The sequence below is a fragment of the Benincasa hispida genome, chromosome 11 (genome assembly GCF_027475165.1).
Source record: "Benincasa hispida cultivar pf3 chromosome 11, pf3_genome.v1.1, whole genome shotgun sequence".
NCBI lineage: Eukaryota > Viridiplantae > Streptophyta > Magnoliopsida > Cucurbitales > Cucurbitaceae > Benincasa > Benincasa hispida.
This window is the reverse complement of record NC_143488.1, coordinates 66,903,797-66,975,885: the sequence shown is the minus strand read 5'-3', so window position 1 is coordinate 66,975,885 and position 72,089 is coordinate 66,903,797. Positions and strand designations below refer to the sequence as shown.

Below are 72,089 nucleotides of genomic sequence, written 5' to 3'. Positions count from 1 at the left end.
CTTTTGATTGTGCGCGCTAACTCATCGCCTAATCCATGCGCTAACGCCTAGACAATTACCTTGCCTTGCGTTTTCCCTTACCAACACCTAGCCTAATCTTGCCACATGCCCATTAACCTCGCACGTCTTTGGCTGCCGCCCATCTTGTCAACACATAGCTCACATGTGATTGGCCTGACTACCACAGTGAGTGCATTTTCAATGGCTAGCACATGCCATCGCCTTATGCAGTTGCTTATACCTTCAACGCATAGTCTCCAACGCGCGGCCATACTTTGCCTCCTCAAGAGCTCATCTAACCTCTAAACAACAAGGTCATCGCCAAATATCCCTACCTCAATGTATAGCACAAAGCCAATGCCCATTCTAATACTTATCCAAAATTTCTTCTTGCTAGGCTAACTTATATTCACCCGAGAACCAAGTCTCCAATACTTTAGCACTTTCCTTCTTCATTTCCTTATTCTTTACTTATTTCCTTACAATTCAACATCGGAAGGAAATTAAACACGAGGATTTCCATGAGCAGTGGAAGGGATCGTTCCAAATTCCATTCAAATTGACACACAAGCAATTACAGTCTTTAAATGGAAACAAATATGTTATGCACAACTAGAAATTACAGCATGCTAAAGAATGATACAAGGGATAGAGGATGCAGACCTTTGAAGAAACATTCTTCACGAATCTCTCGATATCTACAAGCAACCAAGAATAGCAAGCCTTGAACGTAACTATCGGTAAACAGCACGAACACAACAAACACAGCCTCCACGAAACCAATCGAGTTCCACTTGATTCATGAATAGAGTGAAGACACCACCACAATGGTTACCTTGGTATTCTCGGTGTGAGAATTCAGAAGTTGTGGGCTCTGTCTGATCTTGGCTTGAGGAAGAGATTGGAGGACTACGATTGAGTAGACGATCGATCAAGTGGGAGAAAATACATTGTCTATCGTATAGACGATGTGCTCGATCGTTTAGTAAACAATAACCTATCGTATAGACTTAAGTTTATATAAAATAACCACAGATCTTTATTTATTGGATATAAGTAAATATAAATAAAATAACTTTTATTTTATTGATAATAATGTGTACAAAGTTTATAAACTATGAGACTCCGAAAGAATTAAGACACCAATCCCAACAACATCAACTCAAATATTAATCCCCTCATTTTATTGATATCAACAATATACATATTTAAATAGGAAAAGTAGGGATCAGGGTTTACAATTTCTCTACAAAAATCCATCTTTCTCCATAAAATTCCCTTAAATTCCTATTCATTTTGGATCCCACAATTCAATCTAAGGTCCAAGAAAATAGTGGGGAAGATCAAGTGGTGGTATACAACACTTTGGAGTGAATATTTAAGCTTAATTTTGAAGATAGAAGAGTTCTACAAAGGTATGTTTTAGAAACCCTCTTATTATTTTACGAACATGCTTACTTAGATGCTAAAATTGATGAATTAGAGTGCTTAATGATTTTATTTACTTCTGCTAATTGCATGCTAACTCCAACACAAACACCTTAGTCATGAGGGCCTCTATAAACAGATCAGCAATGTTGTGCTCCGAAACTATCTGTATGACGATCACATCTCCTCGATACACAATTTCCCGAGTGAGATGATACTTTCGCTCTATGTTTTTTTTTTGCGCTTGTCTCCTAGGCTCCCGGGAATTAGCCATACCACCACTATTATTACAATAAAGAGTGATGGACTTAGACATGTTTGGAACCACTTTCGAACCAGTCAGAAATTTCCTGAGCCATACAACTTCCTTAGCAACTTCACAAGCTGCTACGTACTTAGCCTCCGTAGTGGAGTCAGCAATGCACCCTTACTTGGTGCTTCTCCAGACTACTGCTTCTTCATTAAGAGTGAATATTGATCCTGATGTGGATTACCTAGAATTCTCATCAGTCTAAAAATACGAGTTCGTGTATCCTGTAGGAATCAAATCCTTAGAACCATACACAAGCATGTAGTCCCTCGTTCTCCGTAGATACTTAAAGATGTTCTTAACTGTGGTGCAATGATCAGATCCTGGATTAGACTGATAACTATTGACTATCCTCACTGCATAACAGATGTTAGGTCTAGTACATAATATCGCATACATCAGGCTACCAACAATCGATGCATAGGGGATCTGTCTCATTTCCTCAACTTTTTAAGGTGTCTTAGGACATAGTTCCTTAGACAATATAACTCCATGCCTGAAAGGGAGTAAACCACTCTTAGAGTTCTGCATTGAAAACTTGACAAGCATCTTGTCAATGTACGATGCCTGAGATAGGGCTAGCGTTTTGTTGTTTCGATCTATAAAGATTTGAATGGCTAGAACAAATTGTGCCTCTCCTAAATCTTTCATTTGGAATTGGGTCACTAGCCAATTCTTAATTTCAGTTAGTAGACTTACATCATTCCTAATGAGTAAGATTTCACCTACATACAACACTAGAAAAGCTACTGAACTGTTGATGATTCTCTTGTATACACAAGGCTCATCAACATTTTGATCAAAGCCATAAGATTTAATCGCAGTATCAAATAATTGAAAGAAATCACACATGAGGATTCTATGAGCAACGAAATGATTGCTCCAAATTCCATTCAAAATTGAACGATAACAATTAATGTCATGAAATGGAAAATTATAGGTCATGCACAATACAAAATTACAAAATGCTTTACAAAAGGATCAAGGGATAACATATACATACCTTTGAAGACTCATGCTTCAAATTCTCTCGATCACAAACGCTCGTTCATTCTCTAAGACAGCAACAAACGAACGCTCGAACACAACGATCGCAACACCACACGATCAATCAGCAAACACGAACTCAACGATCTCCAAGATCATAAACCCAATGAACGACCTGCAAAACCTCAACTCAGTCGAGTTGAGTAAGGCACCACCACAATTGCTACCTTGGCATTCTTGGTGTGAGAATTCAGAAGCGTGGGCTCTGTGTGGACTTGGTTAAAGGAAGAGACCGGAGGAATAATAATCGTGTAAATGATTGAGCAAGTGGGAAATGAGAAGAGTCCATCGTATAGACGATGCTCAATCGTTTAGAAGAAGGAAAGCTATTGTATAGCAAAAGCCCCCCGATCGTTTAGCTAGAAACAATTGAGTAAACTATCGTATAGTGTCACTCCACGATCATTTAGTCTCTCTTTCAGCTATCGTTTAGTGAAAACAATTATCACTTGAAAATGATCAATGAGTACTTGCCGAGAATAACAACCCTTGAAAATCTCTAAAAATCTACTAAATGTCGGAAAACATTTTTCCTTTTATCTCACAGTTACCATGAAACCACCAATAACCTCCCACTCATTTGGTTTTTAGAGAAAAAGATATAATTATCCAATAATTAATATTATTATAAATATATATGATAACCGACTCACCATATTGTATTTATAACCTATAGTTTTAATATTTCATCTCATGAAACATATAAACCATAGTTCTTTTTCTATTTCATGATACTTAATGTAAATCTCATTTACATTAATCTTCCACTTGATGTATCTCATACATCATACTACATCATACTGATCATATCATATATAATCGAATTTCCTCTTGTCAATTTGAACATTTCAAATCAACACCAAGAACTGATTCTCTACTTGAATTCATTGAGCTATCAAGGGGACGTTATGAACCTGTAGCTTGAAGCTCCAACAGTATGTGAATAACTGACTAAACTCTTTAGTCGCGGGATCCACCATCCGTTAACTTTCAGGCACTCTACTAAAGACCGACAGCTGCACCCTCCTTACTACAGTTATATTTTGTGTCCATATCGACCAATCAACAGTATGGTAACCCTTCACAAATCACTTGTAAGTACAGTTTGGCCAATAAGTGGTATGTCCATGTAGTTACATCTAACTCCTTAAGTACCACTGATCCCTCTAATAAACAAGAGTCATAGTCCTACTATGACCGAGTCCTCTCTTCCAAAGAGAAACTGTGGCCACCATGTTCAAGACTCGGAATCAGTTCTTAAGGGAGCAATCTATCTACTTACCCCTGCTTTTGGGAAGGAGTGAATTCCATCTTGTGTAACTAAGTTCCCAGCTCCCAAATTAGACAAGTCCCAAAAAGGTAGGAATGTTGAGTTGGCAATCTGGTCACTCTCACCCATACTAATCAAAGGACCGCCCTCAAAGGTAGGAGTTCCCAAAACACTGAGGTTTTAGGTCATGTCCCCTATGGTCGTTTAGGTGAGATGTAAGTCTTAAGTATCAAGGACATTATATAAAGAGACTATTCATCTCGTGGTTCGTCTTATACAAACTTTTTGTATAGGACATCTCCGCTCGCATGTCTCCACATGAATGGTCAGGATCTACCAACTGTAGTAGTTCACAACACTTGTAAATCTCTACAAAGTAGGCCAAAGTGTCACCAGGATCAGGTATCCCTCCTTAATCCTTATACTACAGACCTATTTAAGTTATCACTTAAGACATGATCCACTTGTATATCTCATATACATGCTTAAGTTTACATACAATAACCATGGAGCTTTGTTTATTGTATATGAGTAAATGCCAGATAAATAAACTCTTATTTTATTCATAACAATGTGTACAGTTTACAAATTACGAGATTTCGGAAGAATTAGGACACCAATCCTAACAATCTCCCACTTGTTCTAATTCATTGGGAGACTAATATACAAGTACAATATACAATAAACTAGGGCATACTCTATACCCTAGTATCATCTCCCACAGACCCAGACTCTCCAGGTGACCCTCAAACACTTTAGTCGTGAGAGCCTTTATAAATGGATCAGCAATGTTGTACTCCGACGCGATCTTCATGACTATCACATCACTGTGATGCACAATCTCCCTGGTCAAGTGGTATTTTTGTTCTATGTGCTTTCTCTACAATGACTCCGTGGCTCCTTTGAATTTGCCACAGCCCCGTGTTATCACAATAAAGAGTGATCGATAAATCCATATTTGGAACAACTTCTAAATCTGTAAGGAATTTCCTCAACAAAATAGCCTCCTTAGCTGCTTCACAAGCAGCTTCATATTTGGCTTCCATAGTAGAGTCCGTGATGCATGTTTGCTTGATGCTTCACCACACTACAACCCGTCCATTCAGAGTGAACACTGACCCTGATGTCGATTTACGAGAATCTCTATCAGTCTGAAAGTCAGAGTCTGTGTATCCTGTAAGGATCAAATTCTTATCTCTGAGCATGTAGTCCCTCGTTCTTTGAAGATACTTGAGTATCGTCTTGACCACTGTCTAGTGATCAAATCCTGGATTGGACTAATAACGATTGACAATTCCTATTGCTAACAAATGTCGGGTCTGGTACACAATATTGCATACATTAAGCTTCCAACAGCTGAAGCATAGGGAATCCGTCTCATCTTCTCAACCTCTTAAGGTGTCTTAGGACATTGATCCTTTGACAATATGATTCCATGCCTGAAGGGTAACAAACCCCTCTTGGAATTTTGCATCCTAAACCTGATCAACATTTGATCGATGTACGATGCCAAAGACAAGGCTAACCTCTTGTTCTTATGATCCTGAATGATCTGGATCCCTAGAACATACTACCTCATCCAAATCTTTCATTTGGAACTAGGCAGATAACCATTTCTTAACAGTCAGAAACCCTACATCATTCTCAATGAGTAGGATATCATTCATATATAGTATTAGGAAAGCTACTGAGCTATTGACGATCTTCTTGTAAACACAAGACTCATCAACATTCTGATCATAGCCAAACAATTTGACCGCACTGTCAAATATAATGTTCCACGATCGAGACACTTGTTTCAGCCTATAAATGGACCTATTAAGCTTGCAAATCCTTTGCTCTTGATCTGAAACTATGAACCCTTCTGGATAAGCCATGTAGATGGTCTTCTCAAGATTACCATTAAGAAAGGAAGTCTTGATGTCCATTTTCCGTATTTCATAACATAAAATATGGCTATGGACAGGAGTATCCTGATAGACTTTAGCATGACAACAGGTGAGAAAGTACCTCATAGTCCACTCCCTCGACCTATGTATAACCCTTTGCCACGAGTCTAGCCTTAAAGGTTTGCACCTTTCCATCTACACCTCGCTTTCATTTAGTTCCACTTACACCCTATAGGTTTTACCCCATCAGGCTGATTACAAGCTCCCAGACTTGATTGAAGTATATCGACCATCAGGCTGATTACAAGCTCCCAAACTTGATTGAAGTACATAGACTCCATTTCTTGGTTCATGGCCTTAATCCACCCATCTTTGTCAACATCCTCCATTGCTTACTTAAAAGTCAATGGATCCTTAACCCCATCATTAGAAATGCTGTTCTAGGCTTCAATCAAACTCATGTAGCCTTCCGGTGGGTTCATAACCCTCCCATTACGTTGAGGCAGTCTCAACTCTTGAGATGGTTGACTAGATGTACCAACCTTAACAACTTTTTTTGATTTGTTAGTTTGTTCAACAACTTTTGTTGAACCCTCAGTAGTCTCAGTCTCACTAGAAATCTCACGTAAAATAAGCTTACTTCATGGCTTATGATCCTTAATGTGGTCTTCTTCCAAGAAGATAGCATTTGTAGAAATGAATACTTTGTTCTCACTTGAATCATAGAAGTATCCACCCCTCATTTCCCTGGGGTAGCCTACGAAGAGGAAAACTTTCGAACGCGGTTCCAACTTCTTAGGGTTAGTCTCAAGCACGTGGGCCGGACACCCCAAAATCTTGAAGTGGCATAAACTACCTTTATGACCTCTCCACAACTCAAAAGTTATTTTAGAAACACTTTTCAAGGGAACGTTGTTCAGAATATAACATGCAGTCTTAACTGCAAAACCCCAAAACGAGTCTGGAAGATAAGCATAACTCATCATAGACCGAACCATGTCCAAAAAAGTTTTGTTTCTCTTTTCTAATACACCATTCTGCTGAGGTGTACCTGGGGCCGAGAGTTGGAACATAATTCTATGTTCTATCATATAGTTCTGGAATTGGAGGTCCATATACTCTCCACCATGATCAGATTGTAGTGTTTTTATCTTCTTACCTAACAAATTTTCAACTTCAGCCTTATACTCCTTGAACTTGTCAAGGGCTTCAGACTTATATTGCATTAGGTAGAGACACTCGTAACCTTCAATAATAATCTATGAAATAGATGAAATATTCATACCCACCTCGAGCCCTAACACTCATCGGACCACAGAGGTTTGAATGTACATGCTCCAAGGCTTCATTGGATCTGTAAGCTTTTCCAGTAAAAGGTCATTTGGTCATCTTGCCTTCGAGGCATGATCCACACATCGGCAAAGAGTTTTCTTCTAAACTTTTTAGAAGTTTACTTTTTGCCAACAACTCAACCCTATTGAGTTTGATGTGACCTAACCTTAGATGCTAAAGATGGGTGTTTTCCTTAGGAAAAATCTTTGGTCTTTTAGCTGTTGTCGCTGTACTGAACATTTCAGTATTAAACAAGGCTTTTATGACTAATGGCCTTAGTACATATAAGTTACTTTCCATTGAACCAAAACCAATCTCCATTCCATATTGAAAATAATCACTTTACACTCAGAATAAGAGATGGTATATTCTTGTTCAATGAGACAAGAAACCGAGATTAAGTTCCTCTTGATATGAGGAACTACGAAAATATTATCCAGTAACAGATAACATTTCTTGTCAAAAAATAACTTCAGCCTGCTTACAGCAACAGTTGAAACAACCTCACCAGTCACCACAAGAAAAAGAGGCTTTCCCGACGCCTAAAAAGGCCATCGGAAGAATAGTCGTTGAAAGATAGGGTCTTTCCTGACGAAGTAAGAGAAGCATCGAGAGTTAGAAATAAGTTTCGACGCCGTATACTAGTCGTCGAGAGATTAGAAGAACTCCCGACGAGCTATTTTACTCGTCGAAAGTTTCCGGAGAACTCCCGATGATTGGCCACTACCCATCGGGAGTTCTTCTATTTTACTCATGGGGAATTACCAGATCTCCCTAATAACTTGTAGAAATACAAGTTATTTATGCTGCCTTATCTAGATATTACGGCCAAAAGAGAAGGAATATACGTTGATTGTATGAAAATTAGCTCAAAAATACAATAATTATGAATTAACGCAATTACACCCACTAACATCGTCAAGATGGTAGAAGAGGATATTTTTACCCTATTTTGCAAGAAACTAAGTCACCGCTTGCGATCAAGGCTCAATGAGAAACTAAACAACGCATCTCTATTACATTACGCCCGTCAATCAACAATGAAGAGGCGATTAACACAATGACAGCGCAATGCGACAGTCGATCCCGAGTTGAATTTCAACCGCATGCGGTAATAAATACAACACCGCATGCGAGTAACCGATCGAAAGATGCAGGTGAGCAACGCAAAGGTGGAGGATTGCGACACGTGTACAACTAACCGTTGTGCAGATTTGACAGTCTAATTGCATAACAGAAAGAATATTTATTCCTCCATCTTCGAAATTTTCATAACAAGAAATGGGGTCCACAAGCCAAGATTCAAAGCTTTTCACTTATAAATACCCCCATAGAATTCAGAGAAGATATACTTGATACGGGTATAATTGATACGAGGGCTAATTGCTGCTGAATTATTGAGAGAAAGGCTGAGCTGAGTACTGATCGGAAGAAATCCGGGAAGAGAAGAGACACGACTTAAAGGTGAGTCTCAGTGCGATTCTGCCAGATCCCCGTCGTGAAGCTCTCTGCTTAGATCCCTGCTACCTGTTGAGCAAGCCTGAGAGGGAAGCTCATCCTTTCGCACGACCCATACACACCGACAAACAAATCTCCATCCAGATCAGCGCTAAGATATTGGCGCTCATTTGTATTTGTTTCTAACTCTATTTCATCAAGTGTATTCCACCTTCTTAATCTCTTCATTCACAAATCATGTATCAGACGCTAAATAGTTTTATTGAATGTCTCGATTGTTTTCATTTCCACTTCTCTGTCTATTTTTCGCTCCTCCGTTTATCGATTTCTCCATGAAGTTTTCTTAAAACCTTGGTAATTAATATGCATTAAACGAGTAACTTAATCTGTGATAAAGAGATAAATGCGTTTAGCTAAAGCATGCTAGACGACATCTTCACCTGCGAGAGCAGAAGTGAAGATGTCATTCTGATCTGTCGAGAGAAGTTTAGAAGAATGCATTAACTAAAGCGAGTAGTACTTCAAGAGATGGAAGCAACCTTGTGTTCATTACGTTCGTCCCTGTTTCACCATAGAGATGTGGGAACGTGGCCGATCACCGAGAGGTGTACGCCAAGGGAAAAGCGGAACCGTACTTATATCTTTAATGCAATTAAGAAACTTGCGATGTTTGTATTAATTATCTTTTCTGTTTCTGCTTCGTACATAAGACTTGTCACCGCATTACACGATCTTTGCATAATCTTCACAGCCAGACTTGGCCTCAGTATCTTGTATCATGAATCCTGTATCTTGTATCATCTTAGTTTGTTAGATTTACTTTAACGTAATTTACTTTAACACAATTTATGTATTATCACATTTTTACCGCTTTCTTTACTTCATCGCATGTTTAATCACTTGTACACAAATTCTTTTATTGAAAAACCCCTGTTGCATTTACCACAAGCACAATGCAATAACCTAAAACAGTCCCCGTATTCGACCTCGGATCGCACCAAGAAACTTGCGGTGAAATTATACTTGGTTTCAACACAAGGAAACTTGTGACAACGCACAATATACTACAAGAACATTCATTAATAACGCATAACTAGAAGTAGTATCACATATCATCGCATAAAATCTATGTCACAACAAGTTGATGGCATGGACATGCATAGTAATAAACTTTGTGTGTCATGTTTATGGTGTCTTGTCGGGGAACTGTTAATGGGGACATGGACTTGTTCATTCATTCATATCCATATTTGTATCAGCGCATTGTTTAAGACTAAAATTTGCGTGTCACTCTCGATGGCTATCGTGCGCCGTCGGGAGATCCACTATTTAATCCTCCCCTTCAGCCCTAGCCGCCCTGCCAAATCTTCTTCTTCACATCTGCCGCACTAATCTTCTTCAAATCTGTCACACTCTTTCTCTTCTTCAAATCTTCTTCACATCCGCCGCACTAAAAAAGCCCTCCCCTTTCACATATAAAAAGCCCGTTGAACGCCTTTAGCCACCTCACGCCAAACGCATTTGGCCCTTCGCACCTCACGCCACCGGCTGCTCGACTTGCTCTGCAGCCACCGGTAAGTACTTCGCCGTTTTGTTTATTGAATATATGTGCTTCGATTTTTTTTTTTGGCATAATCAAAATGAAAAATTTAATATATGTTTTGTTATTGTTTTGAGTATACATATCAATTTTGTTATTATTATTGTTATTGAATGTACATATTAATTTTTTTTTATTATTATTGTTATTGAATATATTTATTAATTTTGTTATTTTTATTATTATTGAATATATTTATTAATTTTGTTATTGTTATTGTTATTGAATATGCATATTAATTTTATTACAAGCGACTACGTATTTGGCTTCCATAGTGGAGTCTGCGATGCATCCTTGCTTGATGCTTCGCCACACTACAACCCCTCCATTCAGAGTGAACATTGATCTTGATGTCGATTTACGAGAATCTCTATCAGTTTGAAAGTCAAGAGTCTGTGTATCCTGTAAGGATCAAATCCTTATCTTCATATATGAGCATGTAATTCCTCATTCTCTGAAGATACTTGAGGATCGTCTTGACCGTTGTCCAGTGATCGAATCCTGGATTGGACTGATAACGACTGACAATCCCTACTGCATAGCAAATGTCGGGTCTGGTACACAATATTGCATACATTAAGCTTTCTACAGCCGAAGCATAGAGAATCCGTCTCATATCCTCAATCTCTTGAGGTGTTTTAGGACATTGATCATTAGACAAAACTATTCCATGCCTGAAGGGTAATAAACCTCTCTTAGAATCCTACATCCTGTACCTAATCAACATTTGATCGATGTACGATGTCTGAGACAAAGCCAACCTTTTGTTCTTACGATCCCAAATGATTTGGATCCCTAGAACATACTGTGCCTCACCCAAATCTTTCATTTGGAACTAGACAACTAGCCACTTTTTAATGTCAGGACAGCTAGCCACTTTTTAATCCTCCATTGCTTGCTTAAAAGAAAATGGGTCCTCGACCCCATCATTAGAAATGACGTTCTAGGCTTCAGTCAAATCCATGTAGCGATCCGGTGGGTTCATAACCCTCCCACTACGTCGAGGCAGTCTCACCTCTTGAGCTGGTTGACTAAATGCACCGACCTCAACAACTCTTATTGATTTGTCAGACCATTTAACAACTCTTGTTGAACCCTCAGTAGGCTCAATTGCACTAGAAATCTCACGTAAAACAAGCTTACTTCGTGGTTTATGATCCCTTATGTGGTCTTCCTCTAAGAAGATAGTATTTGTAGAAATAAATATTTTGTTCTCACTCGGATCATAGAAGTATCCACCCCTCGTTTCGTTGGGGTAGCCTACAAAAAGGCAAACTTTCGAACACAGTTCCAACTTCTTCGAGATTTTCACAAGCACATGGGTCGGACGCTCGATCAATCTCCAAAATTGCAACACACGAAGGCTCGAACACAGCGATCGCAATACAACATGATCATCAACAACCACAAACTCAACGAACGACCTTTAAAGCCTCGACTCCAGTCGAGTTGAGTCAGACACCACCACAATGGCTACCTTGGTATTCTCGGTGTGAGAATCCAGAAGTGTAGGCTCTCTGTGGAGTTGATTAGAGGAAGAGATCGGAGGAATAACAATAGTGTAAACGATTGAGCAAGTGCAAAATGACCAGAGTCTATCGTATAAATAATGCCCAATCGTTTAGAAGATGGCAAGCTATCGTATAGCAAAAGCCCCACGATCGTTTAGAAGACGACCAATTGTGTGGCAACAATTCCGAGAGTTTTTTTTTTCAAGAATGGAAAATCTCAAATCTTCAATCTCCTAAATTTAGGAAAACATTTTTTCTTTTATCTCACGGTTACCATGAAACTATCAATAACCTCCCACTCAATTGCTGATCCCTTTACAAAGGCTCTCACAACTAAAATGTCTGAGGGTCACCTTGAGAGTCTGGGTCTGTAGGACATGCGACATCTTGTCTAGGGCAAGTAGAAGATGATACTGGGGTATGCCCTAGTTTATTGTATATTGTGAATGTTTTATATTGTATTGTACATTAGTCTCCCGAGGCATTAGAACAAATGAGAGATTGTTGGGATTGGTGTCCTAATTCTCCTGGAGTCTCGTTGTTTGTAATTATACACATTGTTTTATGAATAAAATAACTGTTATTTCATTCTGGCATTTACTCGTATCCAATAAAAAAAATTCCATGGTTATCTTATGTAAACTTAAGCATGTATATGAGATATACAAGTGGATCATACCTTAAGTGATAACCTAAATAGGTCTGTAGTATGAGGATTAAGGTGAGATATCTGATCCAGGTGACACTATGGATACGACCCATTTTGTAAAGGTTTTTAAGTGTTGAACCATTCATATGGAGACATGCGAGCAGAGGTGTCCTATACAAAGAGTTTGTATAAGACCGGACCACAAGATGACTAGACTCTGTATATAACGTCGTTGATACTTGAGACTTACATCTCACCTAACCATAGGTGACACGACCTCAATCCTGAGTGTTTTGGGACTCATGCCTTTTAGGGAGGTCTTTTGATTAGTATGGGTGAGAGTGGCCAGATTGCCAACTCAACATACCTACCTTTTTGGGGACTTGTCTGATCTGGGAGCTGGGAACTCACTTACACAAGATGGAATTCACTCCTTCCCCGAAGCAGGGGTAAGTAGATAGATTGCTCCCTTAAGGGCTATTTTCAGTGCTTGAACATAGTGGCCATAGCTTCTCTTTGGAAGAGAGGACTCAGTCATAATAGGACTATAACTTATGCTCATTAGAGGATTCAATGGTACTTAAGGAGTTAGATGGAACTACAGGGGCATAACGGTTATTGGCCGAGCTATAATTACGAGCGATCTGTGAAGGGTTGTCACACTGTTGATTGGTTAAGATGGACACATAATATATCTATGGTAAGAAGAGTTCGACGGTCGATTTTTAGTGGAGTGCCTGGCCGTTAGCAGATGGTGGATCCTGTGACTAAAGAGTTTAGTCAATTATTCACGTACTGTTGGAGCTTCGAGCTACAGGTCCATAAGGTACCTTTGGTAGCTCAATGGATTCAATTTGAGGATCAATTCTTGGTGTTGATTTGAAATGTTCAAATTGACAAGAGGTAATTCGATTATATATAATATGATTGATATGGTGTCTGAGATACATCAAGTGGAAGATTAATGTAAATCTCATTTACATTAAGTGCCAAGGAATAGAAAAAGAGCTATGGTTTATATGTTTCATGAGATGAAATATTAAACTATAGGTTATAAATATATTATGGTAAGTTAGTTATCATTTATATTTATAATAATATTAATTATTGGATAATTATCTCATTTTCTCTAATAACCAGTTGAGTGGGAGGTTATTGGTGGTTTCATGGTAACCGTGAGATAAAAGAAAAAAAATTTTCCTAATTTTATTAAGAAAAGAAATAAGATTTGAAAAATTTTGTTTTTGAGATTTCCATTCTCGGAAAATTCTCACGGAGAAGTTGTCAAGTAAATCAGATTTACTAAGCGACAACTTGGAGTTAGCTAAATGATCGTGGAGTGTTTTTACACGATAGACACTCAACTAGACGATGAGCTAAACGATCGCATAGCTTTTGCTAGATGATCACATAAATTTTCGTAAACAATTGGGCATCGACCTATACGATAGGTTGTTCCATCTCCCACTTGTTGAATTGTTTACACGATTGTGGTTCCTCTAATTTTCTGCCTCTAACCAAGTCCACATAGAGCCCACCCTCTGGATTCTCACACCGAGAATACCGAGGTAACATTCTTGGTGGTGTCATACTCAACTCGACACAGTCGAGGTTTTGTGGAGGCCGTTCGTGGTGTTCAGGGTGTTCGTGACCTTGACGATCGCTTAGTTCGAGTGCGTGGTGTTCGTGCAGTGTAGCGGTTGTGTTGGACGAACGTTCATGTGTTGCTGTGTTGTTATGATCAAGCGTTCATGATCAAGGAACTTGAAGATGAGTCTACAAAGGTTTGTTAATTCTTCCATTGATCTGTAGTAAAGCATGTTGTAATTTCTATTTTATGCATAATCACATGTTTTCGTTTGTGATTGTAATTGTAAAGTTCATATATGATTGAAATTTGGAAAGATCCTCCTGCTGCTCATGGAAATCCTCGTGTCCGATTTCCTTCAAATGGTATCAGAGCACGGTTGTTCTGATATTCCAAATTTCAATTCTGTTTTGAACTTTTTTTACAGTCTTGGTGGGTTTTCTGCATTTGTGTTTAATTGTTAAATAATTTTGTGGATGGCGTTGATGGATGTTTACGGGTTTAATTGCCTTTGGTTAAAGCTTTCTTCAATTACAAACTGTTAATTGTTAAAGCTTTCTTCAATTACAAACTGTTAATTTGTAAGGGCCCCTATGTTTTTAGGCATGATTAACATGCAATTGAGTCTTTAATTCAAAGAGTTTGAGTTAGTTGAGTCGTTCATGATGAAGTTTCAAAACATGCTGATGTGATTCTCAACGAGGAAGAAGACCAGGAGTTGGTCGTATCGTGTAGCCTAATGTAAACGATTGTTGGGATTTATTTAAGCAGTCGTGTAGTATTTACTAAATGATTGTTTAGCTAAAGCTAAACGATGGGGGTAAATCGTTTACTCTATTGCGTAGTATTGGTTGTCCGATCGCGTAGATGCTAGAGGTAGACGATCATAGTGGGAGCATTTGATGCTCATCGTTTAGAAGAAGGCGTGCGCTAGACGATCGTGCAGTTAGCTTGCTTCATCGCTTAGTTACTACCTACATGATCGCGTGGTATACAATACAAAGGCACTCGCTAAGCGATCGTTTAAGCGATGGTGCTTTACCGCACTGTAGTCGTTTAAACGATGGTATAAGGCTTGCGTCGTGTGGAGCGCGCCAGGCGATCATGTACCTCGGGTTGCATCACTTAGTAAAAGGTACACGATCGTTTAGCTCTGGGAGCATTGGTAAACGATAGAGTAAATTGTTTGTTCTTTCGTGTAGACGATCGCGGGGAGTTTAGTGCACGATGGTTGGAGACCCGTTACTTTGTCCATATGGTTCAAGACCCGATTTGCCTATTTGAACCGGAGACTCCTTGTTTTTGTAATAGTTAGCTTTTTTTTGTGTGTGGATTTGAGGCAATTCTACCCGGTTCATCAACTTTTGTTTATTATACATGTAATGTATGGTTTTTATATGGCAAAATGTTTGACATATAGTTTAAAAACTCACCTTAGGTTGTGAAATTCTTCATGCATCATGTATTATAAATGTTATAATCTAGCATGAAGAAATTACGTGAAAGCATGCACATGCATCATGAAATATAAGAGTTATATTTTGCATGTAGTGAGCATATTCATGCATCATCTTTTTATTATAAGTGTTATAGTCTAAGAGTGAATGGAAGCATTTTATGCTTGTTTCATTGCTGTTTTGTATAAGTAATATATAAAAGAAGTAGCAGCGAATGAACAATGCATTGAGCATGACACTTAGGCTGTTTATAATCATTATAAATGTCTTGCATGTCTTAGATTTGCATTGTGATTTTGGTTGTTTCCGTAATATAGTGTTATAAAGGAATTTAGAACTAAAATCGATAAGAAAGAGTTGCATGCGGACTTAGGGTGAGCTCAAGTTTTTTAAAAGGGTTTTAAAATTGGATTGAGATAGACCTAAGTTCAAATGGTTCTAAAGAGTTTAGTAACCTAGATTAATCTTTTAAAATTGGTTTAATAGGATTAAATTGATTGGCATAAAAGATTAAATTTGTTTTAAATCTATCTATAAGGGACCTTTTGTCTAAGGCAGGTTCTGTCTAGGCTAGGGTTCTTAAGCTGACAGAAACGGAACACCCTTTTCTGAGAACCTACCTAGAAAGGTGAATTAGATAGATTTTCTACAAGCATACGACAATTGATAAAAGACTCCATTCAAGAGTTTATTTGATGATCAAATGTTGTTTAACTATCCAAGGTAAAAGTTACTCTTGGGAAAACTTAAAAGTCACTTGGTTAAAGTCCTTAGCCGTGTTTTTTCTAAGTAAACTAAACCCTAGGTTATAAAATACTCAGTGGGAGGAAGAGATGTATCTGATATGTCTATGATTCCACTCACGTTTCTCCCTGAATGTTCACACCGTGAGATTCATGCTTGGCCTCGTGGTGCCCTGAGAGCATCCTCCTTCGGATGATGTTTGCATGAGTCAATATCAAGGTGGATGGAGAGAGTGCTTATAGTAAGTGGGTGAAGGGTGTGTGTTAAACGTCCTATGGTCTCTATCATTGGTTCACACCGTGAGATCATTTTGTACTCCCTCGTGGTGCCCTGGGAGCATCCCCTTCAGATGCATTTTGTGCAGTTGGTCAAAATCAAGGTAAAAGAAATGGATAGGGTCGCTTTAGGTTTTGCCCCAATCAGATTTTTTCCCTTCGGATTGGCTGCTTAGGGTGGATCTCTAAGGCCTAAAATGTGGGTCACACTTACGGGAGATTGTTAAGTAAGTTAATGATCATTTGACTAAATCAATGACGGCTAGTCGTTAGAGGAACAAGAGTTGTTCTGGTACTAATGACTGGTTGAGAACTTTTCAATTCAGAGGAGGGATAATTGACCTCCCTTCGGCGATTTTGTCCTAAACCTTTGAAGAGCCATTGCGAAACTAAATGTTACATGGGGTTCATATTAGTTTTGCTAAAACCTTATTGGATGTTATTTGTTTTACAACGGGTATTTGCATAAAACCTTATGTAGGTCAATATGTTTTTCTTCTCAGCAACTCATTAGTATTTCCGCTTAGTGCCTTTAATATGACCGAATACATACATTGGAAAGAATCGTGTGAAATGTATTTCGTGGAAAACAACCTCGAATTTTTCATGGTTGAGTGTCCTCAAGTCCCGACCCTTAATGCACCGCGAAGTGTTCATTATGGATATGAGATGTGGATGAAGGCTAATTCATTGGCTAGGCTTCACAATTTGGCTAACATACCTAATGTTTTGGTCAAAAGGGTTGAGAATATGACCATTGCACACAAGATCATGGACTTGTTGCAAGATTTGTTTGAACGTCAGTCCTTACTTTTCGAGCATAAAGGGGTGGATGTCGAAAATAGTAGTTTCAGTTGTTCTGACACTGATCCCACTACTCTCCAAAAGAGGAGGAAAGACAGTAAATCTGATTTATTGGTCTTAGAAACGTGTTTGGTAGAGAATGATGATTCTACCTGGATCTTAGATTCGGGTGCTACCAATCATGTCAGTTTCTCTTACCAACGATTCAATTCCTAGCAAACATTGCCACAGGAAGAGATGACTCTACGAGTCGGCACTGGTGAGGTTGTTTCAGCTGTTGCTATAGAGAGAATGAAGTTATTTGTTGACAAGAAACATTATCTGTTATTGGATAATGTTTTTGTAGTTCTTCATATTAAGAGAAACTTAATCTCGGTTTCTTGTCCCATTGAACAAGGGTTTACCGTCTCCTTTTCTGAGAATAAAGTGTTTATTTTAAAAAATGAAATGGAGATTAGTTATGGTTCAGTGGAAAGTAACTTATATGTACTAAGGTTGTTAGTCATAGATGCCTCGTTTAATACTAAAATGTAGCTAAAAGACCGAAGGATTCTCTTAAGAAAAACGTCCATATTTGGAATTTAAGTCACATCAACCTTAATTGGATTGAGAGTTGCAGAAAAGTGGACTTCTAAAGAGTTTAGGAGAAAACTTCTTGTCGGTGTGTGAATCATGCCTTGAAGGCAAGATGACCAAACGACCTTTTACTGGAAAAGGTGACAGAGCCAATGAAGCCTTGAAGCTTGTACATTCAGACCTCTATGGTCCAATGAATGTTAGAGCTCGAAGTGGGTATGAATATTTCATCTCTTTCATAGATGATTATTCAAGACACGGGTATCTCTACCTAATGCAACGTAAGTCTGAAGCCATTGACAAGTTCAAGGAGTTCAAGGAGTATAAGACTGAAATTGAAAACTTGTTAGGTAAGAAGATAAAAACACTACGATCTGATCGTGGTGGAGAGTATATAAACCTCCAATTCCAGAACTATATGATAGAACATGGAATTGCGTCCCAACTCTCGGCCCCTAGTACACCTTAGCAAAATGGTGTATAAAAAATGAGAAACAAAACTTTGTTGAACATGGTTCGGTCTTTGATGATTTATGCTCATCTTCCAGACTCGTTTTGGGGTTTTATAGTGGAGACTGTATGCTATATCCTGAACAACGTTCCCTCGAAAAGTGTTTCTGAAACACCTTTTGAGTTGTATAGAGGTCGTAAAGGAAGTTTACGCCACTTTAGGATTTGGGGTTATCCGACACATGTGCTAGTGACGAACCCAAAGAAGTTGGAACCACGTTCGAAGGTTTGCCTCTTTGTAGGCTACCCCAAGGAAACGAGAGGTAGATACTTCTATGATCTGAGTGAGAACAAAGTGTTTGTTTCTACCAATGCTATCTTCTTAGAAGAATACCACATCCCGGATTATAAGCCACGAAGTAATTGTTGGGATTGGCGTCCTAATTCTCCCGTAGTCTTGTTGTTTATAATGATACACATTGTTTGATGAATAAAATAAATGTTATTTCATTCTGGAATTTACTCATATCCAATAAACAAAGTTCCTTGGTTATCTTATGTGAACTTAAGCATGTATATGTGATATACAAGTGGATCATGTCCTAAGTGATAACCTAAATAGGTCTGTAATATAAGGATTAAAATGGGATACCTGATCCTGGTGACACTACGGATACAGCCTGCTTTGTAGAGGTTTGCAAGTGTTGTAAACTACTATAGATGGTAGATCCTGACCATTCATGTAGAGACGTGTGAGCGGGGGTGTCCTATAGGTGACACAACCTCAATCCTAAGTGTTTTGGGAACTCTTTAATCATGGGATCTACCATCCGTTAACTTTCAGACACTCCACAAAGATCGACAACTAAACTCTCCTTACCACAGATATATTATGTGTCTATCTTAACCAATCAATAGTGCGAAAACCCTTCACAAATCAATCGTAAGTACACCTGGGCCAATAACTGTTATGCCTCTGTAGTTACATCTAACTCCTTAAGTACCACTAATCCCTCTAATGAACATAAGTCATAGTCCTACTATGACTAAGTCCTCTCTTCCAAAGAGAAGTTGTGATCACGATGTTCAAGACTCAAAATCAGACCTTAAGGGAGCAATCTATCTACTTACCCCTACTTCGGAGAAGGAGTAAATTCCATTTTGTGTAACTGAGTTCCCAATTCCCAAATCAAACAAGTCCCCAAAAAGCTAGGCATGTTGAGTTGGCAATCTGGCCACTCTCACCCATACTAATCAAAGGACCGCCCTCAAAGGCAGAAGTTCTCAAAACACTCAAGATTGAGGTCATGTCACCTATGGTCGTTTAGGTGAGATGTAAGTCTCAAGTATCAACGACGTTATATAAAGAGACTATTCATCTCGTGGTCCGGTCTTATACAAACTCTTTGTATAGGACACCCTTGCTCGCATGTCTCCACATGAATGGTCAGGATCTACCATCTGTTGTAGTTCACAACACTTGCAAACCTCTATAAAGTGGGTCGTAGTGTCATCAAAATCAGGTTTCCCTCCTTAATCCTTATACTATAGACCTATTTAGGTTATCACTTAAGGCATGATCCACTTGTATATCTCATATACATGCTTAAGTTTACATACAATAACCATGGAGCTTTGTTTATTGTATATGAGTAAATTCCAGATAAAATAATTCTTATTTTATTCATAACAATGTGTATAGTTTACAAACTACGAGACTCCAGGAGAATTAGCACACCAATCCCAACAATCTTATATTCCAAGATTGAGAAACTTGCTTCAATCCATAAATGGATCGATTAAACTTGCAAACCTTTTGATCTTGACCTTAGGTTATGAATCCCTCAGGCTACTTCATATAAATGGTCTTCTCAAGATTTCCATTCAGAAGCAGTCTTGATGTTGTTGGGATTGATGTCCTAATTCTCCCGGAGTCTCGTTGTTTTGTAAAGATACACGTTGTTCAATGAATAAAATAAATGTTATTTAATTCAGGAATTTACTCATATCCAATAAACAAGGTTCCTTGGTTATCTTATATGAACTTAAGCATGTATATGTGATATACAAGTGGATCATGCCTTAAGTGATAACCTAAATAGGTCTATAGTATAAGGATTAAGGAGGGAAACCTAATTTTGGTGACACTACGACCCGCTTTGTAGAGGTTTGCAAGTGTTGTGAACTACTATAGATGGTAGATCCTAACCATTCATATGGAGACATGCGAGCAAGGGTGTCCTATACAAAGAGTTTGTATAAGACCTGGACCATGAGATGACTTGACTCTGTATATAACACCATTGATACTAGAGACTTGCATCTCACCTAAACAACCATAGGTGACACGACCTCAATCCTTAGTGTTTTGGGAACTCCTGCCTTTGAGGGTGGTCCTTTGGTTAGTATGGGTGAGAGTGGCCAGATTGCCAACTCAACATGCCTATCTTTGGGGACTTGTCTGATCTAGATGCTGGGAAATCAATTCAAAATATGGAATTCACTCCTTTCCCGAAGTAGGGATAAGTAGAGAGACTGCTCCCTTAAGGGCTGATTCCGAGGCTTGAACATAGTGGCCACAACTTCTCTTAGGAAGAGATGACTCAGTCATAGTAGGACTATGATTTATGTTCATTAGAGGGAACAGTGGTACTTAAGGAGACAAATGTAACTATAGGGGCATAACGATTATTGGCCCAGCTGTACTACGAGCGATTTGTGAATGGTTGTCGCACTGTTGATTGGTTAAGATGGACACATAATATATTTGTAGTAAAGAGAGTTCAGCTGTCGATCTTTAGTGGAGTGCCTGCCAGTTAACGGATGGTGGATCTCGTGACTAAAGAGTTTAGTCAATTATTCACGTACCGTTGGAGCTTCGGAGCTACAAGTCTATGAGGTCCCCTTGGTAGCTTGGATTCTGTTGAGGATCAGTTCTTGGTGTTTGGTGCACGAAAATTAGAAGTCAATTTTACTCGACAACCAACTTCCTTTGGACGCGGTATGTGATGCATGTTCCTAAGATATGCGTTGATAGTCATGCGTCGATGGTCATGCGTTGGAATGAAAATTGCGTTAATGAATGTATGCGATGACCATGCGTTCTGCCACAAGTTTTCTTGCGGCCACGCCAAGTATAACATGAACGCAAGTTTCTCGGGTAATTCGAGGTCGAACACAGGGACTTGTAACTATATGTTTGTGGTGATTATGCATGCGGCGGTATAAATAAAAGAATGGAGAGATTATTGTTAAATTAATCCTATTCCTACTTCTATCTAACAGACAACGCAATGAGAATATGCATGAAAGGTAGAGATGCGACAAACCTTGACATGAAATAAATGAATGGGAAAATGGATAAAATGTGGAGATGTTTTCATTGCAACCCTTAAGAGTGATCGCAAGAGCTACCCTAGTCAACGTAAACTAATGCGATCATGCAACACTCATACAATAGTAAACCACCTTTCGGTGCGAATGCTACGGCTTCTAATGCTAGAACACATACGATGTATGTGTAGAGGTGTCTATAGGGCCTACACATAAGCCTCTAATTCTTGTCTACGCATTGATACACAAACAAGGCAACCACATATCATCATTCCTATTCCTAGGGTGCATGCAATGCAGTGTTGACCAACAGAGCTTATCTCTAAGTCCCTATCTCTTGCTTATGCTGATTTAATCTCACTCTCTCAAGTCTAGATTCTAACCTAGCTCTCTCGAGTCATTAGGTTCTTTCTTTAGACTCTCTCTCGAGTAGCTCTAAAGGGGTGTTGGGCACAACATAAGACTAGACAAACACATGAACTTGGTTGACGCAAGATTGTTACTATCCCTAATGAACAACGCATACCTTGCTTAATGCGTCCAACCACTTACCTTCCTGGGTAGTTGATTGTTGCTGACTTCACTCATAGACAAGCAATGTGTTAGCCTATAGACAGGCGTTGCAGCAGCTTCACACTAAGCAAGTAAGGTTACTCACACACTCGCGCAATGCACACCTTTTGGTGGGTTGCTACATGCTTCATATTTCTAATCCACATGACTAAGTATGCAATACCCAAGTAATCCCACTAAATGTTGCAATGAAAGTAAAGATGTTAAGAAAAAAAGATGGAGATGGAGTTGAAGGAAACAGAGAAGTGCATTGAAAAAAGATTGTATTAATTTCTTAATTCAAAATGTCATACAATACAATATAGAAAAAAAAAGGAAAAGAAATGACCGGTTGGAAGCAAAACTTTGTTTCTAGCGGATGTGCATTAAGGCTGTCGGTGGTGCCATAGATAGGCGGAGGAGTTGACTCTCTCGAGATCTAACTCGGTCAAAGGCTCCGGTCATCACTCGGAATTGATGAAGGAGGTGAAGAACTCCCAAGCGTCTTCTTAAGCATTTTGTCTGGATCGTGGGGAAAATCCCCAGTTGAGGGATAATCTCCTGGATGATTGAATTTCAGCTTATCGACCTCCATTTATAGAGCTTGGATCACCGACAACATTAATTGGACTGCTCTGAGTCTGACATTCGGCGCGTTCATCCTTTCTGAACCTCTGCCACTAACGCGTGGTAGGTGAAATGTCAACATCATCTTTGGATTTTCTCGAGGTAGATGCATTAATGCGTTCATTCCACCTACCTTGTGTTGATCTCATTAGAAAGCGTTGTCGCATAGCCGCAATCATTTAATGGCTGCATTCGCTTAACACTGCAACTCTACATGATGACCGCAATCGTTTGACGAGCGCAACTCCCATGCGATGGATGCCTACGGCTGATTACCGCAACATCCATGCGTTGATTGATGCGTTTACCTTGCGATGGAGTGTTTCTCTGCATGCGATCGTCTATGCGGTGGTCCGGTTTCCGCGTTTGCGTTCATTTCCTATATTAGCTACAAAGATAGAACATTGAACGCATAATTAACGCAAAATAACAGGTTAGCTGAGATTCGATATGCTGATCGACGCAAACTCATATTCTCGTGAATTCCTATCATGATTGATGCATATTCTGCCTAACAACCTATATAATTCTAAGTAAAAGGCCTAAGATGGCATGCATTTCTGCATGTCATCAGTGTTGATTTAAAATGTTCAAATTAACAATAGGTATTTTGATTATATATGATATAATCGATATGATGTATGAGATACATCTAGTGGAGGATTTATGTAAATGAGATTTACATTAAGTACCATGGAATAGAAATAGAACTATGGTTTATATGTTTCATGAGATGAAATATTAAAACTATAGGTTATAAATATAGTATGATAAGTTGGTTATCATTTATATTTATAATAATATTAATTATTGGATAATTAATCCTTTTTCTTTTAAATAACCAAAGTAGTGAGTGGTTATTAGACCATGGTAACTGTGAGTTTAAAAGGAAAGTGGTTTCCTATTTTGAAAAGAAGTTTTTACAAACGATTGAAAAAGGTTTTGAGTTTTCTCTCCGCGTAAAAAGAAACTCACAAAGTCATCAAATAAATACAGATTTACTAAACAACGGCTGAGCAAGCTAAATGATCGTGCAGTATTTACTAAACGATCACATAGTTTTGCTAGACGATCACTGGCCCAAGGTAAACGATCATGTAGAGCCTGTAGGCGATAGATCGAGCTAAACGATCGCATAGATTTTGCTAGACGATCGCATAGCTTTATTTAAATGATTAGGCATCGACCTATACGATAGGTCTCTGCCATCTCCCACTTGCCCAGTCGTGTACGTGATCGTTGTTTCCTCCGTTCGTCTGCCTCATACCAAGTCCGAACAGAGCCCACCCTCTGGATTCTCACACCGAGAATACTAAGGTAGCCTTGTTGGTGGTGTCAGACTTAACTCGACACCGTTGACGTTTTCTGGAGGCCCTTCGTGTTGCGGAAGAGTTCGTGACCGAGGAGATCGTTGAGGACGACCGCGAAGTGTCGTGCTATGTTCGTGCGGTATTGCGGTCGTATAGATCAGGCGTTCGAGGTTGCTGATTGTTCAGGTGTTCGTGCGTATCAGAGCATGGAAACGCTTCTGCCATTGTAAAAAGACTCAACTCGACATCGTCAAGGTTTGCTAGAGGCCGTTCGTGGTGCTGTGGAGGCCGTTCGTGTTGCGAAAGAGTTCATGACCGAAGAAATCGTTGAGGACGAGCGCAAAGTGTTCGTGCTGTGTTCATGCGGTGTTGCGGTTGTGTAGATCGGGCGTTCAAGGTTGCTGATTGTTCAAGCGTTCGTGCGCAACGGAGCATGGAAACGCTTCTACCATTGTTTGTACAGTTTTCCCTTTTGTGCTTTTAAGACTTTCATGTTGTAATTTCTGTATGATTTGCATAACCGTTTATGTTTCATGTCGACTGTAAATATATGTTCATTCATGACTGTAATTTGGAATAGCTTGTTCCGCTGCTCATGGAAATCTCAAGTTCCCATTTCCTTCAGACATCCATTTGTCAAATCTCATAGTCATAATATAAGGCAATGGATATGAGGATCCAGATAGACTTCAACATGGCAATAGGTGAGAAAGTCTCTAATAGTCGACTCCCTCAACTTGGGTATAACCCTTTGCCACAAGTCTAGCCTTGAAGGTTTGCACGTTCCCATTAGCACCCTATTTTCTCTTGTAGATCCATTTGTAACCTATAAGTTTAACCCCATCAGGTTGATCTACAAGGTCCCAAACTGAATTGAAGTACATAGACTTCATTTCAAGATTCATAGTTTTGATCCATTCATCTTTATCAACATTCTTCATTGTCTTCTTATAAAACAATGGATCCTCAATATCTCCGTCAGCTACGATAGCTAGGGTTTCTGTTAAACCCATATAATGAATAGGCGGGTTCGCAACCCTCCCACTATGTCGAGGCTCCCTCAACACTTGAGGTGGATTTAACCTATTAGATGATCCAACTTCAACAACTCTTGTTGAGGTGTTGGACTCTTCAACAACTCTTGTTGAAGGTTTAGTAGTTTCACTAAAAAATTCATTCAACACAATGTTAATGCGAAACTTATGCTCCCTTATGTGGTCCAATTCTAAAAAGGTAGGGTTTGTCAACATAAACATCTTATTATTCTTATGAGCATAGAAGTAACTACCTCTCGTTCCTTTATGGTAACCTACAAATAGGCACAATTTTGAGCGAGGTTCCAATTTCTTAGGATTTTCCTTAAGCACATGTGCTGGGCAACCCCAAATCCTGAAATGGCGTAAACTACCTTTACGACCACTCCATAATTCTAAAGGTGTTCCAGTAATACTTTTGGATGGAACGCAATTCAAAATGCAAGCTACAGTCTGTACTGCATAACCCTAAAACGAGTCTGGTAGGATAGCATAACTCATCATAGACCGAACCATGTCCAACAGGGTTCGATTTCTTCTTTCTGATACACCATTCTGCTGAGGTGTACCAGGTGCTGCGAGTTAGGATACAGTTCTATGTTCTATCAAATAGTCTTGGAATTTTAGATCCATATACTCTCCACCTCGATCAAATCAAAATATTTTAATGGTTTTATTTAATGAATTTTCAACTCCAGCCTTGTACTCTTTGAACTTTTCAAGGGCTTCAGACTTATGTTGCATTAAACAAACAGACTCATATCTAGAAAAACCATTAGTAAAAGTGATGAAATATTTAAACTCTCCTCTTGCCTTAATATTCATTGGACCACAGAGGTCTGAATGTACAAGTTCTAAAAGTTTTTCGGCCCTATAACCTTTTCCAGTAAAAGATCTTTTAGTAATTTTACCTTCAAGGCATGACTCACATAGATGAATAATTTTCTTCTAACTTGCTTACAAGTCCATTCTTGACCAATCTCTCATTCCTATTGAGATTTATGTGTCATAATCTTAGGTGTCAAAGATGAGATTTTTCTTAGGAGAAATTTTAAGTCTTTTATTATGAGTTATCGCAGTTTTAAACAATTCGATAGTTAGGAGAGCTTTAGTTGTTAACGGTCTTAGCACATAAAGATTATCTTCGAGAGTTACAAAACAAGTATATACACCATTTTTGTAAATAAACACTTTATTTACATCAAATGAAACAGAATATCTTTTGTTCTAATAGGCACTTTACAGAAATAAAGTTCCTTTCCGAACTTAAAACCACATATACATTATCTAGTATAATATACGGTTTCTGTAAACAAAGTCAAAGTCCTCCCACTGCCATAGCTGAGATGATGTGCCCTGTTCTAACGGGCATCGTCATTTCCCTAGCCTCTAGTTTCCACCAGCAATTAATTTCCTGAAATGAAGAACAAACATGGTTAGTGGCGCTTGAATCTATTATCCAGGCTGAATCATCATTCTCCATTAAAAAAGTCTTCAAAACAAGTAAATCACATTTACCTTGCTTGGCCTTCTTTTCTGCCAAGTATTCGGGACAATTCCTCTTCCAGTTTCCTTCTGGTTACAATGGAAATAAATTTCCTTTACAAGCCTTGACCTTCTTACCCTTTTGTATAACAGTTGGTAGGTTAGCTTTCTCATTTCCACATTTTTTTCTCTTCCACTTTTTGGTGTCAGAAGAAGGCACAAACTTAGTTCCAAAAGACGATCCTCTGTAGAACTTCTAAGAGAACGAGGCAACATCAAGGATTGGAAAGTCTGTAGCTCGTCGAGCAAGGTGGTCAAGTTGTAGTAAACCTGTTCATAACAACATTGCTATAGAACTGCATGAAACTTTCAAGTAAAGATTCTAGGATGAAGCTAACCTGACTGACCTCATCGATGACAGATTCATTCGTCTCCGCCATATTAAAGTGGACCATCATGTTGAGAATGTGTTCTTGAACAGATGCCCCTTCTTGCGTATGAACATTGAAGATGTTTTTCAGAGTGTCATGCCTGAGTTGAGTAGACGGTTGTCTAAATATTTGCCACAGGAACTCCATGATCTCACTGGCAGTGATCATGGGCTCATGCTTCTTGGCCAAGATTTCATAAAGGCTTGCCAAGATATACGCTCAGGTCTTTTCATTTTTTCGTACCCAACATTCATATGCCTCTCAAACGTTTCGAGTGATGTTTTAAGCTGGTCCAGGACGAAAATCCTCCATAAGGACAAATCTTAGGTTGTCGATGATTAATATTGTGTTGATAGTATTGGGATTAGTGTCATAAATCTCTCTTTTATATCATATATAACTAAATTAAATTAATTATATCACATATACTTAATTCCCTCAGTTAATTTGAACAATTCAAATTAATCCAAAATTGATTCTCAATAATCCATGTTGAGCTACAGAGGGGACCTTATGGACCTGCAAATTAAAGCTCCAATGGTACTTGAATAATTAATTAAACTTCTTCAATTAAAATATTCAACATCCATTAGCTGTCAATCACTCCACTAAAGACCAACGACTGTACTTTTTGTAATACAGATATATTTCTTGTCCATTGGATATAACTAGTCAATAGTGCGATGACCCTTCACAAATTGCTCATAAGTACAATTGGGCCAAAATTACCGTTTTACCCCCGTAGTTACATCTAACTCCTTAAGTACCACTTCTCCTTCTACTGAACAATAAATTATGGTCTAACTATGATCAAACCCCTCTCGGGCCAAGATAGGGTGTGGCGTTATATAATGAGACTAATCATTTCGTGGTCTGGTCTTATACAAATTCCTTTGTATAGAATATCCTCGCTCATATGTCTCTAAATGAATGATCAGCAGCAGATTATTTGTAGTACTTTACAACAATTGTAACATCTATAGTGCAGGTCGTATTCGTAATGTCATTAGGATAAGGTATCCAACCTTATCCATCTACTATAGACCATTTAGGTTATCACTTAAACATGATCCATCCGTGTGTCTATACATACATGTTTAAACTACAAAAGAGAACCTTGGATGTTAGTTTATTGGTTTTGTGGGTTAATGCTACTAAATATCGGATAAAATATCTCATATTTTATTAAATAAATAAAATTGTTTGTACATTACAATTATAAAGTACAGGACTCATGAGATTTAGGGCATCAACCCCAACACCCTCCTAGTTATATGAGCAAGACCAGCCAAACCCGCCACCTCATGTGCTAAAGTCAAACGATTGTTCTTCCTTCCCCACTTCCTTTTTTTTCTACATATGCGATGGCAGGTAGAACACTCTAGATGACCGGTGCTGGGTTACCATAGAAGAGAGGACAACTTCTTTCTCCCTTGCCTTGCTCCATTTTTCTTTGATGATTTAAAGTAGAATGTTCAAATCTCACTCTACTTTATTTTACTAAAAAAACAATTTTCCATATTACTCTTGATATTTTAATTATACAAAAACTGTGCGGATGAGAGTCCAACCTCTAGGTTGGAAGGCCATACCAATTAGTTGAGCTCACTTTGCCCATATTACTCTATGTTTATTGTAATCTATGAAAAATGATGTGGAGGTCTAGATATTATAAGAGAGTCACACAACAATAAAGAACTATTAGATTTGAAAAAAGAAAATTATAATAATGTGGACAACATGAGCATAATTCACTTGATATAGAATATGTACTCTAAACCAAAGATTGAAAAATAGAGATAAATTGGCGATATATTGGCAAAATGACATGTCTAATAGAGATTCTAAGAGAGAAGATCTTTTTTTCACAAAATATTGTGATCTATCAACGATATAGACAATATATTGTTTAAATTGGAAAATATCCACAAATTCAAGGTAGTCGTGGATATATCGAGATATATCATGGAAAGTCCGACCAAATATCGTCGAGTTTTAGACCAGATATCGTCAATATTATGTAGATAAATTGTGGATATATCAAGTCATATCGTTTTCCCTTTTTGAAAACAACATTTTCACCTCAAATTTCAATAATTAAAATTGTTTCTCAATCTTTTTTCAAATATCAACATATTCCAATTTAAATTTTCTCTCAATTTTAAATCCACGACTTACCTTTACAAAGAAATTAAATTTGAAAAAATGACATATATTAATTTTTAAATTCATTCAAATATTTTTAGTGAATTTTCACAATATTTCACATCAAATTAAATTGATATGAGGTTTGCTTCCTTCGCTATCCAAATTTTCATTTCCAAGAAAAACAACTTGAAAAATTAACATATATTAATTTTTTTTTTATCTCTTTTAATAGTAATGGTGATTATTTTCAAAGTAGCTATAGTCATTCAAGTGATTATGGTTTCTATGGTTATAATGATGGGTAACACATTAGTTTACACAGGCAGACAACAACTTCCTAGTGAAAGTGATGAAGACTCCGACTCAAAGCCTCTATATTATCTATATTCTTCAGAACATCCTCATTTGGATGAAACATGATTTGACCCAAGGTATCCTCCTATTGGTAGTATCGAAATTGATGTTGAGACTCAATGGATGACATACTTCCAATTATGTTAGAAACTTCGTGCATACTATGACTTGGGAATAATATTGCCGTTACCAAGTAAATTATGCTAATGTTGGACTAGTATCTCTTCAATCATTTTTTTACTATTGAATCTTGTATTTGACCTTCATTTTGTATGACTTTATTAATGAAATATTCAATTCATAATCATTTGTTGGTCTGCACTATTATCTATTAACCTATTATTAATCATATTTGGCTTCTAATTATTGATTTATATGCTTAAAATCATAGTTTATTACTTGAATAAGTTTGTTCTAAAATTTTCCTAAAAAATTCACAATATTTTTATAAATTTCCGTGATACTCGTGAATTTTTCGGACTATCAGTCGATATCTAAATCTCCGTCGATATATTCGTAAATTTGAGTTATTGATATTTATATCGATAACGATATTTCCGTCCTTACTCTAAACCAAAAGTTTAAAGGCCCGAATATTTCACCGACATATTGTGATGAGCTTAAAAAAAGTAAACAACAATAACATCAATAATAATGTGAGTGAAAGGAATAAATACTATCATAATAACATTTGGAAAGAAAAATCAACTTTTATCCCTAGTTGTATAAATTTTTCATAAGTTTGCATTCAAAAGTAAGTTTAAAAAAATATTCTTGAAAGACATTCCATGACAATCAATAAAGCATCTGTATAGTACAAAATTGATATGACTCCAAAGAAAAACATACCAAAAGCTGTTTTTTTTTTAAAAAAAAAAAAAAAAAAAAAAAAAAAAATTGTAAAAATGTAAATGTATATATATAAAATTTGATGGAATAAAAAATAGTGGATTAATGGAAATTGAATAAAGGACAAGAATTCGATGAAATTGAATGTTTTATAAGATGAAAATTAAAAGTCAAAAGAGTTCCTTTTCTGAGGTGGGAGGTTAAATGTCTCGTTCTACTTATCCTAGTAGGGGTACTGAATCCACCCTAAAGAAGACAAAGGTTAGAGAGCATGCATGCGGGTGGCAGCACCATTAAAAGCCAATTGGTGAACACTCACGTCTGATCTGAGATTTCACTGGTTTTTGCATTTGGCCCACCAACTGGAACTGCCCTTTTCAACTGAAGAACATCATCGTCTTTTTCAACATGCGCTCTTGGCATTGCCCGCCATCACACCCGAAAGGATAATACAGAACAAGAAGGGAGGGTTGAGGCTTCCTCATCATATTCCAATTTCTGTTGTTTTACGTCCTTTCATCTTTCTTTTCTTTCATTCCCCTCATTCATCGATTCTTTTCCGGTATCTGTCTTGTCTTGCATTGCATGCACGATGTTCCACTCCTCTCCCAATTTTTCAATTATTCTGTTTCCCACGTGAATTCCTCTTTATGAATATGCGACAAATGATGTTTTAGGCTTAAATTGTTTTCATCTTTTTTAATGCAGATGAAGTGTTCGTTAAAATGTTTGGTTCCCATTGCCTGAAAAGATCTTGGGTTTTTATGCACTTAGATTCTCCGGGAATAGTTTCTAATGTGTTTTTTTTTTTTTTTTGGTGAAAGTAGAAGGGCTATATAAGGTGGGGCAAAAATTTAAGATAATACATTTAATATACTTACTGGATAGAAAATGCCAGACAAAACCCAAAAGAATTAATAAGGGTATAAGGGATTTTGTTTTCCTTTTTCTTTCTTTTTCAACTACTAAGGTTCCATTTCCTAGCTCTCTCTCCCCTCATCCTCTCTAGTTCTTGCTGAGGAAGTTGAACCTGAAGTCATACCAATGACTTGGCTGTGTGTGAATCTTTGTAATTGTATCATCCTGGCGTAACACCCATCAGGGTAATTTTTCAACAAATGTGAGTGTGATCCCTGTTCTGAAACTTTACCATCATCAATTACTGCAATGACATGAGCATTCCTAATAGTTGATAGTCGATGAGCAACTACGATTGTTGTTTTTCCCAAACAAGCTCGGTCGAGCGCCTCCTGGACGGATCGCTCAGACTCGGCATCGAGTGCACTTGTTGCCTCATCTAGTAACATAAGCTCTGCCTTCCTGATCAGTGCACGGGCAATTGCAATTCTTTGTTTCTGTCCACCTGATAGTTGAACTCCTCTCTCCCCAACAAAAGTTTTATATCCTTCTGGTAACCCAGATATGAACTTATGGGCATTTGCCAAAGTAGCAGCTTCAATGATCTCGGCTTCCGTGGCTGATTCGTGGCCATAAGCTATATTATCATATATGGAAGCAGCAAATAAGCATGGTTCCTGAGGGACCATTGCCATGTGCTTTCTCAGGGACTTGAGATTGAACTTACGAATATCCTTCCCATCAATCATAACTCGTCCTGATGTTGGCTCATAGAACCTTTGGACTAGTGCAATAACAGAGCTCTTGCCACACCCGCTAGGGCCAACGAGAGCAAGAGTCTTACCTGCTCGGGCACGCAAACTAAGGTCTCTAAAGACGGGAATATCAGGACGAGTTGGGTAGGAAAAGTCAACATGTTTAAATTCAACTTCTCCACGAAGTTTATCTGGTACTGGAGTGGCATCTGGATCATCAGGTTCAATTTCAGTTTTGCGATCAAGAAGTGCAAAGACTGAACGCATGGCTCGACCACCCTTAATAAAGTCAGGAGCTAGAGTTAGTGTTTCAGCTGCACCATTTGCAGAAACCATAAGGACCATGAAAACACGGATTGCCTTTGAAAAGTCAGAGAGCCCGTGCTTTACAAGCCATGAGGCATACCAAAGACCAAGAGCATAGGAAGCATAAAGAGAAAACTGAGCAACACCAAATCCACTACCAGCAATCTGTCCCTTCCAAAAGCAACGACGTAGTGGGATCTCGAGGTTGGTTGAAAAAAGTCTGACAATCTTTTCTTCTGAGTTGAATGCAGCAACTGTCCTTACATTGGCTATCGCCTCCCCTGCTAGTTGTGTGGCCTTGGCATGGTTGGCCTCAAGGTCTCCTGAAAAACCAGTCATGAACATTTTCTGTAGAACAGTGGCTGCAACAACCACGGGGAAGACAGCTACAAGGACAAGAGATAGGCGCCACTGCAAAACAAACCCAGCGGTGCATGCAACTAGCATGAGTGATGTGTTCTGTACAATCACAGAAATCCTGTCTCCAATGGCAGATCTGACATTGTTAGCATCGAGGGCCAGCCTTGCAGCAATCTTTGCACTCTCATTTTCCTCCTGATCAAACCATGCCATTTCATTTTTCAGTATTGCTGTCAGCATCTTCTCTCTTACACGTTTGGTGAGGTTCTCTCCCACGATATCCCAGAAGAAATGTTGTATTGTATTGAAGAGAAGAGCAGCGGACGAAAGTCCGATTAATAAGTAGCAGTACTTAATAATTTCTCTGCTCATGAAACCATGGTCTGGGTTGTAATAGACACTGAGAACAGCACTTAGAACGTATGCAAAGAAAGCACTTAAAAACCCACAAACAACAGAGCCAATAGAACCAAGTAATGCATAAAGCCATTCAGGTGAATTCATTTTCACGAGACGCCAAAAAGAACTGGCTTGCTCCTTAAAGGCAAGTTTTTCAAGCCTGTAATTGGGAAGTGAAGCATCAAGGGAAAGACTAAAATCAGATGTGGAGAAGTCGGATAATCGACGTGAATATGGTGATCGTCCATAGGAAGAATTTCGTGCAATGATTGGTGAGCTCACTGAGTTCCTGGCACTCGAAGGCCTAAAACCATATTCCACATTAGTTAGATACGTAAGTGACAGAAAATTAAAGAAGAAATAGAATACATTTTTTAGCTACCTTGCACTACTCTTTCTGGCATTATTGAGAGCAGTTTCATGTGCCATCTCCTGCATCCGGATGAGCTTGGCGTATACACCATTCTCTCCTTTAGCAAAGAGCTCATCATGTGTTCCAATTTCAGAAACACTTCCTTGTTGGAGTACAGCCACAAGGTCAGCCTTGCGAATGGTAGAGAGTCGATGGGCAATAACAAGAGTGGTCCGCCCGATCATAAAACGATCAAGAGCTTCCTGTACAAGCTTTTCCGACTCAGAGTCCAATGCACTAGTAGCTTCGTCTAAGAGTAGGATCGCAGGGTTTTTAAGCATTGCCCTTGCTATTGCGATCCTCTGCTTCTGCCCTCCAGAAAGCTGCAGTCCTCTTTCCCCTACCTACCAAATATTAACATTCTACTTAAAACCTCAGAATTTAGATTCATAATATGATTCATTCTTATATCAAAACTAGATTAGGATTTCAATGTTCTGGTATCTTAGATGAGCAAGGTTGTTTGGAAGTTGTCTTCTTCCTACACAGGATTCAGAATAATTCTACAGTTCATTCCATCGAAGGGCGAGCAAATAGTAATTTTTTGTCATTTTTGATAATGTGGTAAATGTAAAGCATAGATACAATTTGTGCAAGGTGCAGATAACAAATAATCTATGAGTATAAATTGATGATGAAGTTCTCCCTGTTATCTCGAAGTTCCAAATTTGATTAAAATATTTCTGTTTTATTTTTCAGAATTTTATTATAATACTCCAGTCAAGTTTTGTGGCTCAAGAAATAATTAACCCCGCTGATTCCTACTCTATCAATATCTTCACAACCCATCATCTTCATGCCATCATTTTTCCTTCTACAGCATGCTAATGTCAATAGCACTGTTTTCCTTATAATATTGAAGCTTAATAGTAGAAAACAATATATAAAATGTGTAAATAATTTTATATTCTTTGTAAATAGATGTCAGCATTGACTATTTTCTATTCAATCTCCATAACCATATGCTTGATATGCCCCTCCCTTTAGTTTATTTGGTTCTGATTTGTCAGAGCAGACAAGTTAAAAACCTATTTATTTCTGCACATGCATTGTTGACCAGGCATGTTATCCTGTTTCCATTGTTTGTAGGACCAAAACATTTCTTCTCACTTGCACATAAATAGAGAAGAAAAGAAAAGTCGGTTTAACCTTGTTAAAAAAGCAATAAAATATTCCATTTTGCTATTCAAAATAGGAGAAGCAAATGCTTCATTGTAAGGCATAAGAAAGAGCATATGTAACACAGTTAGATTAATACCAAAAACCTTTTACCCTTCAGAACAATCAAAACAAGTTTCTTTTGCTCCGAACATTAAAACACATTGCATTAGTCTCTAATAACTGTGGGCTTCAAACTAATCTCACTGGATAACCATCTAATTCATGATCAATAACATTTATGATTGGAAAATGTTGAAATTCAGCTTTACCTTTAGATTTTTGAGTCATTGGAGGGTAATTAAGAGTGTTATATTTTAACACATAAGTTTTGAGATGATAACCTGGGTGTCATAGCCTTCAGGAAGTTTGATAATGAATGAATGAGCATTAGCGACTCGAGCAGCTTCCTCCACCTCAAGTTGATCTGCATCAGGTCTACCCAAGAGAATATTCTCCTTGATGGTGGTAGCAAAAAGAGCAGGTTCTTGGCTCACCAATCCTATTTGCTGCCTTAACCATCTCAGCTTCAAAGTTTTTATGTCACGCCCATCTAGTAGAACTTCTCCTGCACATTCAGTCAAGAAGCAACTTTTCTTGTAAACACAGAAACCAGGTCCAAATCCAAAACTTAAATTTCAAGAATGACTGAAAACCAAAACCAAAAGCAATGTATTAATTATTTAAAAAGTTTAAACAGATCAGGGCATTTACCTGAAATGGGGTCATAGAATCTTTCAATTAGGGAGACAACGGTGCTCTTGCCGGAGCCACTGCTACCAACCAGAGCTATAGTTTTTCCGGCAGGGACAGTTAAGGAGAAATTGTTCAGGATTCTTACATCCGGCCTTGATGGGTATGAGAAATCTACATTCTTCAGCTCAACCAGTCCTGAAACTGATTCTAATTCCAAACCAGATTCGTTGTTGCGGTTTAGAGTAGGCTTATGGTCGATGATACGGTAGATTTTAGCAGCTGCAACTTTAGCCTTAGCGAATGAACTCATGCTCGGAGCAGATTGCCCCAATGCCCTGTCAAGCAAAGCGATCCATCAGCCAAAAATTTGGAGGTTTCAAGATGAAAGTCGGAGTTGTTAGTGGCTACTTACAGTCCGCCAATCATCACTGCAAACATAGTGGCTATGGCCAGACCGCCATTGGTGGCGTGGTGTCTGACAAGATAACCACCGTACCAGAGCAGAAGGGCGTAACAGCAGAAAACAACAAAGTAAGTGGCGCCCAATCCCATACCCTTGGAGAATCCACTCTTGTAACCTATCTTTTGGGAAATCTTCAATGCGGCGGAGTATCTCTGCAGTGCTCTTGATTCGCCCACGAATCCAAAAACAACTCGAATTTGAACTATTGTCTGCATGTTACGTCAAGAATTGACAGTACCCAGATGAGAGAAGATGACAAAATCTTTAGAAAACCGAGTTCTGGAAAGAATGCCCCTTACCTGTTCGACGATATTCCCAGCTTCTGATAGAGCTTCCTGGGTCTTGGCAGAGAGCTTAGCTATTGTGGTGGTGTAGATGCCGCCGATTACAGCAATCAAAGGAACCACCGCAAGAGTTACCAACGCCAATTGCCACACAGCAGTGAAACCCACAACGAATCCGGACACAAAAGTTGCCATATAGTGGATGAAGTTGCCCAGCTGCAAAGTCCATTCACAGTCACTTAATTTAGGCGAATAAAAGGGGGTTCTGGAAACAGAGAGATTACTGAAAATAGAGTTCTTGTTTCTTTTTATTTATGTTTTTTTGCTTCTTACCTTCTCACTAATGGCGTCTTGGACCATCACTGCATCAGTGTTGATGGCGAAAACGACGTCAGATGTTCGAACCTCTGTATCAAAATACTGAATGTCCTGGTCCAGTGCTGCTTCTAGGTACTTGATCCTCATCTTCGTGGACTGCCGCTCGCCGGTCCACATCCAACACGAAATCTCTGCAACCAGTTTAATTTCAAGTCAGATATGAATGTAAAGAAAAATCCAGAGAAGCCTAATGGAAACTATCAGTACCTGCCCAGGATGACGCCCATATCGCAGCTCCAACCACGAGAAAGTAGAATGCGTACTGAAAATAGAATGGTTTCAGTTTTTCATTAGATCATTATCAACATGAACACTTTGATTGTGTTTTTAAGTTATAGTTCTACTTTACCTTCAAAACCTCCTGCATCATTTTATCCACATCATTGGCATAAGACCCAAAGGAGTTAACAAGATCAGCGAAGAATCGAAGAAACAGAGGCAAAGAACAACCGTGGACAAGAGCTCCGACCGACCCAATTGCCATCAAAACGTAATCCAACCCATCGGCGAATCTGAAAAGCTCACCAAAACCAACGGCAGTGACGGTCTCAGGCTTCTCCCCACTGGTGCCACCGCCGTTTTCCTTCTTGGAATCACTCGTAGATTCCATTTCTCTGTTTGTGGCTCTGCCAATTCCGTTTTGAGCCTCTTCTGTTGTGGGTCTGAGGTCTTCAGGGTCTGTGTTTTTCGCCGTTGGAGCTGATGGGTTGTTGGTTATAAATGATTCGGGAGGAAGAGGATCAGAAGAGACGAGCTCAAGCCCTTGCATTTCGGACCATTTCCACTGCTCAATCGTCTTTATCTCCTCAGAATCTTGTGACATTGGCGAAATTCCTCGCTTTATGAACAATTTTTCCTCTCTCTTTACCTTATATTTTTCTCCTTTTTTTTTTCCCTCTATCCGGCTTGGTTTGAGCTGATGTTTTTGCCGCTCAGTTTTTTCAACCCCACTACTTTGGCTGTGCTACAGTTTGGGTGAATTTTTCTCTTTTTTACTCTCTCGGTTGTCTTGGGCTGTTCTTCTTCTTCATCATCATCTTCTTCTTAATTGAATGCAAGCGTCAAAGACAGACAAATACTGGTCTGCTTCTTTTTACAGTCAGATTGCTTTTCCAATTGTTCCCACTTTGCTTCTTCCGTAAAAAACACAGAAAGTGACACATGTTAGAGAGAGTCCCGGAGTGAGAAAAAGAGAAGGATTTTCCACCCGACAAATCACACTGTTTCAAAACTTGGAGATGAGTTTTTTTAAAATTAAATTTTAAAAAATATAATTTTATTTTACTAGAACATATTCAAAGTGGGGGAAAAAAAATACCCCATCTAAAAACAATCCAAATATCTCTCTCATCTTTAATCCCAATAACAAAAATCATTGCTTTAGTCATTGTCAAAGCCTTATAATTGTTCTTATTTTGTATTTTACTATATTCTTCTGTTCTGGCTGATTTCAATACCGGATTTATCATTTGTTTTCAGGCTTAATCATATCGTCAGTGAACTTGGAAAAGTCCATATGAACAAACCCACAACAGACAGGTAAAATTTATTGGAGGTATTTGGATCGATGAAATTGAGGAGAATAAAGTGGAAATGAATAAGGGATAAACATCTTTTTGTTTGGTACAAATTTTTTAACTATAGCATAAAAATAGATTATTTCCATATATCCATTATATCCATGAATGATTTTCGTTTAAAAATGTGAGTTTTCTTCCTTTCCACCCTCTTCTCTTGTGATACATTTTTTTATTCTTTTATTTTATATATTATTAAAACTAATTAATTTTAATTATTTATTCTATGAAATTAATTTTATATTTTATAAAATTATATTAAATTTAAAATTATAGTATATGAATTTGACTACTCTATTTAATAAACTAAGTATTTTAATATATATTAGAACAATTTAATATATACTTAATTTTTATTTTAGTTTAAAAAATTGGTTTATATATAACACATCCTTATTTTGCAATAAACTGGAAAGAATCAACGCAATAAATTAGTTAGTTAATAATCATTATAATTAATATGATATGAATTTAGTTTTATAAATTTATCAAGTTATCTCACTAAATTATGTAATCAGATAGTTTTAATTATAAATATTTCATTTTAGAAATACTTATAATTAATAATTTAATTAATATTATTATTTGATTGTTAAATAATTAATTTTTCTCGAAACTTTGAATTGAATTTATCATTTATCATTTCATCTATTAAAATTTTACAAAGTTCTCATGGTTAATTTTACAAATTAAATGCAAAAATATTTTATTCTCATAAAATTCGGATAACATTTTCATGATACAATCAAATACAGTCGTTCTGGATTCCCATCAATCTTACTCCGAGTATCTTTAATTCCTCCATTTATAAAACCTTAAAAAAAAATCTCAAAAATTTTTTTTGGGAGTGGTGATGAAATTTAAATATAGTGGAAAATGTGGATTTTAACGGTTATCAATGGATTAAAGGTATCGAAATCGAGTCAGTTAAAGAAAAATAACTTTTTTAAAGTATGCAATTGGGGAGCTTGAAAAAAGGTTTTAGCTTCTGGCTTTATTCTGCACTGCTCTGGTTTGCAACTGAAAAGAGTGATATTTAATGGTTACATATTTTGTCTTCAGACTAAGATATATATATTATTGATCCTCATCACTAATTTGATTTGACCATATGAATAACAATGTAACTTCAAATGTTACATACCAACATTGGCATGTTCCAAGATCATTATAATGCAAAAAGATTTTAGATGGCAAAATAACTATAACAACCCAGTCAACATGAATGTTTAAGATGTAAATAAACATTTTGAAAATCCAATGATGAATACAATCATCATTTTTAAATTCGAAGATAGATTGTAACTAAAATAAAATAATCTTAAGAGTTTGAATTTTGAATCTACTTAGTCTCAAAACTTTAGAAAGTTTCTATTAAATCTTCGAAATTTTAATTTTCTGTCTAGTAGGTGTCTAATAAATAATTTTAAAAATATATTAGATATAAAATTCAATTAGTGAAATCTTAATTCTTCTTAAAATAAAAAAAATTAAAGGCTATAAGGTTAAATCTATAATTTTAAAAGTTTAAGAATAAAAAAAGTCAAAGTTTATGGACTAATTTAGTTTGGTTATACAAAAATAGAAACATAATATTTAAGGATATATTTGAGGAAGTACTATCCTAAGACTATAATAATCATATTTTGCTACAATAAATACTATTTTGTATTCTCAATTAGCTACAGTCAACATCATTTCAAAACTCCTATTTGCTACAGTTTTTACTATTTTACATTCATCATTTTTCAATTATTTACTACGATGTTTACTATTTTCTTCTCAAACGGACAAACATATACTATTATAATCTAATCTAAAATAATCTACACCTCAAACACAAATTATTATAAATCAACTATAATAATTTAGGATTATAATAACCAATTTCTTATCACAGACGTCTCCTACAAAATTGAGAATGGAACTAAAGAATTTTAAGAAAAAATATAAATTTAGGAATAGTTTGGATAAAAGAAAAAGAAGAGTGAAAAGAAGGTATGAAATGTTGAAAAAAATTGAGACCTTACACTGCCTTACCTTACCCTACCCTGTTTGTCTCCTTCAAATAAGGCGAGTTTTGGTACACACAATAAAAAATAAAAAAATAAAAAAAGGATGATTTATTAATGTTATTATTACTTTACTGTTTGTGCCCTCATCCCCAAAAAACTGATTAAATTAATCCAAAGTCATCCATAAAATATGGTAATATATATATATATATATATATATATTTAAAATAAGAATAAAAGCACAACCCTTGCACTATTTGAATATTTATATTATTTGCAGGTTTGAAGGTTGACTGAAGAAAAAACCAAACAATAGTTTGAAAATCTGATAGCGTATACACATTGAGTCTGCTATTTTTGTCAGAACAACAACAACAACAAAGAAAAGGTTTCCTTCTTACTCTCTAGGCCTTCTTTGGATGCCTCATTATTGGAGTAATGTCTTAGGTAAAGAAGCCTGAAGCCTCTCATTAATGAAAAACTGAAAACGCATACAAAATTTTTAAACGTTTTTAATTTTTCATTTAAGTTTTGGTTGCTAGCTTTATATTGGATGGACAACTTTTAAATGACCTAATTTTGTTAGTTGTCTAAGTGTGTTGTTAGAGACCAACTTGGTCTCAAACCTACATTTTATAAGTTATAGTCTATTAGGATATCTGAGGCTTTGAAATTTACCCTACTGACATTTTCAAATTTATGATTGATATATGAATACTCTCACATTAGTACAAAACAATATTTCTATTCGTGACAGAAACACTATCTTGTTGTCAAATAATATATCCGATTAAATTATAAAGAATACCCTTGAACTTTGTCCTTTGTTTCAAAAATCAAAATATCACTGTCTCAAAACTATCTTTTGACTAAAAAGCCTTTAGAATATTGACAAAAACAGTGACCTAAAGCTCCGCTTCCAATTTCTTACAATGACTTGCATTTTTATTAAGGAAAATACTTGAAATTTTAAAGAAGTTCCGGTTTAACTATTTTTTTAATTTCAAGACTTGATTTGGTTTTGAAAACAATAGTAAAAAGTAGATAATAAAGCAAAAAAAAAAAAAAAAGATGTAGAATAGATATTTGTAAATTTAATTTTCAAAAATTAAAATAAAAAAAATAAAAAAATCAAATAGTTGTTGAACGGAGTCAAATAGTTGCAATCCAAATTTACCTTACCTTGTATGTTTTATAATTTAACCTAAAATATTTTTCTAAGGGAGTAGAAACATCAAAATGATTGATGGTGACTTATGAGCAACAATGGAAATACCCATGGATGTGTTGATATATCCGCCGATACATCCATAAATTGAATGGTTTAATATCGATATTAAACATCCATCAATATCTCCAACATCTTTTATAAATGTTAATAAAATATACAAAAAAAGCATCTAATCTATTAAGTCTTATATAAATATGACTACTAATAACAATATCCATAACTTAGTTTTGAAGTTAAAAAAAAAAAAACTCAATTTTTAATCTAAAAACATCTTATAAATTTTGTGACTTACAAAAATATCCGTCGGTATCGATATTTTATCGATATATCCATAAAATTGAAATATCGATATCGACATCATCATCAATATTTTAATCCTTTCTTACGAGGCAATCCTAATAAAAGGAAAAGAAAAGATTCTAGTTTATCTTGAGTTACATATATCATTTTTAACCTATTCAATTGTCCAACTATATAGTTTATCATGATAAACTTTATTTTTTAAAAAAAAAATGTTGAGATTTATTTAACCTATGGTTGTACCCTAATATGAGTATTGTGGTATGAAGTGTCCACTACGATTGTTTATACTATTATCTGAAATGATAACATAGTGATAAGAATGTAAAAGAGAGTTATAGAAAAAGGTTATTAAATTCCGAAATCTGGGGTTTTGAAGCCAAAGTGGTGGAATTTATGAAACTAAACAGCCTTTTTCAATTCAATCCCAAAGAAAACACAAATAGGGGGAGATCCAAGGCATGTGGGAATATCATATGGGAAGGAATAAGCTTTAAAAATACCAGAGAAAAATTTAAAAACTTAAAGTGAGGGAAGTGTCAGAAAATCTGCAAAACACAAAAGAAAAAAAAACAATTAAAAGCATAATACAATGACAGCGAATTGTTGGATTTGTTTAGGAACTCAAACAAGGCAAGCAAAGCAACCAATCTTAATTCCTCTTGTTCTTTCTGTTCTTCTTCTCAAGGAAAAAAGAAAAGAAAGGGAATCAGAGTTGTACGGATGATGATGCCAAACCTTAAATTACTCATTTTTTTTGTTTTGAGTTTAAATAAACCCTAATAAGCTGTCCTCTCTTTCACCCAATTTTGCCTTTTCTCACACTTTCTAGTTTTACTTTTGTGTAAAACTTAACAATTCGTACTCCTTCATTCTCGCATATCTTGATTCTTTAATCTCTCTTAACTCTGTGCATTGTTCAAATAGTATACGTTAGCCAAAAGTATGTGGTTCGGATATTCCCACTTTCTATTGTATTAAGATAAATGTCTTTAGATTGTAAATAAATGAATAGTTTACCGTGTGTGGACGATGATAGTAGCTAGTCAAAATACGAACTAAGCTAATATGTGAGCTTTTGTGGTTTTCAAGTTGTGTATACTTGAAAAATTCACGTGTATTTGAGGAACTGAATTGAATTCTGAAATATTGAGTTAATATGTTTGAGTAAAAAAGTACATGTTTGAATGTTTGATATGCATATTTGTTTAGTTTGAGTTATTTAAACTTGAGTTTAACACCATCGTGGTACAATGGAGTGGGTAGCTAGTTAGACTATTGAGTTATAAAGCTATAAATGGATTTTTTTTTTTTTTTTTTGAAATTATGCTTCATTTAGGATTGCTATATCTTTTAAAATAATCAATGACAATTGTGTTTTTAGAAATATCAGTAGTGAAAAGAAGTAAAATAATGTTTGGTAAGTTTTAGCTTAAACTTAAAAAAGTAGGTTAAAATGTTTGGTAAATAAATACAATAAATATTTTTATATAATAACTAGAATAGACTTATAATCAATTTTCTTTTTAAATTTTTTGTAATTTAAAATTTTAAATAATTATTTACTATGGTAAATTTTTAAATATCAAGATAAATAACTTTATTTAAAAAAGAAATCAATATAGTATATTTTTTAAAAAATAGATGCATTCGACGCATGAAATATAGAAAAAAGATTTGATTTTATAAGAAATAGATAAAAATATAAAATAAATCTTCTTTTTAAAGTATAAATTTGAAAACTAAGTATTAATTAAAAATTCTACCTGATTTTAGGATAATCTAAAAGTTAGTAGGATACTATTTTTAAAGTAAACATGAAATTAACGTGTTTTTAAAAGTGATTTTAACATATTTAAATCATAAAAACGAAGATTTTTTCCAAATGGCTTTTTGATCCAGCTAACTACCCCTTAAACTCCGATTGTAATAACTTTTAAAATAATTGTTGGTAGCTGCATTTATAAAAAAAATCAGCTTTTAAAAGAAGTAAAATAGTGTGGTAAATTTTAGCTTAAACTTAAAAAAAAAAAAAGTAGGTTAAAATGTTTGGTAAATAAATACAAGAACATCTTACTTAAGAAATAATAATTAAAATAGACTTATAATTGACTTTTTTTAATTTAAAATTTAAAATTTAAAATAATTATTTAGTATGATAAATTTTGTTTGTTATAGATTAATTTTCAAATATTAAGAAAAATAACTTTATTTTAAAAAAAATAAATATGGTATACTTTTTTTTTAAATGGTGAATTTATCTCATGAAAGATAGAAAATATTAACTGGGAAATAAATAAATATATAAAAGAAATTTTTAAAAATATATAAACTTGAAAACTAAATATTGACTAAAAATTCTATCAGATTTTAAGAAAATCTAAAAGTTAGAGGACCTGCTTTTAAAGGCAACATGAAATTAGCGTGTTTTTAAAATGATTAATCAAATATATTTTACCAAACACAAAAAACAGTTAAAATTTTTCTAAATAACTTTTTGATACAGCAAACACAACGTCAAACATGATCTTAATTGGTTAGAAATTAGAATGAGAAGTTGAGTATTAAAATATTTAATTTTACCAAAAAAAAAAAAGAAAAAGAAAAAGAAAAAAAAGGAAAAAGGTGAAGGTTGATGGGCTATGTTATGTATTTGAGGTGTGACGGCTGGCGTACTGCCGCCCTGCCCACGCCCGACTGTCCAATCCTCCCCTCCCTTACCTTTCACCTATTTCATATATTTTTCTTTTATAATTTCAACTCATTATATATATATATATATATATATATTATTTTCTTCCGTTTTCCATTGAGTTTTCTTATTGTATTTTAGGAATATCTTATGCCTACCTACCTCTAAATTTTATGGTAGATTTCGTACGTTGGGGTTAAAAGTCTTGGTCTACCCTTTACATGATGTCAAACAGATTCTCAAATCTATTTGTTTTTTCAAAACTTCCCCACATAAAACAGAGATTTTGGAATGATAGTTGATGTTCTAACTCAACAATGCTTCAAAATGTAATTCTCAATATATTTATGAATCATAAAATTACTTGTTGTCTACTCAATATTATGTTGAATATAAATTATTATTATTAACCAATTTGTGAACTTATTCTATATGAAAAAGAATAATTGTGAAAATGTTATTTTGTAATATCATTTAATTACAAGTACATTATATAATACATTTTGAGAATGTGTAATGTCCTAAATCGGTTATATAAGAGAATGATCGTGGATTTATAAGACAGAACAATTATCTCCAATGGTATAAGGTTTTTTTGGTGAAACCAAACTTAAAGTTATGAGAGTGTATATCCAAAGCGGACAATATTATATCATTGTAGAGATATCTGAGAAAATGTAATTTGTGTTATTGTATTTTTCTTTTGTAGTTTACAAGTACAATATCATATTTGCTAAATATAGAGAATCTAACAATAAAAACATAATTCATATTGTCTACTAAATTTCTTAATTTGTTATCTACTTCTTACTAATGTTTTAAAAAATCAAAGCCAACTCTTGAAAACTATTTAAAAAAAAAAAAAACTAGTTTTAAAAATTTGTTTTTGTTTTTTGAATTTGACTACGAACTCAATTCTTTTACTTATGAAATATGTAAACTGTAACGACCTGACCTTATGAGTACTCTGATAAAGGTCTTTACGACTAAATACACATTTAAAACCTAGATATTTTGTTTAAAAAAAACATTAAAACAATAAGGATAGTTTTTCCTAAATAAATTCGAAAATAAATAAATAATAAATAAATAAAATTTTTATTTGGGGTCCCCTAAAATAATATTCATAGAGAAAGCAATCAAAACGCTAAAATTTACTGCCTCACATTAAATTATAGTTTCAAAACATTCAAATAAAAAAAACATAGACTGCACGGAAACGATTTCTCTTATCCCCATATGACTCTGTCACGGGTTTTGTATGTCAGTTGCCAACCTGTTCCTGTCATTACCTGAAAACATAAAGGAATAAAGAATGAGTATAACAATACCCAATATGTGATCCCATTACCGGATCAGGCTGTGCATTCACATGTAGTGAATGCTTGTGTTTAGTGGAACTTTCATGGTGAAGCTGTTCCTGAATAGCTAACTAAAGGGATAACCTGACTCGCCTTAAATTGCATGTCTAGTGGCCCAGTGGCACACCGTCAATCATGGAAAAAAAAAACATAGTCGTGTACCTGTCGGTTCATGCATGTCTAGTGACCTGAAGGCACACCGTCAATCATGGGAAAAGAAACATAATTGTGTACTTGTTGGTTCATGTATGTCTAATGGCTTGAAGGCACACCATCAAATATGAAAAAGTAACATGAACGTGAACCTGTTGATTCACGCATCTCTAGCGACCCGAAAGCACATCGTAAAACATGGAAAAGTAACATGAACATGAACCTGGATTCACGCATGTTTAGCAGTCTGAAAGCACACCGTCAACACATAGAAAAGCAACGTGAACGTGAACCTTTCGATTCACGCCAATTCACGCATGTCTAGTGGCCTGAAAGCACACTGTCAAACATGGAAAAGTAATATAAACGTGAACTTGTTGATTCACGCATGTCTAGCGGCCCGAAAGCACACCGTCAAACATCGAAAAGTAACATGAACGTGAATCTATTAATTCATGCATGTCTAGTGGTCCGAAAGCACACTGTCAAATATGGAAAAGTAACATGAATGTGAACCTGTCGATTCACGCATGTCTATGGCCCGAAAGCACACCATCAAACATGAAAAAGTAACATGAATGTGAACCTATTGATTCACGCATGTCTAGTGTCTTGAAGGCACACCGTCAAACATGAAACTAGACCCATCGGTCCTCTGAAATAAAATATGCATCGAGATGAGACGGTAAACTGCCCTATTGGTCTAATCATGCATCACATATATAATTTCAGTATTGTTTCCGCCGCACAGATCACAACATAACATAGAAGTTCAAACATGCTCATAATACTTATAACTATCATGCAACAAGTATATCACAAAGACAAAATCATGCTTCTAAAGTCCATTAATTAACTTTGTAAATCTAATCTAGGCCGCCTGGAACGAAGACACCAATAATAGTACCACTTACCTCAAATTAAGTCAAGGATATCTCGACGATCAACTCCAACAATTTACTTGAACTAAAACCAAAGAAAGGATCGAACGATCGTAAATCTTGCTAGAAAGCACGTCACTGATCTCCAAACTTCGAATAGTAAATGTTCAAAAACTCATTTCCCTTGTTGGAGAGTGACCATAAACGCTCTCAAACTTCAAGCAAAAAGCGAAACGTAAAGGATATCAACCAATTTGGGCCAAAAGCTAATGGGTAGTCAATAACCTCCAAGAACTCTAAAACTTACCCAAAATATCAATTTCGGTGACAATGGTATTAGTAGCGGTGGCAACCATAGATCAGCAACGGGTGTTACTGTCAGATGACATAAATTGTTTAGGCTAGTGGTTGGTAGCGAGGGTCTTGTACGAGGAGGGTTTGTGAGAGTGAGAGAGAAGGAGAATTTCTAGTTTTACAGATTTTATTCATAAGCGATTACGAACAAACCAAAGTTTCAAAGAACGATCCAACCGTTCAAAATGAAACTTTATATGTATCGAATAGACTGACCACATTTGAGCATGATCCAACAGTTCAAACTTCAACAATCGACAATTTTATGGAAGCTGTCGCTGAAAAACCAAATTGCTTTCTCCCCGATTTTCTCTTTTAACTCTCATTTAATTTCGAAAAATCTCAATTATTTTATTTTATTTTATTTTTTCAAATTTATATCCAAAATCTCCAAATATTCTATTAAATTAATAAAACAATTAACTTTTCAAATGATCTTAATTTAGGCTTAAAAAACCAAAATTAAATGGCATAAGATCCAATTTGATACAAATTAAATCCTTCCAAATATTTAAATCATTCAAAACCACATGAAATTAATTATCTCCTTATCATTATTATTATTATTTTTATGTTGGCCATAAAATCCAAAATCAAAGGGAAGTAAAATTTAATATTTTTAAGATAATTAGTTCGAATATTTAATCAACTAAATTAAATTTAATAATAATTTTTTTTCAATTTTTTCAATTTAATCTCAAATTCTCAAATGAAAGGAAAATTTAAACTCAATAATTTTAAATAATTAACTTAAATTTTCCTGAAATTTGAGATGTTACATAAACTATTATAGTAAAAAATTGAGAGGAAATATACGGAGATTTAATTTTAAAAATTAATTAACCGTCTGTCGCTACTCACTCTTCTCCTATTGGAATTTTGATTTTGTCTAAAAAAAAAAAAAAAAAAAGTTCCTTGATGCGTATACCAACGAAATTGTTGTCTTCTCCTTATGAAAAATATTACAATTCAAACAAAAATGGTGTAAATTTGAATTTCCGACTCATAGAAATGGTCACTGATACTTCAATTGATTGAGTTATGCCTCAGTCAATATTAACAACAAATACTTTTTATATATGCTAATATCAATATTTTAATTAATTGAGTTATGCTTAAGATAACAACAAATACTTTTTATATGCTTCTATATATAGATAGAAGATTTAGCTGGTTCAATTAAGAGTAAGGGTAGGATGCCTTTGTAAACAATATTTAGTTAAAATATCGGTTCAGTTCATGAAATTTGATACTCGTTTTATTTTATACCATATACTTTTAAATATTCAAGGTTAGTGTTCATATTTTTTTTCTTTAAAAAAGAAAACTTCAAATACAATATTCTATTGTTAATCTTTCTTAAAAAATAGTATTCATTAGCCTTCAATTTTCTCTATAAATTTTGAATATATATTTATTTTTTTAATTATTTTATCAATTTCAATTATAAAAAAAACCCTTTATACTAACGGGTCATTAAAAATAGATGGATTAAATTTAAACATTTAAAAATACATTAACTGAAATTCTGACCAAATATTTTGATGTAAGACAATATTTATACCGAACAGTTTTAGAGAAAAAATATTAATAAAGTATTTTCCCATGTAACTGAAGAACACTGTGAAAGTTATTATGAAAAGTATATTTTTTTTCTTTTGTAAAGTACTTTTATTTTTATTATTATTTTTAGATAAAAAATACCTTTTGCTATCGAAAGGGAAAATTCCTAGTACACTCTAGTAGCAGTATGCACTGGCTTGGTTATACTATAAGCTTTCATTCATAAATAATCCTTTAATACTACTAAACCCCACAACATTTTTTAATATTACCAACTTTTTTTTTTTAATGCTCAATATTACTAACCTAACTTACAATAAATGGAAATAATAGGGAAAACTTTTCCAATTTGATGAAATTTGCATGCTTTTAATGAATCATAAAACATCAATAACTTACACCTTCATCTGTTTATTAAACTTTAAGCGTGTTAAATAGTAAATATTTATAAGGATTGAAAAAAAAGACACTTCAAATTTTCAACGGCAAAAAAAACTTAGGAAGGTAGATTTAAATATTTGTCTTAAAAAAAAATAATTCAAGAATTGTAGGGAATGTCATGAATATCTTATTCATACTAAATTATGTTTAAATAGACAAATATTGAGTATTTTAATCTAAAGTTATTATTGTGTTATCGAAAAAAATGTAATTTAATTGAAAGGCCGGGTTAAAAACAAGTAAACATACGAGGGAAAAATTTCATTTTCTATTCTAAAATTTTATCGTTGTATTAAATTTTTACCACGAACTCTCAATTTCATCAAATTGATTCATTATTTTCTTTAAAAAAATTGGAACACAAGTTCATGAAAGGGTAAAAATTAAAATTACCACAATTATCTAAATATAGAATGCAAATTGATAAATTTAAAAGGGTAAAGGGAAAATTGATATAAGTTAAAGACAGATTTAAGAGTAAAAATTGGACTTAAATGACATAACACCTGTATTATTAATTTTGAGTTAAAATATCCTATACTCCCATCTTACACACGATAAAAAATAATAACAGTAAAATTTGAGTTTCTTTTTCCTCTAAAAATGACAAAAAGAGAGAAGAGTGAGGTGGAGATTCCTGGGCAGTTGGGTAATTAATGCAAAAGCAAAAAGGTAAAATAAAAGAGAATGTTAAGAAGTGGTGGAGTTAATTTCGCAGTAAATTTATGGGCTGCGCTGAACTTTATAATTTACTTTACTTGACGTGAAGCAGTAACTTTTTAATCACGTGGCTACAGATATTTCAGACCTCAATTCCGGAAAACGGTAAATATTTTTGGTAGAAAGTTACTGCTGACTCTCCCCTTATTCAGGCATTTCTTTCTTACATTTCTATCCTTATTTACTTCCCTTCCCTCTTCTCTTTCATTTTGGTGGGTCTCCCTCATCTTTTTCTTCCTTTTCCTTTTTTTTTTTTTTTTTTTTAAGTTTTAATTAAAATAAAAGTTCAATATCTTCAATTATTTTGTTTGGATTTGTATGTCTTTTTTTCCCTATCAATTTTTTAAAAAAGCCAATCAACCAAAAAGTGGATCACTTGGATCCAATTGTTAATTAGAGTAAGATATGATCCAATGGAGGAAAATCTTAATTTCTGCTTTAAAATTAGGCTACCCCATTTTCTGGTTTTACTTCCTAATTTAAACTTACACAATGATTATGTTTTTTTTTCAAAAAAATGGAGATTTTTTCCCCTTTTTATGGTAGTTCAAATGTACTTGTAAGATTTCTTCTTTAGTTACTTCTATTTCTATGATAACTTTGGAATTAACATTTTCTTCAATGGTTAAAAAAGTACACATATTATAGTAGTTGCTTTACAACTTCTATTCAATTCTCTAACATTAATTCCAGATTTGAAAAGCCTCGTTTATTGAGAATAAAATAAAATAAAATAAAATGTCACCTTAGGTGTGAGGAAAATGAGATACATAATTAAAGAGAGAAGATACACGTTTTTTACCTTGTCCTACTTCATTTTAACTTCCTCGACTTTATATTATTGTTCCGTATCAAAAATGGAAAAATAATGAAAATTTTGGTATGTGATAAAAGACATTAATTTTCTTTTCAATTATTGTGCTTTGATGCATTTAGTTAGTATATATTAAGGGAGCGTTTGTGGCAAGAAGTTGATTATTATAGTATGTATCTGAGTTATAGTAAATAGTAAATTTTATAGTAAATGAAGATTTTGAAATAATGTTGAGTATAACTAATCGAAGACTAATATATATATATAGACCAACAAAAAAAAAATGGTTAAAAGATTAGGTGCAAAGTAAAAGGGGGTTTGGTGAGCAAACTTCCATAAGGAAGTTGGAAGGGCTTTTTGGGAAAAAAATATGTCAAAAGTTTTAGAATGAGAGAGAAAGTGTTAATAAAAAGAAGTCAAAAGGAGATATATGTGTGTGATTGAGAGGTTATAATTGCTAGGCTATCTGTTAAAAAAGAGAAAAAAAAAAAACAATAAAAAAGGGTATTTTTCACTTGAGTGCCCACTCAAATACTTCCATTGGCATGTGACAAACCCTAATCATACCCTTCAATTGTCTTTGCTTGGCTTAAGGGTGCCTTTAATTAAAAATCAGTACTTTATTATCATCTTTGATTGTTTATAATAACAATACCCTTTAATTAAATTAACCAACTGATCAAGATTAAACCTTAATTTGTTTATTTAGATATCCTTGCCCCAAAAGTTAGTGCCCATGCCCTAGAAATTTTCAACCCAATGAACCTACTACCTCTACCTCTCACAATTCTCTCTAAATTAATATGATTTTTTTAAAAAATGTCAGTTTTTTTTTCCCTTGAGCAGTGTAAAATGGTTGTGGAAGAGAGATAATTGTTGTACTTGTAGGGCAGTTTTGTAAGGCATGTGACAACAAAAGGGAACAAATAATTTTGTTATATATGTATATATAGATGGGGTTTTTGTGTGGACTCCATTGAAAAAGGGGATTGTATTGTGTATGTATGAAAAATGAAAGTTTTAGGTCCATAAAAAAATAGTAAATATCGAAATCTTAATTTCACAAAAATTTTGATAAATTATTGATTTTGATGAATATTTTTGAGAATTTATAAAAATAGAAAATCAAAAGTAAATTTAAATTAATAAATAATCATATCAAAATTTATTGATTTTGATGAATATTTTTGAGAATTTATAAAAATAGAAAATCAAAAGTAAATTTAAATTAATAAATAATCATTTTGTGATTTTTAGACAAATTTACATGTCTATTATTTATATTATATTTACATTAATGACATTTTGTTGGTTAATTTTTTATGTTTTGTAGATTTTTTTTATACTATAATAGAAATATCGATTCATCCCTCGTGTTGATTTCGAACACACGAAAATGTGAAAATATCAATGAAAGTTTAATGCTACGTTCTTGTCTTATTCATAAGAAAAGAAAAAGGTCAAAATTGAATCTTAGGGTTTATCTTAATTTCACCTCTTCCTTTCTTTGAGTTTGTTTGGTTTTTAGGGCGCTCTCTCATTGGCATGTGCATTACAGATTGGATCATATTTTAAGGAATCTAAACCATTAGTTAATTAAGTCTCGATTAAGGATACATAATCACATTATTCATAAAACAAAAAACAAACTTTTCTAAAATGTATTATTTTAAGTATTCTTCAAGTTATTTGCCTAACTAATTATAGTGTTACTGTCAAATGTTTGAATATTTGGGTGTGAATTAATAATAAGTTTGACACTACAAAGTCAAACACAAAAAAAAAAAAAAAAAAAAAAAATGGTAGAGTAATAGTGCATGTGGAGGATGTATAATTATACTTGATCAATACTTGATATCAATAGGTTATATGGATCTGAAATTTTTTTCTTGGAATTATATCTGAAGATTTTATCCTTATTTTTATTTTCTTTTCTGAATAAGAAAAAGTAGAATTGGAGCATTGGAGAAGGGACCTCCTCTGGGAAAAAGATATTAATAATAATATTATATTCTTTTTGAAAATGTCACATTCTATCAAATACAACTATCTATATACTTAATTAACCAAGTATGATCTTTTGCTAAAAATTTGAGTAGGACATGTGTTTATCGTGAGGACGAAACATAAAATGTTACTTGTTCTATAGGGTGGACCATTTTCAATAAAGTGAATGAACTTTAAATAATCAAGGAAGTTAAATTATTCGATAGGTCAGGACCGATATATTACTAGAATGTTTAGCTAGTAAAGAATTGTTCGAATAGGCCGTCAGAGAATGTTATTTAAGTTCTCTATCCTTTTTAATTGCACAATATTAATCCGTAGAACAATAATCAACCTGAATGAGATTATAAATATAAATATATAGCAATAAATATATATTTTATGGACTTAGTGACTCGAAGCTTTTACTACATTATGTGACGATGAACAAAAATCAAGAAGTTCAAACAACAAACATGTTAAAAATGAAAAAAAAAATAAAAAAAAATCTATATCCAATTCAATAACTAGTTTTTTTAGGTTGAAAAACACAACTTTGGGTTGTAATGATTTAATCTTATACTTTTAATTTTATCATAATTTAGTCCATGAACTTTAGTATATAACAATTTAGTTATTAGTCATTGTACTTTTAATATTGTAACAATTTAGTCCTCAATGTAACAAAATTTCTCTAAATTAGATGTCAAATTTTTAATACTTTATGATATAAACTTTGTATTTTGTAAAAATATTAATTATTCTCTAATTAATTCAACATTTTATTTATGCTTGAAATCTCATAAAATCTTACCATTAATTTCTACACTAAGGACTAAATGGTTATAAATTTTAAAGTTCAGGGACTAGATTGTTATATAGTAAAGTTGAGAGATTAAATTACTATAAAATTTAAAATATATTGACCAAATTATTACTCGTACGAAAGTTGAATTTTAACATTTTTTTAAATATAAAATTACTATGGTATAACTAATAGTAATGTGTGACATCAGAATGATGTGTGATTAAAAGTGATAAACTAAGGTATATATTTTAAAGGAGTTAATTATAAAAATATTATAAATGTTTTTTTTTTTGTATATAAATAATTAATATTGAAAATAATTCTCGTGCTTGGTGTCTGAAATATTGGATGTTTGGCTGTCCAATCACTGCCTGTTTTAAGACGGTAAAATCCAAAAACAAATTGAAATTAAGAAAGTAGTTTAATTAAAATTAAATTTAAAAAGACAAAAAAAAAAAAAAGCACTTTCACCGTCCTAAACCCTATTAAATTCCATGATAAGATTTATGAAAAAAAGGGTTTTTGGCCACTTTCACACATGATTTCCCCTATTCATTAACTTAGATTACACTCTTTCCTCCTAAATTACAGACAACCTTTATGATTATGAATCAAGGATTAGGGACAAAAACTTTAATTAATTAATTACTTGTTTTTTTTTAAAAAAAAAAATTAATTTAAATAATAATATCTTTAACTTTGGAGAATTTTAAAAAAAATTGTGGAATAATAACCGAGATCTTACCAGTTGAAAGTGGCAAATCTTATCACTGAACAAAGATTTAATTGACAATACCCAATTGAATGGACTAGGCTTAAAGAAAACATCATAACAGGTGGTGGAAATTAAATGAGAAAATAGAGAAAAAAAAAGTGGGGAAATTAAAATTAAGAAAATATTGAAATTCTTTCTTGTCATGAATAGAAACCCTAATTGTGAAATTGTGGTTTGGAAGTGATGCATTTATCTTGTCACAATCTGATGGCTAGTTTCTTTAAATTTATTTTGAACATTTTGTTGATAAGAATTGTGAGATTAAGATTATCATAAACTATTTAGAGACAAGTGTATTATTTGGACTGTTTTTAAATAAAGAAAAATAAATCAAATTATTTATAAATACAGTACAATATTATTATTTATCAATGACACATATTACGATAGACATCTATCACAATCTGATAATGTCTATCGCTGTCAATCTATACAGTAATATTTTATTATTTTGAAAATATTTTCAACCGTTATATCATTTAAAACCTTATCCTTATTATTATCATTTATTTATGTATTGATTGAGGAGCCATATTTGATATTTAGACTATTATGAGAAATAGACCACGGAAATGAGAAAAAGCAAGAACCATGTTCTTACAAAACAGTTTTAGAGAAGAACTTTTGAACAACTCATAGATGAGGGTTTTTTTTTTTTTTTTTTTTTTGTCCTTTAGTTCTGTTTGTAGTTCAATCCCTTTGGTCTCTTTACCGTGTAATTTGGATTGAAGTTGAAGAAAGGTTAAACTATAAGTTTTGGTTTTTTGTTCTATAGGCATTTAGGTTTTTAATTTTTTAGTTTTTGAAAATTAAATTTATAAACAATATTTTCATTTTGAGAACTTTTTTGTTTTTGTTATCTATTTTTTTTTTTATATCAATGTTTTATAAAATTAAGACATGTTTTGAAAATTAAAAAAATATTCGTCTTTGATAGTGATTTTATTTTTTTGTTATTTTGCTTTTGCAATTTATATGCTTGTTTACTACTATTTGAAGGTATGGTTTCCACACTTCTTAGAAAACAATTAAATTATTTGTCAAATTCTATAAACAAAGAAAAAAATTGAAACTAAAAAAATTTAGACTCGATTGGTAATAATTTGGTTTTTTTATTTTTAGTTTTTGAAAATTAAGCCTACAAACGCCTTTTCCGCATCAAGATTTCTTGTTTTGTTATCTATTTTCTATCAACTGTCTAAAAATTAAGTCAAGATTTGAAAACTAAAAATAGCAACTTTAAAAAACTTACTTTTTGTTTTTAGAATTTGGTTAAGAGTTCCACTTTTATGTGCTTAGAAAATAATGTAAACCATTGTAAGGAACGGAGAAATAGACTTTATTTTAAAAAACATAAAAACCGAAAGGTTACCAAATAGGACATTGATGTTTAAAATTTTATTTTATTTTTGAATTTAACTAAGAATTGGAATTCAAATGTGTTTTATTTGAAAAATGTGGAAGTCATGTACTACACAAATTTGAGGAAATTACACATCGAAATTCAATTACGGAGCCTTGGTTATTGAAGGTTTTATAGCCATTTGGCCTCTAAAGTTTAAAAAGTGTCCGGATAATTCAATCTACAAATAATGTTTTAATTTTGTGTTGAAAGGTTGTTGAACTATAAAACCTGTTTAATAGGTCCCACAATTTTCAATGTTGTGTTCAATAGATTCAGAATTCAATTTTGTATCTAATAAATTATTAACCTATTTGATATATTATCTAAAAACTTAAAAACTATTAGGTATCAAATTGAAAATATATAGATCTATTAGATATAAAATTAAAATTTATATTTTATCGATTGATTGTTAGAAATTTCAAATATGTCTATGACTAGTAATAGACAGAAAATCGAAAGTTCAAGAAGCTATCATTTAGACATCAAATTAATTAATCTTGAAGTTGGGGGTTCAAATTTTCATGCCCACATTTGTTTTATTAAAATAAACCTAAAGGCTTAATAAGTCTAAGGCTAAATTAAAAAAAAAAAAAAACCCATTGAATTTTGTACTTTATGTAACAAATACTCCTAAACTTTCAAAAGTTTCAAAAATACTTTGAACTTTTAAAAAGAGTTCAAAAAATGTCCTTAACATTAGATTTCGATGGAAACAATTAAAGTTTAGTTTTAAAAAGTATCTTCGAACTTCCAAATGTTTCAAAAATATCCTTAACTTACAAAAATGTTAAAAAAAATACCTTTGACGTTGGTATATGAATAAAAATAATTCATACCTCGTTGCAAAAATTACTTTCAAATTTTAAAAAAATAAAATAAAATGCTCCTCCCGTAAATATGACGATTAATTTATTTGAAGTTTTCCTAAATTCAAAATAAATAAATAATATAAATTATATAGATTCCTCATTTTTCTCCATATAGATGCTTTTATTTTTCTCTTAATTTTTCATTTCTTAGGCTTACACTAATTTTCTCAACAACCAAAATTTTACATTAAAACATAAAATTCCATAAAATCTCACAAAATTTCAAAATCAAAATATTCTCTTAAAACATTTCTAAACTATAAATAGTCAAACAAAAATGTATTTGACTATTAACACACTCAACTATCAACATATAACTTTGTTAAAATATTTAAGTCCTAAATTTAGTTGGTGCTTCTTTTATTCTCATTCTTCTTATTATAGTTCATATATCTAAACTGATGTGTGTAATTTTATTTATATATTAATTTAGATAAACAAACGTCAAACAAATAATAATAATAATAACAACAATAAAAAAAGAAGAGTAACATATTGAAGAAGGGGTGAGAGAAAAAAAGATGAAAAATAGAGAAGTAACATAGTACTAACGGTTCTAATTTAGATAACACTAAAGGTATTTTCAATTGTTTTTTTAATAGTTTAAGGGTGTTTTTGAAATTTTCGAAAGTTTTTTTTGATCCGAAACCCTAATAGTTTACATCCAAAACTAAGTTAGGATATACTTGAATGCATTTGGAAGTTTAAGGGTAATTTTAAATTTTTGAAAGTTTAAGGATATTTTTAACAAAAGTACAAAGTTAAGGGACGTTTACAATGGTAATCACTTTATCATGCTTTATATATATTCATCTTAATCATCAAATGATGTTAATTTTTTTCAACCAATAACACTGACAGAAAATTCTAAAATTGTTTCATAACACCCCTTCGAATAATCTCCTGATTCTACTTAAGAAATGTGGTTGCATGCAGCATGCAACTTCCTTATTAGAATTGTTTAATCAGCAACAAGACAAGTGATTAGGTTAGCAATTACAAACTTTTATTTCTTCTTTTACCTTTTTGGAGTTACAAAAATTAAAACTTTGGGTATTTTTAAGAGTATGGAATATTCCATATATTTTAGACCATGCTTAGCTTGAATCTCAAAATAATACTAAATAAATTAGAGCTTTTTCTATGCTTTTTTTGCCACATTTCAATATAATACAAAGACCTATGAGATGGCATATGCCCCAAAGCATAACCACATTATTACCAACTCATTATGATCAATTTGTCAGCACTCAGAAACTTTTATTTTCTATTTTTTAAATAAAAATATAATATATTTTCAAATCCTAATTTATTTATTTTTTCACTCGATAATTTGCTGGGCTTGTCCTTTTCTTGTTAAAAAAAAAAAAAAAAAGCCCCTAAAATTTCATATAATTTTCTTCATAAAATCCTACCTAGCTAGCTGTTGTGGTGGAAATCCTACCATACAAGATTTTCATCTCATCAGTCTTTAAAAATATAAAAGTACTTTTTTTCTTTCCTTTGACAAAGAGAAATATCTCCACATAAAAATTGATAAGAGGGGAAAATTCAAAGTTCCTAATCTTAGTTGGTTTCCACAATCTTCTCTTTTTTTATACCTTTTTTTTTTTTTTTTAAATTTATTTACAAAAATTTAGTTAAGGAAAAGCAATATTAATAAGCATGTACAGTGTGTAAGCCACATGCATTAAGCATCTTAGTCTAGCTTTTCAAGTCTTTATTTATGGATCTAAGTGGATGTCATTTTAAGCTTACACTTTAGAAAGGCATATTTACATATATATATACCACTCACACCATTGTACTTATATTCTATTGATGTAGTTAGAACCCAAATAAATTACAAGGAATAATGCTCCCACCTTCCTCAAGAAATCAACATTATTTAGATTTGAATTTTGGATAACTTAGGTTTGAATTGGATATAAATATAAATAATATAAACTATATTTTACTTTGTTATAATTACTTTTTAAAATAAGTATCAAGTTAGTTTTCTGAATTAGTTTTGAGTAGGTTTTTTTTTTCCAAAAAGTCATGAGTTAAATAAATTTGTCGTTTGATAGATGAGCCAAAAGACACATCTTTTCAAAGGGGGGAAATAACCCTACAAATTGAAGTAGGAAATGAGTTAAAATTGGGAGCGAGGAAGGTTTTTGAGAAACAAAATAATGGGAAACATGACCATAAGATGATCCAAAGAGTTGTAGTGGAGATATGAATGGATTGTTTGTTCATAAGGGTATTATAGTGAGTTGATGGGAAAGTTGACCTTTCTAGTGGACAAATGACAAAAAGATTGTGTTGTAATGTGTTTGTGTGGGTTATTTTTAAAAATGATGGAAAATTATTTGTTCCTTAGTGGGAGTGGTTTTTGGGTTCCATGTGTTCATATGTTAGTGATCATAATATATATATCTTTGCCCAATTATCTTCCATGGCCTATAGTTCCCCTTTACCCTAATTTTTGTTATTTTTCACTATTTCCCCCTCTATTTTATCCCCACTTTTCATCTTTGTATTTTGATCTCTTTTGTTGGCAGTCCAATAATTAAGCACCACTTTATGAAAATTTGTGATACTAAACATTTCCTTTGATAAACTTCAAATTATTTGTTTTTATCAAAGAAAAAAAGTGATACTACCAACAAATTACAAGAAATAATAAGTTAATGTAATACTCAATAATTTATGCATAACCATAATATAAATAGCTTTGTTTTTTTGATGTTTCTATCAAACCCCACTTTTACAATCATACAAAGAATACACAAAAGCAAGGAATTCACGCAACCCTAGGTTTTTTTTTTTTAGTAGGATTGAAGAAACAAAGAGGCTCATCCCTTTGCCCTTTGCCCTTTCTTTTCAACTTTAAACAAAATTACCAAAGTTTGGTTTCTGGTTTTTTGGGTTGTTTTACAACAAACAAAAGTCCTTCAAAGGTCTTGTTTTTGTTTCTTTAATAATTTTCTTTCTTCACCAAATGCTTTTTTTAATTCTACTTTTGCTCGTCTTAGCTTTGTCATTTGAGAGCTCCAACCATTCTTTTTTATTTTAAAAGAAATTTAAAGTTTGTGAGGCTTAGACAATGTCAATCATATTTTATGTTTTTTAGATTCATTGAATACAAAAAATATATTCGTTTTTTTAAAAACTATTTTCAATTTTTTATTTCAAATGGTGCAACTTCTAAAAATTGACATTTTTTTTTTGTTTTTAACATAATTACATTTTGAATTTGAAATTTAAAGATGTAAAATTATATTAAATATATAACATATAAAAACGTTAACAAATATAATATTTCATGCTATAAACTCAATTCATCTTCGTTAAATTAAATCGTGTGTTATATAATATATCCTCTTTATCCGGTCAAAAGTTTGCTTCATTTCCCTTTTCATGTGCAAAATTCCAAATGGGCTACTCATTTTACCTTCTCTTTTCCACCCCATTTTATTGTTTGGGGTAAATTTGGTCTAGAAAGAGTGCAAGTACTTACTTTTAATTTTACAAGAGAAATTATTAATAACCCACGAGTAAAAATTAAATCTTTTTCAAATAGGAGTGTGTTATTTCATGGGGGAAAATGTCTAGAAAAAAGGAGAGATATTTTGTTTTAGTCCATATTCCAAGAATATAATTCAAAATGCTTTTGGAAATGTATAAAAAAACATATAAAATAGATTAGTATTAAACAAGCTGGTCTGGAAAAACCAGAATGATTCTCAAACAAACATTAAATGGACCAAAGAAAAAAGAAGAAAACAAATTAAGGTTAAAAATGTGAAATTGGAATTAAAGATATATGCTTGATGTAGGAAAAGAAAAAAGAGTTTCTTTCTTTCCATCATCAAAGGAAGGGTTTTGGCCCTTTCAAGATTTGGACTACTTAGCCATTATTTTGTCAGCAAAATAAACCACACCTCATGCAAAGAAAAAGGAAAAAGGAAAGAGTCTACATTAATTTATCCAAAATAGCTTTTTATGATGATTGACAGTACCTCACAAAAGAATCATCTAACATGTTATATCTTAAAGCTCTAAATTTGAGGTCCCAAAATATAAAAATGAAAAATATACTTTGTATATATTTCACCTGAAAAGATCATCAAAGTCTAGGGATAAAGGTTTAATTATATTTTATGAATATGATTAGAACTGTGAATTGAAGAGAGATTAATTAAAGGGACATTCATAGAAAGTTTTCAGTCAATATCTTTTGATGTTTGACCATTAAGCTTTGTGATAAGAATGAAGATGGTGATTTTTGATTGAGATTGATGGTTTGGTTCCTTAGTTTCACTTTTTCTTTAAGAAAAGAAAAAAAATGCATTGCCATTTCTTGCTGTAACTACCACCCACTTAGCAAACTTCATTACTTCAACCATTGTTTGATCATTTCTCCAAATAAATCATATCAAATTCAAAGCATTGAACATCACATAGTCAACATCAAGTGATAATACATGGCTAATATATATCCAATGATTTATTCATTCATTTTTGAGAGATTAAGGTTTGAGTATATTGTGACATTTTGAGAAAGGATTTTGAAGAATAATTAAATATATAATTTACGGTACAACCCATCTTATCTAGTGGTTCGGAAAATCAATTTATTGTGAAAGATGCTCATTCGGTTGGAGAAAAGTATGAAAGTGATCCGAATAATCTAAAGCAAAAGGTTTTTTTCCCCTAAAATCAATTCCAACATGTAGACTTCTTAGTATTGTAATTAGTTGAACTATATTTAAATTGACATATATGTTTCTGGTGACCATCGTCTTGCTTCAAATGAATTTCTGTGAGAAAAGTGAAAACTATACAGAGAGTCCAAAACTCAATAAAGCAAAGGTGCAATGGGCCAATTGGCATAACATAAGTCAAAATAAAGGGGAAGAAAATGGGCCCCAACAAAAATTTGCTACAAAGTTTTAATTAACAATTGTGGGCCCAACATTCATAAAATTTCAATATATATATATATAAAGCTGAAAAGATTAGACCAGTGGTAGCAGCAATAGTGATTATCAAATGGGCATAGAGAGAGAGAAAGAGAGAGTGCATGTGCAAAGTCTAAATAATTGAAGTTAACAGAGGATGATGGCTCATAGCATCTTGTGTCAAAATCTTCCAAACAGAGAGAAAGTGAAAGGAGAAGAAAGATTGTAACCAATACCAAATTTTAGAACTATGGGACCCTTTATTCTTAGCCACTTTGAAATCAAACTTCTCTTTACCTAACATTTTCAATCTCTTTACTTCATAATTCTTGAGGCCCAACAGTTTTAAATAAATGAACCAATCTCACCCAACAACAAAAATAACTTGGCTTTTGAAACTTGTTTGCACATGTAAGTTAATTGCCCAAGATTTCTTATGAATAGAGTATATAATCATTACTCATATGGCTAATAAATGGGTCAATTTTTTTAGCTGCCAAGATGTGGTATTAGCCCACAAATATGATGGCTTTTAGTTGGCCCAATATAGGAAAACCCTTCCTTAAAACATGGTAATCTATGCAAAGTGAAGTTTAGTAAATAGAAACCAAAGTGGTGCTACATCATCGAGTGACTCAAAAACTTCAGCTAATGGATGGAAGTAAATTTAATATGTACAAGACCCAATAAGTGAAATCAATATTAATTGGAAAAGAAATAACATTGCATGAGTTTAAACACAAGCCCTCTTGAACCACCCTCTTTGATACCATCTTAAATTATCGATTGATAAAAAAATTTAAGACAATAGTGAAGATAAATTTAATATATATTATCGAACAAGTTTGAAAACTAAAATTGGGAGATTCAGAAGAGGAGAGATTGGAAAATTAGATTTGAATTATGTTTGAAAAAAAGTCTTGTAATTTCTCTCTTATACATCTAAGAGTGTAAAATTATTTGTCACTATTGATCAGATCTAAGAATGAAAAGGGGAGAGATGAAATGGCAGAAGAAGAGCAGTTTTTTTTTTTTTTTGGTAAAAGTAAAGGAGGGAGTGACAGAAAAAGTGGTATGTAAAATAGGTTGAGTGGCATTGTAAATGAGTGGTGGTGTTTGTAAAAGCAGCAACATTCCCCCAAAGTTAATGCTCAGAATTGGGTATCATTTACTTCATCTCTTATGCATCTTCACCCACTTTCTTCACACCAATTATTTCTCTCCACACTCCATTTCAAGTCATACCTTTTTCTGTTTCCTTTTGCTTGGGTGGGCATTTCATTGGTTTTGAAATGATTCTCTTTGTGCCAAAATAAAGCTGTTGCATTGTTCATGTGTCCATCAAACGTCTAACGTGGTCGAAATCTTGCCAAAAAGTCGACTTATGAGCAAAACTTTTCATAATGTGTAAAAAAAAATGAAACAGAAGGTTCATCATATTGGTAACAAACATGGTTTGATTAGCATAAGAATGAATGTTGAATTAATATTTCCAACAATCTCCAGTTTCCTTTTACTTGTAACTGTAAGTCAATATGTTTCCTAACTGTTTAACTTATCACCTTCCATTCAACATTTCGACGTTTACATCTTGGCACGGACTTGTGCTACGACCTCTCTTCTCAGAAGTTTTCCTGAAGCTGACTTCGGAACACTCCTTGTGAAGGTTACTCTTCTTAATCTTTTGAATGGTGCAACCTGCAAGGGAAAAGAGGGCGGTCATTTTCAAGCATTCCATCGTCAAGATGATAGTTGTTTTACAACTTCTTTTGCCTTTTTTGGGTTTATGAAGCACACAAAAGCATCTTAACACCCCTAAAAGGCAGCTCCCTTGGCAAAGGGACACACACAGTCTCTAATAACACCTACCTAGAGGTCACGTGTTCGAACTTCCAAGTGAGCTTAATAAGAAAATTGTGCTTTATGTAAAGATTATATGCAAGCAGTGACATCTTAATAAGGTGGTGCTTTCAAGAGTTAAAATAGATCCATATAAACAAAGTTTCTTTCATTGTTCTTGTCGGAGAGTTTGCAAAATATTACCTGCCTCGCGATAAATTTTTTAACATCTTCTTCCTTTATCGTGCTATCGGGTGAACAAACAACAAATGCGATAGGGACCTCACCGGCTTTATCATCAGGATATCTGCAGGTGGAAATTAATGTCGGATGTTGACAAGAAAGTAAGAAAATAAAATGGAAAAAGGCCAGTATGAAGGTCCACATAACCATGACACACTATAAATGCCACTATATTCTACTTACGGGATCACAATAGCATCTGTTATTTGAGGGTGAGAAAGTAGCAGGGCTTCAAGCTCTGCCGGTGCAACCTAATAGGCAGACAAGAAAGTTAAAAAAATTTGTTACCAATTACCATTCAACTATAAATGCAGCTAGAGTTTATACTTCCAAGAAGAGGAGGCAATGCACCTATAACGTTAAACATATTCGATGAAGCCAGGTGAACAATCAGTACATCTAAGGATCATATTTTTAAACTGAGAAGAACTTAGCATACAAGAGATTCTAGATCAATGTGAAACAAAGTAATCCTCGTTGCATCATCAGGTTGCATTAGCTTGAAGTCAGGTGTTATAGGGAGAAAAATAGCACAAGAAAAAAAAAATCTAATAACCGATCATAAACTATCATCAAAACGTAAAAATGAGTATGTATATGTTAATATTTGTAGTTACTGATCAGTAATTATGCAAAAAAGAAAACAAAAATCAACACATAGACAAGTTTCTGTGCCACCCATGATCTTAGTGACGGTAATTTTCTAGACACAACTCAGTAAGTAACGGAAGAACTGATTACACTCTGATGAAGCATTAACAAATTAATAAAATGCTTTGAGCTACTAAGAGACACTTAATGAAAGGAATAAAGAACTCCCAAATGGAAAGTTTGGTATTTGATTATGAAAAGCAGAACCTGAAAACCGTAACACTTGATGAGTTCTTTGATTCTGTCCACAACAAACAACTCTCCTTCTTCATTGAAATACCCTATATCTCCGGTATGTACCCATCCCTGATCATCTATGGTTTGGCTGGTGGCTTTCTGATTGTTGAAATATCCTGAAATGTTCATGGAAACATCTAACCAATCAGACTAGTAAATGAGAACAGAGAAAGGAAATATAAGCCCAAACTTGAATAATCTAACAACAAATTATCAAGAAATGAGATTGGCATCTTTAAAATCGGAAGCAAGTACATGAAAAGAACACAATAGAATAAATGTAAATGAATAAGCATGCAACATTAATAAGAAGCTTCAAATGAGGAGATTGGGTCAAGGTATAATAATTCTAGGTCGCTGTTTGATCATTGATGGACCCCCCCTTCAATTAGTAATTTAATATGGATGATTGTTATTCATCAGAACAAAAAGGATGTTGTTCTTGGAAGAAGGTTTGATGTCTCTATTTGGGCCATGGTGTACAACGATCTTTGTAATTATCCTTTAGGTCTTATCTTGCTTGATAGGCATCCATTTTTATTTTAGTTTGGATCCTTTTTTTATTGGCTGCCTTTTCGTATGCACCTGGATTCTTTAATTATTCCTCAATAAAGCTTGGTTCATTATGAAAGTATAGTGATTTTAATGTGTCTATGAACGTCGATCTTCTTTACTAGCAATTTCCAAAAATCCCAAAAGGGAGAGAGAGACGTCCAAGGAGGATCCACCTTTCATCATATTTGGTCCTCGCACGCAAATTTCCCCTGTTTCACCGGGTGGAAGACGTTTTTGTGTTTCTGTACTCAAAATTTCAGCTTCAACTCCTGAAACAAGGGATCCAGTTGCCCCAGACAGCGTAGATTCTATTCCCACATTCTCTACTGAAATAACTCCACAAGTTTCAGTCATACCATATCCCTGTAGAGAATAGATTGCAACTCAAATCAATACTATTTGAAAACAAACAAACAAAACAAAATATCACAGGGAAGCACTTGGAACAGAACAACACTGCTCCCCACCAAAGGAAATCCCATTTAAAATTTATGTTGTTCTATATTTCTTTTTACTATTTCTCACATTCAAGTTTTAAAAGAGCTGTCAAACTAAAGTGTATGCTAAGTTGGGCACATAAGTATTGGTTTTGCATGATATATGCATTGAACCCATCCTAGTGGAAGGCTTCTAAAGCAAACTTAAGTTGGGCACATATTTTTTCCCTGGCTGAGATTGACCGCTCATTAAGGACATTATTTTTATTGGCAAATCTGTTAATAGTGCCATTTTTTTTTTCATATCTTGGAAGGATAGAACAAATTTGCGCGTGCTTTAATAGCTTTGACATCCTTTCAAAGTTACTCTTTGATCTAAAAAGATGACTTTTTAGATAGTATTCACTCCGTCATTGGTGAGGAGGTGGTGAAGGTTTAGTTTGTCGGATTGTTTGTTGTCTTGTTGGTCTGTTTGCCTGAAAAAAAAAGTTCCATTTTTGTTTTCCTTCCAACACTCTTGAAAAAATACTTTTTCAGAGTTAGTGTTGAGAATGTAATGAAAGATGCTTTAAATAGAGTAAAAAGCACTATTTATCACCCTAAAATGTGCTACTTTCACCCACCCTATATTACAGTAGCTACATGCCAGTTTTGACCAGCATAGGAAAACTATTAACACTTGAGTGTAAATTAAAAGTGGCTCAACTTCTAATTAAGAAATATCAGCTATAAATAGCCAGGTGTCGACACAAGGAAGTTACAACAAATATAACAACCCATATAATAAAATAACTTCCCCTAACAAAAACAAAAGACAAAAGATATGGACAAACATATATATAAATACATTCTTCAGACGGATCATCTCAAGATAATATTAAACTTTCTGCACACAACAATCACCTTAAGATAACATGAAAGTGCAAAATGGAATAGGGAAGGCAGAGTTCAAAACCTGGATAATCCTGGCATGAGGTATAATCTTGGAGCATTCTTCCATCACATCCTTCCCAAGAGGCGCAGCCCCAGATAAAATCTGTCTCAACGAAGACAAGTCGTAGTTCTTCACTACACTTTGCTTCGCGAGAGCTATAATTACAGGCGGAACAACATAAAGATGAGTGATCCTGTACTTCATCACCAACCCCAAAGCCTTTTCCAGCTCAAACTTCGCCATTGAAACGACGGTGTTTCCTCTTTGAAGTTGCGCGTAAACAACTATAGAGAGACCAAATACATGAAACATTGGAAGAAAGCATAAAAACACGTTTCTAGGATCACCAAGAAGGTCCTGATCTTGGGTCACCATTAAAGAGGTAGCTATGAAGTTCCTATGAGTTAGAATCACTCCCTTACTAATCCCCGTCGTCCCAGATGAATACAAAAGAGCCGCGACATCGTTCTGACCCACTTCACTCACCGGCAAATTGGACACATCGCCGGCTTTTTTTATCAAATCGGAGTAACCCCAGATGTTGGGACGGGAAAATTTTGAAGAAATTTTAGAACCCAAAATAATAGAAGGCAAGTTGAGTTTACCGACTACGTCCCAGAGTTCGGGAATAGTGATTACGAGCTTGGGGTTGCAGTTAGCGACTTGCTTTGACAGTTCCGCGAAAGTATAAGCAGGATTACAAGTAGTGGTGATGGCTCCAATGGCGACAATGGCGAAGAAACAAACAGGGAAGTGAATGGAATTAGGCGCGAATATGAGAACCACATCGCCTTTTCGAATCCCGAGTTGGATGTACACATGGGCTAACTTGGAGACTTGGATTTTAAATTGACGGAAAGTTAGGGATTCGCCGGAGTCGGCGTCGGCAAGGGCGAGGGCGTTAGGGTAATTGGATGAGTTTCTAAAGAGGAATGAAGCAATGGAGATTGTGGGGTCGGTCGGAAAGTGGATTGGAGGACGACGGGAAGTGTAAATCTGTGATTGGGGATTGAATGATTTGTTCATCGTGATCGCCATTGCCAAAATGTGATTGAAGAAAGACGATGTTTTGGAATTTGGGGTTCGAAAGATTTGGCTTTATCCACACCAAACAAAACTGAAATTAGACTTTTTAAATGATGATGATGGGATCTTGATCCCAATAAATCATAAAATAATGTTTTAAAAAATTATCCGTTTAAATTGATAGGATTGATTAATAACCAAAATGGCCAGGTTAGAAAGGTTGATAATTTTTGCCAATGAGATCATAGTTCAACTGACATAATGTTTATAATATTGACATCAAAATTTAAGATTCGATTTTCCTCTACACTTTAATTACGATACCTTAAAAAAATTGAAAATATTTTTATAAGATGTCAGTGGGATATTTATAGGTTAATTGGATAAGAGGGAAAAATATTAGGAGAAAGGGGTTGTTTTTGTCTATTTCATTTTTCCCTTTTAAACTATTTTTTTTTAAGTATTGAGATTGTCAAATGTTATTTTTTTTGGTTGTAAAATATAATTTTATTTTTAGATTTTTACTTTAATTTCTATTTTATTGGTAAGTTTTAAAATGTTATATTTTTAATCAATTAATTTTGAGTAAGTTCTATTTCAATTTTGTATAAAGATTTTACAATGTTACAATTTTATTTTGAAATTTAAAATTTGTTTTAATTTGGCCTATAGGATTTAAGATTTGCATTTAACCTTGGCATATCATCATATATTCACTACTAAGTAATATAATTAAAATTTAAAAATGTTGCAATTTCACCACTGAGTTCATTTTTTTCGAGGCAATACTAGCAAGATTTAATTTTTGTTTTAATTTTTAGTTGATAGGTTTCAAGATTCACACTTTTAACTTCAATTAATTTTGATAAAATATATTTTTTATTTTTAGATTTTGAGCCTAATTTCTATTTGATTTGTAGGTTTTAAAATGTTATATTTTTTAATCAATTAATTTTGAATAAATTCTGTTTCAACTTAGTTTCAAAGTTTCATAATGTTATAATTTTACCTTGAGATTTGAATTCTGTTTCAATTTGATCTCTAGATTTCAATATTCACACTTTAACTTGGATTGTTTCACTAAATACTCAATTTCAGCCTTTGACATTAATGTCAATTAATTAATTTAGAATAATTCTATATGAAATGAAAATTTAAATTTAGTTTTTAGTAGTGATGAAAAATATAACTTAATTAATTATATTTATTTTAAATTAACTAATATATATTACTATTGAAAGTGAAAGTGAGTATTTAATAGTAATAATATATTACTATTAATAGTGATGAAAAATTATTAAAGCCAGAAAGTGAGTATTTAATAGTAATATATATTAGTTAATTTAAAATAAATAAAATTAATTAAGTTATATTTTTCATCACTACTAAAAAATAAATTTAAAATTTCATTTCATATGGAATTATTTTAAATTAATTAATTGACATTAATGTCAAAGGCTGGTTGAGTATTTAGTGAGAAACTGTAACGACCCGACCTTTTTGAGTATTCTGATAAGGGTCGTTACTCATAATTACACATTTACATTCAAAACATTTTGACCATTGAGGAAAATAAATTTCATTAATTAAAATAATAAACAATTTTTCAAAATAAATAAGATCTTTGTTCGGAGCCCCTAAAATAATGAAGAAAAAATAACTTAAACAGATAAAATTTTGACCAACATCAAGTTTCAAATCAAAACATTTAAATAGCTTGAAAACGTATACTGAGCGGTAGCAATTTACATGTCCCGTATGGCATGATCACAGGTCCCTCTCGTCACCCGCCGGACCGTTCCTATCCTTACCTGAAAAACATAAATTAAGAAAGGTTGAATATAAAATACTCGGTAAGTGATCCCATTACCGGGATCAGGCTATGCATCCACGAGCAGAGAATGATGGACCCGTGGCTCAAACGACTATATCTGTCTTAGATGATGAAAATAAACCAAATGACGTACTATCTTGCATTGACTTCATGTCTAGTGGCCTGATGGCACACCGTCAAACATGGAAAAGTAACATGAACGTGAACCTATATATTCACGCATGTCTAGTGGCACATAGGCACACTGTCAAACATGAAAAAAATAACATGAACGTGAACCTGTCGATTCACGCATGTCTAGCGGCCCGTAGGCACACCGTCGAACATAGAAAAATAACATGAATGTGAACCTATCGATTTACGCATGTCTAGTGGCCCGAAGGCACACTGTCAAACATGAAACTAGACCCATCGGTCCTCTGAAATAAAACATACGTCAAGGCGAGACAGTAAACTATCCTATTGGTCTAATTACCGTCCTATTGGTCTATTCATATAACACATACATAATTATTCAAACATGCTTATAATACTTAACTATCATGCAACAAGTATATCACAACAACAAAATCATGCTTCTATAGTCCATTAATTAACTTTATAAATCTAATCTAGGCCGCCTGATACGAAGGCACCGGTAATAGTACCACTTACCTCAACTTGGTCACAAAAGTCCACACAAATAATTCCTTAAAACCTTTGGAAAACTTGAATCAACCCAAAGTTGTGGCTTGATCCAAGACAAATTCTAAAACTTGATTCAATTAGCCAATCTGATCGAGAATTAAATCCAAAATCAATAACTTAATTTTCCCACTATTACTCTCAATCCAAAAGAATAACCAACCAACAACTTACCCAAAACTTACCGATCTTTACCTATTTTCTGTAAAACGAAAAATAGTCTCTACCTTGATGGTCAATGCCTCAAAAATTCCAAATCTTGAATCTAAGTTTCACACCAAAGAGAGGTTACTAACGTAACCCAAAATCAAATGGGTGAATTTCACCACCCAAATTATAACAAAAATAAGTCTTACCCAAGGTTTTTCTCAAGATTTCGGCAAAGATCAGGTAGTGGCGGCTGATGGCACGTTGACTCGTGGCTACCATAGATAGACAGTGGGTGTTGCTATCGAACGACATAAATTGTTTAGGCTAGCGGCTGGTAGTGAGGGTCTTGCACGAGGAGGGTTTGCGAGAGTGAAAGAAGGAAAATTTCTAGTTTTACAGATTTTATTCAGCAATGATTACAAACAAACCAAAGCTTCAAACAATGATCCAACAGTTCAAAATGAAACTCTATATGTCTCGAACAGATTGACCAAATTTGAGCACGATCCAACGGTTCAAACTCCACAATCGACAATTTTGTGTAAGTTGTCGTTGAAAACCGAATTGCTTAAGTTAAATGGCATAAAATCCATCCATTTGATTTTCAAATATCTAAATCAATTCAAAACTACATTAAATTAATTATCTCCTTAATTTGTTTTAAGTTGGCCCAAAAATCCAAAATTAAAGGGAAGCAAAATTCAATATTTTCAAGATAATTAGTTCGAATATCTAATAATTAAATTCAATTTAACCAATAAAAGTCTTTCAATAATTTAATCCCAATTTCCCAAATGAAAGGAAATTTAAACTCAATAATTTTAGATAATTAACTTAAATTTTCCTGAAATTCGAGATGTTACAGAAACAATCCAAGTTAAAGTGTGAATCTTGAAATCTAGAGATCAAATAGAAACAAAATTCAAATCTAAGGTAGAATTGTAACACTATGAAACCTTGAGACTAAGTTGAAACAAAATTTACTCAAAATTAATTGATTAAAAATATGACATTTTAAAACCTACATATCAAATAAAAATTAGGCTCCAAATCTACAAATAAAAAAATATATTTTATCAAAATTAATTAAAGTTAAAACCGTAAATCTTGAAACATATCAACTAAAAATTAAAAAAATAAATAAATCTTACTAGTATTGCCTCGAAAAAATGAACTCAGTGGTAAAATTGTAACATTTTTAAATTTTAATTATATTATTTAGTAGTGTATATATGATGATATATGTCGAGCTTAAAGTGCAAATCTTAAATCCTATAGAACAATTGAAACAAAATTCAAATCTCAAAATATAGTTGTAACATTGTGAAACCTCTATACTAAATTAAAATAGAATGCACTCAAAATTAATTGATTAATAATACAACATTTTAAAACCTAAAAATCAAATAGAAGTTAAACTAAAAATCTAAAAATAAAATTATATTTTATAAAAAAAAAAAACATTTGACAATCTCAAAACTAAAAAAAAAATGTTTAAAAGGAAAAAATGAAATAGAGATAACAAAAAAAAAAAAAATCTAAATAGATAGTTAAAAAAAAAAAAAAAAACGCACCCCATACAAAACAAAAAAAGAACACCATTTTCCTAATTTATTTCTAAACAACTCCTCTCCTTATTTTTTTTTTAAAAAAAATTACTCCTTTTATCCAATTAACCCGTTATTTATGGAAAGAATGAAATAAAGAAAATCAAGAAATAAATTTAAATTAATAAATGAATTATTTTCAAATATAGAAAAATGAACAAAAATAGTTACAAATATAATAAATATGGTCTCAATGATAGACAATACTGATAGACCATTACCATCTATCACTGATAGACACGAATATGTGATGATATTTTTCTATATTTGAAAATATTTTCAACAGTTTGACATTTAAAATATTTTTTCTTAATAAAAAAATATTTTACGATTTTTAAACAAATTAACATATCTATTATTTATATTATATTTGCACTAGTAATTTGTTATGTTTCATGAATTCTTCTACGATATA

At 33.7% G+C, this 72,089-nt stretch overlaps 2 protein-coding genes across 3 annotated transcripts; both read right to left on the bottom strand.

Moving 5' to 3' along the window:
- Positions 1 to 31,353: 31,353 nt before the first annotated feature.
- Positions 31,354 to 37,905, bottom strand: ABCB1 (ATP binding cassette subfamily B1). Its single transcript, XM_039047339.2, has 9 exons — positions 36,930 to 37,905; positions 36,788 to 36,842; positions 36,536 to 36,711; positions 36,218 to 36,418; positions 35,868 to 36,127; positions 35,474 to 35,790; positions 35,104 to 35,327; positions 33,572 to 33,945; positions 31,354 to 33,493 (listed from the first exon to the last, which is right to left on the bottom strand). Exons 1-9 carry the CDS (start codon positions 37,401 to 37,403, stop codon positions 31,492 to 31,494), a joined length of 4,083 nt encoding a protein of 1,360 aa, XP_038903267.1. The 5' UTR covers positions 37,404 to 37,905; the 3' UTR covers positions 31,354 to 31,491.
- Positions 37,906 to 62,914: 25,009 nt separating this feature from the next.
- LOC120091777 (putative CoA ligase CCL10) lies at positions 62,915 to 67,543 on the bottom strand. 2 transcript variants are annotated; one of them, XM_039049897.2, is made up of 6 exons: positions 66,395 to 67,543; positions 65,176 to 65,365; positions 64,418 to 64,563; positions 63,743 to 63,810; positions 63,521 to 63,623; positions 62,915 to 63,175 (listed from the first exon to the last, which is right to left on the bottom strand). In XM_039049897.2, exons 1-6 carry the CDS (start codon positions 67,409 to 67,411, stop codon positions 63,062 to 63,064), a joined length of 1,638 nt encoding a protein of 545 aa, XP_038905825.1. In that variant the 5' UTR covers positions 67,412 to 67,543; the 3' UTR covers positions 62,915 to 63,061. The 2 variants fall into 2 exon arrangements, with proteins under 2 accessions (XP_038905825.1, XP_038905826.1); XM_039049898.2 differs by having other exon boundaries at positions 63,525 to 63,623; positions 66,395 to 67,511.
- Between the last annotated feature and the right edge of the window lie 4,546 nt (positions 67,544 to 72,089).

Coding starts and splice junctions, on each gene's coding strand:
- ABCB1 (XM_039047339.2), bottom strand. CDS start 37,403: ATGTCACAAGATTCTGAGGAGATAAAGACGATTGAGCAGTGGAAATGG. Junction 36,843..36,929: donor TGATGCAGGAGGTTTTGAAG/GTAAAGTAGAAC, acceptor TTCTATTTTCAG/TACGCATTCTACTTTCTCGT. Junction 36,419..36,535: donor AAGACGCCATTAGTGAGAAG/GTAAGAAGCAAA, acceptor TGGACTTTGCAG/CTGGGCAACTTCATCCACTA.
- LOC120091777 (XM_039049897.2), bottom strand. CDS start 67,411: ATGGCGATCACGATGAACAAATCATTCAATCCCCAATCACAGATTTAC. Junction 63,811..64,417: donor TCAAGTGTTACGGTTTTCAG/GTTCTGCTTTTC, acceptor TCTGCCTATTAG/GTTGCACCGGCAGAGCTTGA. Junction 63,624..63,742: donor ACAGATGCTATTGTGATCCC/GTAAGTAGAATA, acceptor TTCCACCTGCAG/ATATCCTGATGATAAAGCCG.